Source organism: Haliotis cracherodii, unplaced genomic scaffold (genome assembly GCF_022045235.1).
Source record: "Haliotis cracherodii isolate W230 unplaced genomic scaffold, xgHalCrac1.p SCAF_27, whole genome shotgun sequence".
NCBI lineage: Eukaryota > Metazoa > Mollusca > Gastropoda > Lepetellida > Haliotidae > Haliotis > Haliotis cracherodii.
Genome location: NW_027266283.1, coordinates 3,662,916 through 3,731,698, shown reverse-complemented (window position 1 = coordinate 3,731,698; position 68,783 = coordinate 3,662,916). Strand labels below are relative to the sequence as shown.

At 40.3% G+C, this 68,783-nt stretch overlaps 2 protein-coding genes and 1 pseudogene across 2 annotated transcripts; 1 reads left to right on the top strand and 2 right to left on the bottom strand.

Moving 5' to 3' along the window:
- The first annotated feature begins 8,492 nt into the window (after positions 1-8,492).
- On the top strand, positions 8,493-42,677 carry LOC139473243 (uncharacterized). The gene is made up of 17 exons (XM_071255776.1): positions 8,493-8,590; positions 11,743-11,835; positions 12,528-12,605; positions 15,597-15,619; positions 16,400-16,567; positions 18,476-18,575; positions 19,647-19,801; positions 20,626-20,723; positions 29,199-29,293; positions 31,698-31,796; positions 32,233-32,346; positions 33,155-33,253; positions 33,681-33,971; positions 40,199-40,291; positions 41,001-41,063; positions 41,674-41,763; positions 42,622-42,677. Exons 1-16 carry the CDS (start codon positions 8,530-8,532, stop codon positions 41,751-41,753), a joined length of 1,710 nt encoding a protein of 569 aa, XP_071111877.1. The 5' UTR covers positions 8,493-8,529; the 3' UTR covers positions 41,754-41,763; positions 42,622-42,677.
- LOC139473107 (uncharacterized) lies at positions 25,774-26,636 on the bottom strand (annotated as a pseudogene).
- Positions 42,678-48,589: 5,912 nt separating the features above from the next.
- Positions 48,590-55,063, bottom strand: LOC139473158 (endoglucanase-like). The gene is made up of 5 exons (XM_071255674.1): positions 55,004-55,063; positions 52,374-52,518; positions 51,368-51,539; positions 50,867-51,057; positions 48,590-48,767 (listed from the first exon to the last, which is right to left on the bottom strand). The coding sequence occupies exons 1-5, from the start codon at positions 55,061-55,063 to the stop codon at positions 48,709-48,711; spliced, it is 627 nt and encodes a 208-aa protein (XP_071111775.1). The 3' UTR covers positions 48,590-48,708.
- Positions 55,064-68,783: the final 13,720 nt, after the last annotated feature.

Below are 68,783 nucleotides of genomic sequence, written 5' to 3'. Positions count from 1 at the left end.
CAGACACAGGTGTAAATATCAATATACTATAGTAGAACCACAACATACAGACACAGGTGTAAATATCAATATACTATTGTAGAACCACAACATACAGACACAGGTGTAAATATCAATATACTGTAGTTGAACCACCATAAACAGCCATAGTGTTTAGACTCAATATTCCAATCTTCCCGTGGCAAGAGAGGTAACTGACTATAAAAGTCCAGTTTCCACCCTTGCCGGACTAGGCTGGTATTATGGAGTTACATTTTGCTGGACTAACGAGTCTATGCATGGTCCAATCAAAATCGCGCACCGAAATCGAAATCCGGTTCGCAAACTGTCGTGCAGATTTCGGTCGATTGCGGGATTTGCAAAGAATGAGCACCGCCAACTCGTTGTCAGCAGATGTTTTCAAACTTTTTTTCATGTTATTAATCAAGGTGCTCATGTGATTTGATGCATTTCGCGTTGTAAGACCCGTTTTATCACAACATGGATCTTGATTATCGATCAGATCGTCCTGACTCGGCGCCACCATTTTGTGTGAAGCAAACACAAGCGATACGAGAAGTGGAATCTTAATGGTCCATAGGAGAAGCTTAGAAGGGACATAACTGGTAATAGCCACTGGTGGCACTACGATCAAGCCCAGTAATTCCAGCCTAGTTCGGGAAGGGTGGAAACTGGACGTTTAAAGTAAGTTAACTCTCTTGCCTCGGAAAGATGCAATATTCTGTGCAAGCACTTGGTATGACACTGCTGCAATGACGTTGTTATAACATCTCCTTCGTCCAACTTTGTGTATCGTCAGCTGCTCTGTCGAAGATAGGGCACTTTACCACAACCTCGGCAATGTAGAGTTTCATATTTACTCCGGAATGTCATTTGGCGCTTTTGCGAAAGACATGAAAAAGGAACAGGTCGTTGAAATATGTCAAGAACAACTGCGTCAGGCAATATGCTGAGGTTACAGTACGGAAGGTAACGTTATAAGTTGCACAGACTTTTATAGTCAGTTAACTCCCTTGCTTCGGGAAGATGGTAGTCACCTCGTGACGATTCAGTATTCACTCACACACCATCTCGGACACCCCATCTCTGGTATACATGGCAGACTGGCCTCCTGCTCAAACCCTATACTTATACACGTTACCGAATTACTCGACAAATGTGACGAAACATAGCCTGATATAGAGGATTAGAAAAACAACAAATAAGGGACGATTCTAAAATCCTTAACAAGCCACCACGAAGTTTCCAGGTTATGCTTGCTGTAGAATGTCGTATTGGAAGACTGAAACAGGTGTGCTGGAATGAATAGGTGGATGATACAGGGAAGACCTATTCACGCACGGGGACCTCTCTGGGTTTCTTTGCCGGAGTCTATGTCCACGCAACTCGATCTTCCTGTTCAGAAACATGATGTACACGCAATTCACGTCTTGGCCTGTTTTGTTACCCGACGTGTACGGTGGGGCGCGATGTAACGCGTGTTGATGCACGAACACGCCCATTGCGTGTCCCCCCAGTGGCCAATGAGATTGTGATGGTGATGGTGTCTTCCGACACATGTACGGCGCTATGTAAAGTAAATGGGAGAGTGAGTGTTGATGTAACATCGCTTTGAATGGTAATACAGTTGTCATGTCGCTTTGTCGTCCCGGGATCCGGGTTCAAATCGTGGATGCGAACTGAATTGACACTTAACTGACACTCGTCATACTCAAAGAACCCCGGGGACTACAGATGTAATTGTATGCTATTCGTTTGGTTGTTTGATTGTTTTACGCCGCCCTCAGTATTATTCCAGTTATATGACGGCGGTCTGTAAATAATCATGTCTTGACCAGACAAACCCTTGACGTGTGAACGCCCTTATGGGAAAATATCAGTATCGGCATGTGCCGTAATTATATGAATATCATATACTTGTCATGAACTGATAACGCACATAGTAAATATGCATAGGTGATGGCAAACGTTAATAACCGCATCCAAATATTTGTCTTCGGCGGGAATCACGTCCAAATGTTGAAGACGTCACGCCCACCTGTATGCTGCCTGGAGAGTATATTAATACAGACAGTGTGTGTACACATCCGTACGTCTGTGATGAATGAGACGTGGAAATATAACTACAAATTACGTGATGAAAATATGAACTATGACTCCTCTGAATTTATATATTATATTGGTAACGTAACGCATTATTTACAGAGAGCACTTCAAAGTGTCCAAGAGTGCCTTTATCCTTTTGTAGTCTCTTTTTTTTATTTCCTAAACTTGGAACAAAATGGGTTCACACTGTGAAAAGCAGCCATTTGCTTGCTGACATCCAGAAAGAAAAGCTTAGCACCATAAGTAGGTAAGGAATACATCCTTGTCACTGCGTTAATCCTTGTAACAGTTGCACTGTATGAGCACGAGTGGCTCAACGGTCTCAGGTGTCGCAATTCGCTGGGTTTGAATCCGATATTCGGCTCTCTCTGATCCTTACTTTGTCCTAGGTATACGTTCTGCGTCAGACAGACTTTGTGATACAACCGATATACAGTGCATAAGGCGGCGTTAAACCCACCTCACTCACTAACTGACTGACTTCTCATTCATGAAGATGCAAACAAATTATATATTTGTTTATGCGTATGCCTTTTTGACGGGTAGTATTAATAAATCGTATATGAGTCATTCACAAAATTGGTAGGTTTTCTGGTCAGTTGAATAATTCTCACAAAATGACATTTTTTTAATATCATTTTTTAATTATTTAGACAAATAATAGATTAGTAGTTGTTCCAATAATTCCAAATGCAGTAAATTGTCTTTTGAGGGGACTGTGACAACACTTTCAGCTTGCATTTTTTCCTTTAAAATTTTTAAATTCATATGGCTCATTTATGATCTTTTCATTTTACCTCGTGAATTTACCAAGTGTCACAGTCTAATCAAGGCATACAAATACAAAATAATATGCTTGTCAAAAAAATCTAAACACTGTCAGTGGTGTACCAAATGTTTGTTTTTATCATTTTATTTCTTTTTGGAGTACACAAAAAATAAGTTTACAGAATGTAGTTCACATACAACCTTAAATACATACAAGTAACAAAGTTGATCTATAGATGATAACAAACTTAAACTATTCCCGTGTCATATTGTTGAATATGTGGTGACAGAGAGACCAAAATGTCATGAACTGTGTCTATTTACATTGTGAATAGGGGCTGTCGGGTAGCCTAGTGGTTAAAGCGTTTGCTCGCCACGCCGAAGACCCGGGTTCGAATCCCGACATGGGTACAATGTGTGAAGCCCATTTCTGGTGTCCCCCGTCGTGACATTGCTGGAATATTGCTAAAAACGGTGTAAAACCATACTCACTCACTCACTACACGTACATTGTGAATATGATATATTTCTGTCGATGTAATATGAATCGGATATTTCTTGTTTGATGTGTGGGAAATTTGGTAAGGAGTCGGAAATGTTTGATTTGAATATGTTTTGCTTTGTTACAATTATAATATAATTTTATGCATCATTTAGTTTTTGTTGATATCCTAATAAAATTGTCAATTTTGAAGATTCTAGTTCTATTCCAGTTTTGTCTTTGATCCATTTTGTAAGGTTGTTCCAGATGTGTTTTACAATTTTGCACACAAAGAACATGTGTATTAAGGTTTGCTTTTCTCGTTTACAAAAATTGCAAAGAAATGATTCTTTATATCCCATTTTGTTGGTATACTTATATGAATAATACTGTATTGGAACCATTTTTGTTTTGAGGACATATCATATCTGTGGGGGCTACGATTAATCGTTTGTCAATCGTTTTCCGTCATGTTAAGGCCAAGATCTAGTTCCCATCTTAATATCAAGGGCAGTTGTAGCTTAGATGTTAGGGCTATATTCTTACGCTTTAAATATTGTTTTATTGCTTAGATAAGACTAGAATATTCCAGAAAACGTGTTTTACAGTTGTATACATGTTTTAGGTCTAAAAGATCTAGAAAATTTCCGTTCTCGTCTATCAAATCATTTACAAGATTAATTGTTTTTTATTATTCCACTTTTTTGTCGTGCAGCATTTCATACATATTAATGTTCATACAGCGAATCTTAAAACAAAAACGGAATCATAGATCATACATCATGGGGGCATATGAACTCATATAATTCAGTATTTGAGTTGATATGGTTACAAAAATAGTTTGCGGCAACTGGACCAAAACTTCACAAACTTGTTGTAGTTACAGTCAGAGTAAGCTATCGCTTTAGTTATAAAGAAGTAATTTGCCAACTCTCTCTGGATCAACTCGAAAGACATTTTTTTTCTTTTTAAGATACATTTGGAATATAGTATCCTTAATGACAAGGAATGTAGATGGATCATTTCCTTAAAATGGAAAGCCCAGTAAAACGTTTTCTTTGGTGAAATTTATATGAATTTCCGCCTTATTACTTATCCATCTTTCAAGTTCGGCCCAGAGAGAGCTAGAGTTTTCACAAGTCTATAGTACATGAGAAATGTCAGCAATAACTTTATCACAACTTGTACACAAGGGAGAATCTTTATATTATATCCCACTTTAAATATGTATTTACCAACTGGAAGTATTTGACTAATAATACAGTACAGAAGCCAACGCAATTGCACACTGTCAGTATATCGAAATGGTGTTTCATTTATATTTTTCCATTCATAATCTGTATAATATTTTATATCATTTTCCCATTGCTGATTGGCTGATGTCCTCTGAAATTTTGAACTAAATAGCACATCATAGTAGTATTTTGAACCCTTTGGACTCTTCATAAGTACATGAATGTTAAATGGTAAAATTGGGGCTACCAATGGTGTAACATCATAAGTTTCTAAAGATTTTAAATAAACATTTATAGCATTTCTTGCCCCGTAAAAGGTTAAACGATTACACGAAACATTGTATCTATTCTCAAATTCTAAGGACCGCCTCCGTGGTCCTGTGGTAGAGCGTCCGCCCGGAGAGCGGAAGGTCCAGGGTTCGATCCCGGGCCGCGTCATACAAAAAGACGTTTAAAGATTGTACTTGTTGTTACCCTGTCTGGCGCTCGGCATTAAGGGGCTAAAACAAGGACTGGTCGGCTCGGAGTCAGTATGCTGTGTCTGAGTGGGATATTCATGTTAAACTGCGGCATGGTATCTCAGTGAGCTAGCACTATAAATCGGCATCAGTCCGGACTAGTACAAGCAGCCACACACACACATACACGTGCATGCACGTCGCTATATAAGTGCAATAATCTTGGACGCGACGTTAAACCCAATTTCACCTCACCTCACCTCAAATTCTAAGTATGAAAGAAGTCTACCAAATCATTGATATATTTTACTCCCGCATCATCCCACTTGTTATTAAATATATATTTCCCATTAATCTGCGCATTGTCATTGTACCATATATACTGGGAATAAGCATCCTGTCGTGTGTTCTTATGATGTTCTATATATCGGCCCCAAGACGACACTACATCTCGCCAAAAAGGATTTCTGATAGTTTTGACGATGTGGTCTCTTATGTATTTTGCATCCATTTGAAAAAATATCAGATGGGATAATATTAACCTCAAATATAAACGATTTAAGGGTAGTATTTGATAGATGTATGTGACGAAGCCAAGAAATATTTTGAGATGCAATAATATCTTTTACTAGGGGTACTTTAAAACCACCCTTAGGAATATTGTTCATTACCCTTTACCTTTTAATTTTATCCGGTTTTTCATTCCAAATAAATTTGAAGCAATTTGCTTGAAATTTATTTATAATATCTTCGGATGGAGCAGGAACAGTAGAAAACAAATGATTAAGTTTTGGTAACAAAAATCATTTCAATATTGTATTTCGTCCAAAGGGTGTAAGTATTCTACTTTTCCATAATTGCATTGAATATTTTATTTCTTTGAATTTATCGTTATTATTAATGTCTATAATTTTTTCAAGATCAGTATCAAATTAAATGCCCAATAACTTAAAGTGATCGGTCCAATCCATTTTCATTTTGTGGAGTAGTTTTATCCGACTACGTTTGTGTGAACCAATCCATATCAACTTAGTTTTGTCTACATTTACCCGTAAGCCCGAAAAACGTTCAAAAAGAGTCAATGTATTACAAACACCTTGTAAACATCTTTCTGTACCATCTAATATTAAAGTTGTATCGTCTGCAAACTGAGCTAATAAATGATCAATGGAACAAATCTTTAATGCTTTGATACATTTGTTATTCTTAATCAATCTGGTTAATATCTCAGTACATATGATAAAAATTTACGGGGAAATTTGGTTTACAATTTACAAGATTAATGTCTTTTCCCGAGTAATGTTTATAGTAAGCAGGAGTGTTCCCGATTCTTATATTCGTATTTTGCCATAAAGATTGTGATAATATATCTTTTTCCTCTTTGATAGAATTTCCTTTTTTCCATTATGTTTTCCTAGGCACACAGAACATCTTACCAGGAGGCATTGGGCCTATCATTAATAACCTTTTCCGAAATATAGAATTGGCATTTTTTCGGAGTTATATCGATAATCCAAAGAGTGGTAAGTTTAGAGTTTGGATGTGAACGGAACAAACGTTTAATCCAAGATATCTTTTAAGCATTGATTGTATTTTTTTTAATATCAGGTATTCTTATACTCCCTATTCATAAGGTTTAATCATAATATTTCTACTGATTTTGCCTGGTTTATTTTTCCATATGAAACGAAAACACAGTGTTTAGAATTCCTTTATAAACCTTTCACTTGGATTAGATAGGGTTGAGAAAAGGTGGGTTAGTTTAGGTTAAATGAGACTTTTAAATAGTTATTCTGCCTAATGGGGTCAGGTCACGTGCTAACCAAGAGTTCATAATGATTTTAAAACTTTGTAGCAGTCGGTATGAAAAACAGGCAACAGATCAGTTGAAATCAAATTGTAAGCTTGACTTGCACTATATTGTTTCTGTTGTCATTAGTGTAACATTGTTATCTGTCATGTGCATTGATTCAACGGACTTCGTTTCTAACTGCAACCCTGCCAATGTCAAATACGTAGAGACGTGGGCGGACGAAGCGTGTCATTGGTGTTACACATGTACTAGGCAAACTATTCATTTATATGTTTTACATGACATTGTATATTTTTCAAAATGAGAATGATTTTGTAATTAAGGAGATTGTGTGTAATAAGAAGTGAAAATTTAAGTGGCATATATTTCTTGTCGTTTGAGTAACGGTTCTCGTCAATGGGGTAACACTAACTCATACTAATTTATATAGTCTCATTTTCAGTTTTCGCGTCGGAATTATTCTAGCCATATAGCTAATGACTAATTTTCAGTATTGTCCCTTTTAAACATACCTGTACATAGCATGACCTATTCAAGAATGATTATAATCAGAAAAATGAATGTAAACGGTAAGGACTACATGAACTTGAAAATTATTTGAAATAATGTATCGAGCAGAAACATACTTTTTCTCAAAACAATATTTTATTTCACAAATACATTGCTGTAGTAGACAAGACAACCCCAAACTGCTGGTCAATGCATTATAGCTACAAATAACGGTATCAGTCAACATAGAAATAACATTTTCATTGCGGAAAATTTATAAAATAACAATATCAAAAGTGTTACGCCACTGACGGCTTTTGGTAATATCTAAATCTAAAAACTGTAGATTTCTAAAAATATTTTATTGATTTCCTGTTTGATTAATCTCTGCACGAGATACACAATGATATTACCTTATGTGTGAAGTGTTAACTGAATTCGGCTATTGTAGTTTGGTCAAATGGCGTCATTGATAAACAGGACCAGTTTGAGAATGACCCATATAAGCTAACAATCATGGATCATAATCACAGCGAACTCGGGCTTCATTGATATTAGCATCCTGGCACGCATCTCCACGGCGCCTCACACGAATGATCCTTCCGTGCCCGCGCTACTCGTTAACACTAACGTATATGTCGGTAGTCTTGTCATACAGACAGATAGAGATGTGGATATAATAGTAAGGTCATGATCATGAGGGTTTTCAGTTAAATATAGTTATTGCATTTCAACATTAATGTATGGTGCCTTAAATTGCCAACGTGTATTATACAATTAATTCATTATCACATTTAAAAACAACAACATCGTGATAACTCCATACGTTATAGCAATCCGTCGTTTTGTCTTATGAAAGAGGATTCTATGTACAACGACAGTCAGTGAGATCACATTATGAATCCGACATCCATAAAGAATATTTGTGTAATTTTTTTTTTTTTAAATCGATATAAGACAAGTTATCCCTCTATTATTATGTTGACGAGCAACAGTAAACTAAACTACAACCATGCAGGTAGTGACCATCCTTAAGACACCTGGACACAGGGATGGACATAAACCCACCCTCGGTATTTGTCAAACTGCTGACCATGTGGCCTAACACCTGTTTGTGTCTTCATTCAACACTACATAGACTCGTCAAGCTAACGGGGCTCCATCCTTAGAACACAGAAGATGTGGCGGTGCGGCCTACTCGTTGTCTTGGTCACCGCGGTTTCAGGCGCTGCAGGTGGGGGTAAGCCTATTCTTGACGTGGACTCTAATTCGTTTAACGAGGAATACATTTGAAAGTATGACAGTCATTGTTAATATTCTGTTAATGCGTTTTTGTTTCTAAACATATAATGTAAAGTGTTGCCGGCATCGTCGAGGGTCACTACTTAAATCATATGGTAGAGAGTACCTGTGTTATCATTAACCTTATTGTTATTTGTGCGTAGAATCTGTTTGGGTGGATAATCGAGTCTGGATATTCTCTGGTGTAGACGTTTTACATTTACTGATCCTTTTTACCTTGACTCTTGGGAAGTTTTACCTTTATAGTTGTGAAACTGGTCATGTATTCAATGTAAAACTGGTCATGTATTCTATATAAAACTGGTAATGTATTCTATGTAAATCTGAAGTAAGACGAGTTCTATGGATGAACAACTTCTTTATTACAATTAGTGCGACGTTTCGGTGTAGATCCTAACACCTTTATCAAGCAATAGATGGATAGGGCTAAACAACATACTTATTATTAGGTATATATACACTTATTGACATCTAAGTTGTTACAGTGACTAGTTGATGGACACAGAGAGGTGATTAAGCTAATTGGAAGCCAGTGGATGACTAATGAACACAGAGTAAACAAGCAGACAGATGGAGATGATGGTAGCCACTGTATTAATTGGATGGACAAAGGGATTTAGCAATTAGGTGATGGTAAGCAGGCGGGATGTAATAGCCTTGGTCTCTGTTCATTGCTGGCTGGATCCTTTTGATGTAGATGGTTTCTAGGAGTTTCCTGATTTTGTAGTCTGATTGGTTGTTTGCCAGGATCTTGATGTTGTTCCACTGGATATTGTGATCGGGGTGGGTTTGGGTGTGGTCGGAGATGGCTGATTTTGAGTCATTTTTTTGTACTGAGGTCTTGTGTTCTTTTATTCTTTTATTTAATTCTTTTATTCACCACACACATCATCCACCTCTCTGTGTCCATCAACTAGTCACTGTAAGAACTTAGATGTCAATAAGTGTATATATACCTATGTTGTTTAGCCCTATCCATCTATCGCTTGATAAAGGTGTGAGGATCTACACCGAAACGTCGCACTAATTGTAATAAAGAAGTTGTTCATCCATAGACTCGTCTTACTTCATCACTCCAACTTCTAAATGCCACTGAAAGAAGTTATGTAAATCTGGTAAGGCATTCTATGTACAACTGGTCATGCATTCCATGTAAAACAGGTAGTTCATTCTATGTAAAACTGGCAGTGTATTCTATGTAAAACTGGTAGTTTATTCTATGTAAAACTGGTAGATTATTCTATGTAAAACTTGAAAGTATTCTATTTTAAACTGGAAATGTATTCTATGTAAACCTGGTAAGGTATTCTATGTAAAACTGGTAATATATTCTCTGTAATACTGGTAGGGTATTGTATGTAAAACTGGTCATGTATTCTATGTGAAACTGGTAGTTTATTCTATGTAAAACTGGTAGTTTATTCTATGTAGAACTGGTAAGGTATTCTATGGAAAACTGGTAGTTTATTCTATGTAAAACTGGTAATATATTCTATGTAAAACTGGTAAGGTATTCTATGTAAAACTGGAAATGTATTCTATGTAAAACTGGTAGTTTATTCTATGTAGAACTGGTAAGGTATTCTATGTAAAACTGGTAGATTATTCTATGTAAAACTGGTAAAGTATTCTATGTAAAACTGGTCATGTATTCTCTGTAAAACTGGTAATATATTCTACGTAAAACTGGTAAGGTATTCTATGTAAAACTGGTAATATATTCTATGTAAAACTGGTAAGGTTTTCTATTTAAAACTGGAAACATATTCTATGTAAAACTGGTAGGGTATTCTATGTAAAACTGGTAAGGTATTCTATGTAAAACTAGTAAGGTATTCTATGTAAAACTACTGGTAATATATTCTATGTAAAACTGGTAAGGTATTCTATGTGAAACTGGTAAGGTATTCTATGTAAAACTGGTAGTTTATTCTATGTAGAACTGGTGAGGTATTCTTTGTAAAACTGGTAGTTTATTCTATGTAAAACTGGTAGTTTATTCTATGTTAAACTGGAAATGTATTCTATGTAAAACTTGAAATGTATTCTATGTAAAACTGGTAGTTTATTCTATGTAAAACTGGTAGTTTATTGTAGTAAAACTGGTGATGTATTCTCTTTTTTTTAATCTATCGACTATAGAATGGCCAAATACTATTTTTGTACAATTTCCATTTTTGATTTGTTCGACCATTTTCTAAATTAAATGTCTGAACCAAGTACTGAAGAGGAAGTGTTTATGATTACTGCTATCGTTGACATGAGTTTCTATAACAAAACTAGGAGAAAGTAAAGCGTCTTTCTTTGCTCGGCAAGGCTATCATTGCACCATTTCTATTTAATGAATGTAAAACGCTCAAACAAAAGAACTTTCAAAATATGCATGAATCTAACCTTAGCACAATTGTAGTATTTCCCTGACAAATTATTCCATGCTAATCGCATGACTATATCCAAGTTAAAGTCTTGTTTATATGCATGTCTGTATTGCAGTTATTCAATGGCCAGACTACTGGAATACACAGAAACGTTGTAATTATCACAGGATCTTACATTTGGGCTAACTAAATTAAAATAGTGTCAATAATATGGATACTATTATATAGATTTGTAGTACAAAATAGATAGCAACCAGAAGTCAGCGTGTTATTCGTCATTCATTCATCATCGTCATCCGCTATGGTTTGACGAAAGACGAATTATTTCGACATTTGTCATTCAACTAACACGATTACAATACAATAGAATAACGAATGACAAATGACGAAGCAACTCTCTTTTCGATTTTATTTTAATATTGGAATTTGAATGACAAATGGCGTAGAGACTCCTTTCGATTATATTTTGATTTTGGAAGTTGAATGACGAATGACGAATAATTGCGACTAAGGAATAGCATACCTAAACAGAACTGATTACAGAACATCAAAATGACATAGTTTGCGGGCTTTCAAAAAAATAATTCCGCAAATTAATGGAGTCATCCTGTTTAATTTTGTGCCATGTTACACGTGAGGTTGATGCCACTATGCCAGGACTGACCATCTTCCATGTCTCCCCCACAGAGACCATGCAACATGTCTATTTCAGAGATCTGCAGCCGTCAGTGTGGGGCGAATGGTTTCCTGCTGGACGCGCTCTGTCTCTGCAGCTGCAGGGATGGCTTCACTGGAGATTCCTGCGGTGAGCTTCAGACCGAACTGCGTGAAGACTGACCATTTAATAGTTTTACTTTCATGATTTTACCTTGATACTAGTATATATTCCAGAATCCGCTGTAAAGTATAATTTAGCCCTTGCTTTTAAAATCAGTAATTGGTGGGTGTCTTGAAGTGAATAGGTGTTGTTATTCACCCTGAAATGTTGTATTTGAAGTAGTAATAAAGTTGTGTGTTGTATCACATACGCATATTTATTTCAAGGACATCCAGCAATTTCTGATTATAAACATCAAGGGCCATGTGTATATACTTGTATGTGCGATCGTGCGTGCGTGCGTGCGTGCGTGCATGCATGCGTGTATACATCCCCTCCCTCCCGAATATTAAAATACCTTAGTTTCATGTGACTTATTCACTGTAGGTTGTAATCCTATTGCTGTAGATACATCCATAAGCATTCATTCTCATATGAAAAGCTAACTTGTCATCACTTTTTTGGTGGTTGTCTGTCAGAAGTTTCGTACTTACTCAACGTTTATGTATATCGTTTCTTCAGTTCAGGGTTTATCCGCAAATAATTGTCAAGCATGTTTTTGTTGACATTTATCCGACTTTGCTAATCAATGCCTTCAATGCTAGGTGATGGAATTACGTATCGGGGGAATATTCGTGTATAGTATTTATAAAGCCTTGGGGTCTTCTGTGTGCTTTCAGAAATCCCGCCCCCTTGTGATCTGACCTGCACCTCCCCACAGACCCTGGACACGGCAACGTGCACCTGTACTACCCCAGGTAACAACACACATAGGGTTACTACATGACCACTACATGACCACTACGTGACGACCACATGACACGACATGACCACTACATAACACTACATGACCACTACATAACCACTACGTGACGACCACATGACATTACATGACAACTACATAACCACTACATGACCACTACATAACCACTACGTGACCACCACATAACACTGCATGACCATCACATAACACTACATAACCTCTACATGACCACCACATAACAGTGCATGACCATCACATAACACAACATAACTCCTACATGACCACCACATAAGACTATATAACACTACATAACCACTACATGACCACTGCATAACACTACATGACAACTACATGACCACTGCATGCTACTATATTAGACTACATAACACTACATGACCACTACATGACCACTACATAAGACTAAATGACCACCACATGACCACTACATGACCACTACATGACCACTACATAAGACTAAATGACCACCACATGACCACTGCATAACACTACATGATCACTGCATGCGACTATATTAGACTACATAACACTACATGTCCACTACATAACACTACATGACCACTACATAACACTACATGACCACCACATAACCACAACATGACCACCACATAACACTACATGACCACCACATGACACTACATGACCACTACATGACCACCACTTAACCACTACATAACACTACATAACACTACATGACCACTACATAACCACAACATGACCACTACATAATACTACAGGACCACTACATAACACTACATAACACTACATGACCACTACATGACCACCACATAACCACTACATAACACTACATAACACTACATGACCACTACATAACACTACATGACCACTACATAAACACAACATGACCACTACATAACACTACATGACTACTACATAACACCACATAACCACTACATGACCACCACATGACCACCACATAACCACAACATGACCACTATCTAACACTACATGACCACTACATAACACTACATGGCCACTACATGACCACCACATAACCACTACATAACACTACATGACCACATGACCACTATATGACCACTATATGACCACAACATAACCACTGCAAGAAAGCATGAGAGTAAGAAAGCATGGGACATGACCTGCAAGACCAAACTCCAATAGTTTAAGATACACTTGCTATAGTGCTATGATCGCTTTGTGCGAGTAAGGATTTTTAGAACCCGGGATGTAGCCATAAGTAATTCCTCATATCGTGTTCCGCTGAGGTACAGCGGTGCAGCTGGCATTTTCTAATGCGGAGTTTGTTGGACATTCATAGCAATAAATGGGATGGTTGAGAAACAATTACACTAAAGGCATCTCATTAATATTTGTTTTAAAAAACAGAATTGTTTTCACAGCATTAAAGCTTGCGGGTACGATTGCTGCAGAAGCTGGTCATGGAAGTCAGGCGTCTTGTTAGTTTCGTATCCACTGCACTCTGATGAAAGGGTAGTCATGTTACAACTATAACTGATCTCAGCCTGTGTCGGTAAACGTTCAGAAGATTTACCATCAATTGTATTGGAGTGGTTGACCACTGATTGAGGAATAACCATATACTCCGAAACGTTGTGTTCCTCATAATAAGAAGTTAACATCCGTAATTTCTCTTCCCTTATATATCTAATTATATTTAACAAATGGCAAGCAAGGAAAACAAACCTCTTTGTACGGGATAATTAATTCTTCTGACCAATGGTAAACAATGCAGTTGACCGTTCAGTTTGCCAATCAATAAACTAGAACTAGAATAAGGCACCATCGTCTCTGCCGCTTGTTCTGTCGCACAGTGTCAGAATGTTTGTAGAAATAATGTGCATATTATGAAAGCTAAATTGAAAATAAATTGGAATCGTCATTCATGTTGTACTATATTAATGTTCTCCTTTACATCATTATTTATTGTGTCTGGCTTTTCTAAATGTAATTTGTTTGCATATAAACGTGGAAATACTACCAGTATCACCTGTCACGGCCAGAAGTAGTTCCTCAACAGCGGAATGTGCACAGAAATATACGGATGTTTACTTCATATACTGAACAATTAGTCCACTGTGCAAGAGGTAGTTCTCACGGAACAAAACCCAGAGTGATATTCTCTGTTCATGGAACCAAGAGGTCTCACATACAAATAGCAATGCAAATCATTCATCAGCCTTTTCTCAAAATTGGCTCAATAAAGTGTCAGAATCTCTCTCTTGAATTTAAACTTGAAAACAATGGCCATTATAATGTGCAACCGATAATCGCGCTGGCTCGCACCTCCATTCCAATACCTGTTCACAGCATCTTCTCGAATATATGTTCAGAACATTGCATGGATAGCTACGGTTTTTTGTGGTCTACCTATAAAGACATTTCACCTATTGACTGTTGGAACAAGGCAGTTAGATACTGAGTGATACATGATAATAACACTATATAAATATATTTAAAAAATAAATATGAAACGTCAAGACCAGAGAATTACCAGTTTCGATATCTGACGATAAAGGTTCCACCTGGCGCAAAAGGCAAAACTGCGGTGAAAATGATATGAATGGATCACTTAAAATCAGTGATGACACCAGGTGTTCGCGAAAAGGGTAAGCTTGCACGCCCTACCAATAGCCCTACCACTTATAGAATTTGCATGAAAAGGTATGTGTTTGTTGCCTGACACCGCAAAACAGCAGCATCCCTGCATTATCTCTCTAAACCTTACATGCAGTATATAATCTGCGAAATCTTAATTGACAAATTTACTAAAACAAGATACATTTTAATAAAATGTTGGAAAACCACGTACTCAATATTTGACGGAAAGACATCCATTCAATAATAAGCCTTAAGCTCAAAATACATCCCTTGCATTCCCTTGCATGTTATTGAATTCTACATTTTGGGGGGACGAAAGTTAGGTTTCAAATCTAAATAGAATCAACATGTACTTTCTTTCTTTCAGGGCTATCCAGGAATAAACGAGCGGTAAGTATTTTATGTTTTATGTATTTTGAGGAAAGTAAATTATTGTACATGTATAGCAAAGTAAGAACCAGACAACAATATATTTGATCATGCATGATGCGCATGGTGGGTATGATGGCTATAATGCGTAAGATGCCTATGATGCGTAAGATGCGTATGATGCGTATGATGCTCATGGTGTGTATGGTGCGTATGATTGTTTCAATGCGTATGATGCCTATGATGCGTAAGATGCGTATGATGCGTATGATGGTTATAATGCGTATGATGCCTATGATGCGTAAGATGCGTATGATGCTCATGGTGTGTATGGTGCGTATTATCATTCAGGTAAAACCTTTGAAGAAGAAATTACAATTTCTATTACCTTTTCTAAACCACGATGAGGGGCGGTCGGGTAGCCTAGTGGTTAAAGCGTTCGCTCGTCACGCCGAAAACCCGGGTTCGATTCCCGACATGGCTACAATGTGTGAAGCCCATTTCTGGTGTCCCCCGCCGTGATATAATTGCTGGAATATTGCTAAAAGCGGCGTAAAACCATACTCACTCACTCACTAAACCACGATGAAGACGAGCCAGATTGAACATACGGCAGCCATTTCACCCACCACAAAAGCAATGGTCGGAGGAGATAGATTCTCCAGTATCGTCACAAACTGATAGTGATTCATAACGCATGCCTGTAATATACATGATCTGTAAGTCGGAATCGTGCAATGGACTCTCTCGGCAGCCATTTCATATGATCATGGAAAGGGTTTTTCGATCTAATTTACACAGGCATGTGACCCTGTCTACACGGCTCTTGTCGCCGACCACAGCATGTGCCTTGACGATGCTGCCAAATCCAACTCAGCTCCATTCAGCGCTGCGGAGGCGCAGGTTCTCGTTGATCAACACAACGCTTTCAGGGCTCAGGAACCAAACGCTGCAGGGATGATGAAATTGGTGAGTTAGCAGTTTAGATGATCGTGTAGACACGTGGAGGCACAAGGAAGTAATATGTCATCACTGTCGTGTTGAATCAATGCCGATGTGACAAACTGTCTCAGTATTAGTAGGGTAATTGTTCAAGGTAAAGAGATCAGTTGACATGAAATTGAGGTTGTCATTTGGTATGGTGGCAGGGGTGGGGGAGGATGTCAGTCATCTCAGGCTTTGTGATAGAGTTGTGTCCCTTAGACACACCAGAAACCTATGATCGGGAGTGAGAAACCCATGTTCTCCTTCTCTTGGCATCCCTCGCAGTGATGCTGCTGGAATAGTACTATCATAGAACACGTGACGCCCCTCTTCTCTTCATCAGAGTAGAACTGCTGTCAAAGATACATATCACATTTCTGAAGTAGGGTTAACTACAGTCGTGTTAATGACAGCTGTTTAACATCAGTAGAGTGAGTGAGTATGGCTTAATATCACTGTGGGGGGCACCAGAAGATGGGCTTCACACAGTGTTCCCCTGTTGGAATCGAACCCGGGGCTTCAGCGTGACGAGCGAACGCTTTAACCACTAGCCTACCTGACCGCCCCCAGTATCAGAGAGCCAGCAACAGGGAACTGTTGGAGGGGACACTGAAGCCCACACGTATCATTGTTGTACCTGATGTCACGTCAGTCAGATAGCGACCGCCTCCGTGGTCTAATGGTAGAGCGTCCGCCCGGAGAGCGGAAGGTCCGGGGTTCGATCCCCAGCTGCGTCATACCAAAACACGTTAAAAGATGGTACTTGTTGTTAGTCTGTCTGGCGCTCGGCATTAAGGGGCTAAAACAAGGACTGGTTGGCTCGGAGTCAGTATGCTGTGTCTGAGTGGGGTATTCATGTTAAACTGCGGCATGGTATCTCAGTGTGCTAGCACTATAAATCGGCATCAGTCCGGACTAGTACAAGCAGCCACACACACACACACACACACACACACATACACGTGCAGGCACGTCGCTATGTAAGTGCAATAATCTTGGACGCGACGTTAAACCCCATTTCACCTCACCTCACCTCAGTCAGATAGCTTCGTTCTTGATTGTGAAGTTTTATAACAGGCTTGTTTCTTATTGGCGGGTTCAATCGCACCACTGTTGTATGCTAAATATAATGCATCCCATTCAGTCATCGTCCTATAGGATTCCGACTTAGCACCAATTGTGCTATCCTCCCTCCTGATCTGTTTCATCATGCATATTTATCTGAATTTCTGCTCTGATTTGCAACCAAGGGATTACGCCAAAAAGTTTAACTTGAGCTTCAGGTATATGGTCTGATATCGTCCAATAATGATCACATGGCCAATTTCCTTCCATTCATTTACAACACCAGACCGGTAAAACAAATTCAACTCTTTCAAATTTAAATCTGTACATAAACACTCAGAGTGACATAAACAGTGTATGTCAAAATTGTGTTCCAATTGTCCACTTTCCCCTTGTGTCAAGCATAATCCCAGCATAATTCCATTGTTCTAGTGTGTCTACCTTTCACAACCTTTAAGGTACAGTAAAGAATGCTCTTTCTACGAGGATTTCAAAGAGCGTCATATGACTCGCCCAAAACTTGTTAAATTTGGTTTACAAAATTCATAGCTTTTAAGAAGCTTTACACTTTGAGAACATTTCCAAATTGACGCATCAGTGACCAAAATGATGCCCGATGAAATTCACTATTTAGGCAACATTTTTTAAGAAGAATAATTGACTTGCCTTTGCATGTGTTTGTGGCGGGTGCCACCAGTGCTCACCTTTTCGTGAACACCTGGTATCATCACTATTTGAAAGTGATTCATAAACACATATTTATGATCTACATGTAATCCGAATCGTAGATTGGACAGCGATTGTTCACTTATGTTTTCTACCTTGCAGATATGGGACGCTGACATCGCCGCCGTTGCCCAGAAATGGGCTCAGCAGTGTGGACAGATAGGAGCTCATGAATCTGTCTCAAACAAGCGATCTGTACCAAGTAAGTCCCTAAGCTTATCTTCTTTACAATTAGGAGCGGTGTGGTAGCCCAGTTGTTACAACATTCCTTCGTCACGCCTAAGACATGGTTTCGATTCCCCCACATGAGTAAAATGAGTGAAGCCTATTTCTGGTGTCCCCAACCGTGTTATTGCTGGAATATTGCTAAAAGCGGCGTAAAACCATACTCACTCACTCACTCTTTACAATTATTTCCATTATGGCTAAATCATTTCCCCCTTAAATGCATATCATAAAAATATATTTTGTCACATGTCTAGATCTAGTTATTATCATATTAATTACAAAGACATGAGCGGTTCGTTTTACCAAACGAAGTTTTTAAATTAGGAGAGCGTTAACACAATGTTCTCTGCTGAATAGTCACGGTGACAAGTGCTTACGTCGAAAGGCACCAAACCAAAGGCCTCATATACCTTTCAGTCAAATATATTTTAGACTCTGACGATAGCAGTGTAATAAGAATACTTGCCTTTACTGTCTCAGAAGTTACTTTCATGGAATGTTTCGGTCAGCAGTTCAAATGTTTATATGTGACGGCAGCAATGATAAACAACATATCATCGAATTGCAGTTGGATGCATTAAACCACGACTGTGTATGTATTGTCCATAGTTTGGGTTCGCTTATTATCAACACTCACATCATGTTCGAATCCCAGAAATGGTGGACTACTTAGATCATCTGTCTTGTAATGGATTCAGAGTCTAACTGACGCACTCGACAAAACGATGTTCACTAATGCTCTCAGTGTATCGCTTGTCAAGCCCTGTTCACTAGCTGTCACTGTGTCACTAAGTACCTGTTCATTAGCTGTCACTGTGTCACCAAGTACCTGTTCACTATCTCTCTCTGTATCACTGTGTCCTTGGGAACAAACCGCCGTCATATAGCTGGAATATTACTGAGTGCGGCGTTAAACAACAAACCAACCAACCTTGGAAACAGACACTCACTGTTTGACAAATGCCCTTAAACCTTTCCCCACATCACTAAATCCCTGTTCACTGACTCCCTCGCCGTATACAGCAACCTATAACCTTATTTCCAGGTCTGCATGGTATCATCATTGGTCAGAATGTTGCTACGCTGCCACAACCCTGGTATTCGTATGAGGACGCTGTAGGCCTCTGGCACGATGAAATTAAGGACTTCGAGTATGGAACCGGATCTGTCAATGGAGGCGTCATTGGTCATTACACACAGGTGGGTAACAGTAAATCTTAAGGACTTAGTAGACTGAGATTTTATGCGAATTGTGCGAGTGGCGGGTGCTACCGGTATGCTGACCCTTTTCGGTGTTATTCTTATTGTCAGTGATCCATTCATATAGTATACCACTATTTTGCCTTTTACACCCAATGTAATCTGTTTCGGCAGATAATCAATGCGTGTGAAGTATGTACGTATACGTAATAACAAATGTGTGTGAAGTACGTACTTGTACGTTATAACAAAGGTTTGTGAAGTATGTACGTATACGTAATAACAAATGTGTGTGAAGTACGTACTCGTACGTAATAACAAATGTGTGTGAAGAACGTACGTATACGTAATAAAAAACGTATGTGAAGTATGTACTCGTACGTAATAACAAATGTGTGTGAAGTACGTACTTGTACGTAATAGCATTGTGTTTGGAATACGCACGTGTACGTAATAATAAACGTGTGTGAAGTGTGTACGTATACTTAAAAACACACGTGTATGAAGAACGTACGTATACGTAATAACAATGTGTTTGAAGTACGTCCGTGACGTAATAAAAAACGTGTGCGAAGTACGTACGTATACGTAATAACAAACGTGTGTGAAGTACGTACGTATACGTTAAAACAAACATGTGTGAAGTACGTACGTATACGTAATATCATATGCGTGTGAAGTATGTACGTATACGTAATAACAAATGTGTGTTAAGTACGTACGTATACGTAATAACAAATGTGTTTGAAGTACGTACGTCTACGTAATAACAAACGTATGCCCTTTTCACTAGACGTGACCCATGCTGTCTGTCGTGTTATTAGGTGGTGCTTAGTGATGTAGCGCGCATAGGATGTGGCAGAGCAGAATGCAGCGAGGCCAGTGGCATCCAGGAAAAGATCGTTTGTAACTATGCAAGAGGGTATGTATTAGATTTATGCAAGGACACTGACATCGAAGACTCGTAACTCCACGTATTGTTACATCAAGACATGCACTTTATTTGAAAGGTGAACCGAACATTTTGATTTAAACAATATTCCAACAAAAAAAAAGAATGGATTGGTGAACAGGCAAAGCCTATTTAAACATCTCTCCATACAAAGGACATTTAACAATTAATAAGAGTAAACTGTACATAAAATAATAAATTAGATTAATTGTACCTACTGTTGCAAATATTATGATGCATTTATACACTTTACACACAAATACATAAATACACAAATACACACATACATATATCGGGACATAACCAAACCGGTGCACCCATGCACATGTTCGTATGTACACATATATGCTTGTACAGTTATACCTCCACATACCAGCATGTCACACATACAAACAACTATTGATTGATGTGATCGTAAAGTAGACACATATTTAAATTGTTAAAATCTTTTTTTAAATCAGATCAGTAGATATTGTGGCATTTCCATATAATACTGAATCCAAGTCATATTCTTTGATATGTAGTACATATTGTTCCAAAGATTGCAGTAGTTGCGAAATAAAAAGAAGTAATGTGTAGGATCCTCGAACTCATAATGGTTTCCACAGGAGCAGGTCGTAGACTCATGAATATGTCTATGATATTTGTGTGCATTTAAATCACTGCATCCTAACCTGAATAATTTGACAGAAACGGGTAATAAAGCCAAATATTTTAGGATTTTCTGTTGTGGTGATAGTATTAGTGGAGACAAATACAGTACAGTTTCATTGAACATTATCCAGTAATTCATTCCAGATTCGCACTGTATCGGGTAAAATTATGTGTAGTAGTTAACTGTTCTAGCAATTACAGTCTGTAGCTGTGAAGAAGTTCTTAAATTGTAACGTGCGACCGCTGAGACATTAGGCGGAAAAGGATTACATACATATTTCAGGGACCAACTTATTAACCATTTTGTAAAATGTTTTTAATTGATGAGATTGACGTCTTTTAGATAAGTATTCACGGTTAGTTTCAGAGTATAGAGACGTGTGACTGGTACCACGAGTAGCTCCACATATTGTTCTCAATGCTTCTAAATTTAACCTTTCCAATACCAACGCTTGTTCTTGAGAACAGTTATCTCATACCTGGTCACAATAGTCGAATATTGGCAAAATAAATGATATATAAAGTATAAATGTATATTCTCTAACGGTTTTTCTTGACAGGCGGTATTTGAAAGTTCTAAAGCAGTTAATAATAGGGCTTACTTTAACTATTATATTATCTATATGATTTGACCAGTAGCCATCTTGCTGTAAAATTAGTCCCAGGTGTTTATGCGACGAGACCCGTGTTATTGGAGTACCTTTAATTTTAAGAACAGGTTTTTGGCTTGGGCTAATTTTGCTTGGAAACATTATGGTTTTGTGTGGATTAAACGTTACTTGCCATTGATGCGCCTATACGGATATCCTTTCTAGATCAGCATTTAAACTAATCTGTGCTTTGCTAGGATCATCGACAATAATTTAAAGTGACGCATCGTCTGCAAAGAGACGTATATTACTGTCTATAGCATCAGCCAGGTCATTTATAACAATAAAAAATAATGATGGACCTAGGACCGATCCCTGTGGAATACCTGCCGTGATAGATTTTAACTGTGATTCTTTACCATTTAAAACCACTTTTTGTATTCTATTTGATAGATAACTGTGAAACCATTTCAACAATGTACCTCGAATTCCACATGAAGATAATTTATAAAGTATGCCAAACTTTGTCAAAGGCCTTGCTAATTTCACAAAACACTTCCTTTACTTCTTTTCCATTGTCTAGAGCCTTTGAAATAAAATTATAGATCTAATAATTGATAGTTCGTGGAATTGCCTTCTGTAAAACTTGACTGGGGATTTCTTAAAATACCGTTGTCTTTGAAGAAGTTAAACACATGTTTATGGATACAGTTTTAACTAACAGCTGGCAATGTTTTTAACATGAATTTGACTGTCGATTGTCCAGTGAAATAGTCGTTTACAATATTTGCTTTACAAACATCATCATCATCATCATCTATAATCTTATCTTTATATATAACAGCTGGAAAGATAAACTAAGCGGCAAAAGAAAGTATAGGTTGACAATTTGTAATTTTCCTAAAAACGGCGATAACTAGTGGAAAGTGGGTATTGGGAATATGACTGCTCAGGAACAGGAACCATAAAACACCTCACCCGAACGCGCCACCTTTGACGGCGCTCGTGCGGTGAAACAGGTTTCCCGCCTATGGCATAAACTGTACGTGCATGTCAGCTGCAGGGTATAACCACACGCGATGAAAGCACACAAAAGAAATGCCACGACTGTCACAGGAGCAGAGAGGGGGAGAGACATCGGTATGGCCGAAATGAGGGCAACACAGGTCCAGAAGGTTTGGTTGTACACCAATGGCAGTAGCCAGGCTGATTCAACGGTACAGACAGACAGGGAGGACACAGGACAGGCCTAGAACCGGACGCCCCGAGTGACAACACCACTTGAAGACGGTCAGATACGGCTCATTCACCTGCGAAACAGATTCGTAACGGCGACGGCAACGACAGCAACAGCGTTGGGACATCCTATTAGCCAAAGTACAGTACTACGACGACTTCGTGCTTATGGAGTACGAGTGTATTGTCCTTTCCTAGGAATGGTACTGACTGCTCAACATCGACGCCTGAGACTGCGATGGACAAGGCAGGTTCGACGCTGGCAAGTGAGAAGTCGGCGTCGAGTGCTTTTTACTGATGTAAGTCGGTTTAACTTGTTTCGAAATGACGGCAGAGAACGAATATGTCGACGCCGAGGGGAACGTTTGGCCTCCGGCGTGTATTCGAGAGGTCCATCCATTCGGGGGGGGGGGGGGGGGGGGTGTCATGGTGTGGGGCGGTATTTGTGGAGATCAGAAGACTGATTTGGTGATTATACAGGGAAACCAGAACGCTGTGCAGTACAGAGACCAAGTGTTGCAGCCAGTTGTGCTTCCCTTCTTACAAAACCAACAGCAGGGGACATTGTTTCAACACGACAGTGCCAGGCCCCATACTAAAAGACTGACTCGGAACTTTCTAAACCAGCACAGCAGAACGTTTCCGTTTTGCCCTGGCCTGCCCACTCACCCGATATGAATCCTATTGAACATCTGTGGGACCATCTTGACAGACGGGTTAGAGCACGCCATCAGCCTCCCGTCAACAGACAAGTATTGCAGCAAGCCCTGAGAGACGAGTGGCAACGGATTCCAGTCCACGTCACCAGAAGACTCGTCATCGATGAGGTGGCGTATCACAGCATGCATTGAGGCAGCTGGAGGTCATACACGCTATTGAGGCAACTATGTAGGCAATGAACTTGTATTGTGTCTGACAATTTTTGGTGACATTTCACACAACTTCTGAAAATGAAATTTCTTCCCCCACCTTTGTTTACCTTGAGCTTACATTACCTGTGATTGCACAATTTCATTCAAACTGTGGTTGATCAATCATTTGTTACCCCTCCTTAGATTATATTATAATTCACAACAAAACCTCTTCTTGTTATCTTATTTATCGATCATGGAACTCGACCTATACTTTCGTTTGCCGCCCAGTTTAGTATTTGGATTTTAGTTTTTTAAGAAGCCGTTCACCAAACTCCACCAAGTTTTAAATCTCGGAAATATTAATGTTTTCACCTTTTTGCAGTAATATTGCAGTAATATTGTTTTGCAATTCTAACAGATGTGACAACTAGATTTCGTAATTGTCTAAAGGCTTTCCAGTCCGAGGGATAGTTTCTCTTCTTTGCAGTTTTATGTTTACGGTTGCGTTTACGCGTTAAACGACTGATCTCATTGTTCATCCACGGATTGTCCTTACTTCTTACTGTAATAATGTTATTGGGGACGTAAACTTCGTGGCCTCTACAGAGTACAGTAAACTACGGTTAAAACGAACTCAAAGGGACCACTAATTTTAGTTCGTTATACCCGTAGTTCGTTTTAAGCATATTTATACTCAAAAACCCTTAGACCCGAGAACGTCCAGTTCATTTGTGGCAAAAATTACAGACAATGAAAATTGTTGTTTAGGCCCGCACAAAAGGCGGACAAATTTATTACAAGGTATATATAAACGCCCAAGCACAGAGTTCCAGGTCCATAGAAAATGTTTTGTATTGCAAATTGACCGGTTCGCCCGAGTCTCTTCCACCTGGGGATTCGTCTTCGGTAACGTCTGTTGCCTGCAAAAGTAAATCCTGGTGGCAGTATCTCTTATCTAGCTTATCATAAGATATTTTGTATCATGACGCACTATATAGGCCTACATTTCGTAAACAATGTAATCTAAAACAGCTGTAGTTAATTATTGGTGCGGACCAATACTTGAGATATAGTCCGCACGAAATGGAAATCGTAAAAGATTCCTTGATGGAACATGAAATTATTTACATTAATAATTGTTAGAATTAAATAATGAAACTCATTGAGCAAATTGCCTGGCTCTGAGGCATAGTGTCTACTCATGCGAGACACCACACCCCTGTCTTAACACTTATTATAAGGGTAAGGTATAAAATGCAACCATACAACACCCAACTCTACTCTGTAATTCACAAAGGCCCCTAGTTGGGACGTGTAAATATTTACATGTAGCTACTCATAAAATAGTTAATGACAGACTTTAATTGAACAAACACGCCTGATCATGAAGCGTAGTGTCTGCCCATGCGAAACACCACACTCCCTGTCTTGGCATAATGAACCATAACATGTTAACACACATCATAACATAGTAAGTGATACATTAACAGACTCAACTCTGTAATCCCAGCTGTATGAGTAGATCGATAACAATCGCATTTTCCCTACATTTAAGTGATAAATAAAACTCTAGATAGCCAAACTGCCCTTGCTAATTGGTCCTATTCAGCGATTAAGCTCTTTTTCCGCTGAGCTACGCTACCGACAACAACCCTTATTCTCTACAGCTGAACACGAATATATGCTTTAAATGCATCTGAATTCCACCGGCCCCTTTGCTGCACCTATACGGAAACTGTGTCCTTTGTATCTAGTAGAATCCTACCTTAAGAAGTTAAATACGACTCTGAGTGCCTCTTTAAAGGAGGATCTTGCTACCGGTTTAAAGCATCTGTCACAAAACAGAGGGCCTGGGAAGAGAGACCTTTGTCGTGGGTAACGTTTGAGCGCAGCAACTGGACATAGTTTACTGTCTAACTTGTCTAGTGTGACGATCTTGCTAGCTTTACCGCTGTTGTGTTAATACGTCGATATGTTAAGATAGGCCGCGGAGCTGGAAAGTGAAACGTCTTGCACCTGCAAGGCCGCTTCGTCATCCGAACTACGCACCGTCAGTTCACCAATCCGAAAAAATCTGTGAAAGGCGACTAAAAACATTGTGTCATAGAGTAGTCTGATTGAAGGGTTGGAAAACACCACAGGTAATGTGTCAATCATCCTGCCCAGTATGTCCTCTGTGATTGGTAGACGCTGGTCTACTGAAGAACCCCATGTAACAACTTCTGAACTTGAAAAGAATTTGATTTGTCCTCTAAACCGCGAATTTTATGAATGTAACCTAACGCTGAAATGTAGGTCCTCCGTGTTGAAGGTGCTAACTTTAAATGAAACATATACGCCAAAAACAGTGCCCAGTTAGGTGTTGCCATCGGTAGCGCCGGCGAAATACCTAGACAATCCCGGGGGAATTCATTGTACAAATCCCACGCCCTGGTATATGTAGCCTGACTATTCTTACATAGAGCTGCCCCTAATAAAGTATCTAAGTGAATAGATTATTCTCGGGTTGTAGGGGCGGAGGAATCCGCGTTTCCTGCTTGTCTGCCCATGGTGCCTGACTGAGAAATTTTGATATCTGTAAACGAGAAAGTAGGTCTGCCCACTTATTACGTCTTCCCAGTATGTGTTCCGCTCTGAAAATTATATCCCGTTTCAAACACAAAAGAATAAGGTCCCTCACCAAGGACATCAACTTGACGTCTTTAGACGTTTGCTTGTTGATAACGGACACTAAAGCTATGTTGTCTGTATGAAACAGAATCTATTTTCCTCTTAGCTCTTCAGACCATAGGGGGCACGGGTGGCCCAGTCGTCTAAGGTGCCGCGTTTCGCTGTGCAGAGTTGCGTCCATTGGGCACGCCAGAAACCTATGATTGTGGGTTCGAATCCCGATTTTTTTTCGCATATACAGCATAACGACAGCAAATAGTCGGGACAAAAAGTAGGTTCGTTATATCCGTCAGTTCGCCATAAGCGTGTTCGTTATAAACGTAGTTTACTGTATTGAAGTGAATTCTGTAACTGCATCATCTACGCAATTACTGTAATTAGCTAACTCGTTCTGGTCATTGCCATTGAGATCGACCGATCACCCATCAACATCAAAAGATTATGATTAAATATTGTTCTGGTATATGCGAAACATTTTGGTTAAGGTATGTTAATTCCTACATACACTGGACAATGGTCACTACAAACAGGGTCAAGCACAATACTATAACGTGATCAGATAAAGTAGCGTACTAGAATGGTAGGTTGGCTCAGAGATTATCTGTTTCAGACCATATGCCCATTGTAGAAATTCAATTTTTTGTGTATTTTCTCCAAGAAAATCAATGTTAAAATCTCCTGGGATAATGGTATCAGTATTAAGGTCTGTAGCATTACCTATACATATGCCAATGAGATCCCAGCATGAGATGTTTTTGTCTGCACTATGAAATAATCCAATTAATACAATACAGGTTTTGAATATGACCAGTATCCATAAAACCTCGAGTCAAATTATAGTTAAGAGGTCCATGCATTAAACTATTCCCGACATATATTGCGAAGCCACTACCTCAAGCCAGAACGGTAAATGATAGCCAGGAATAGTTGACTAGAGCTGACTATCCGAAATGCCAGGATGTAACCATGTTTGTGTGATACGGTAATGTCATAGCATTAAAACTCAATAGCTATGGGGTCTGTCTTATCCTTGACACTGCGTACATTTAGTTGAACTATGTTAAAATCTGATAGTTTATAAGGGCCTGGATTTGTGTGGATATCTACACAGCAGAGTAACATGATCATTTGTAGGGTAACGTTGTAAAGAGGGAATGATCTATATAGAATACCTACATTACACAAATGTAAACAGTTATTAAATGTGTGCGTGTTCTTTGAGTACATTGCCATTGCAAATATGCCCACCGACTGCCTGTAATGTACAATATCAATCCCCATCATCTGAGTTCATGACCCGTGAAGATCCGGGGTAGAATAGACCTTGAGCAACCCACGCTTGTCGTAAAAGGCGACTATGCTTGTCGTAAGATGCGACTAACGGGATCGGGTGGTCAGGTTCGGTGACTCCCAATGGCGTGGATGCATGCTTATGATGTCAATCACTGGATTGTCTGGAATATTGCTGAGTGCGGCGTAAAACAACAAACAAACATCTAAGTTCATTGCAAGGCCCGTGAAGATTCCGGGGTAGAATAGGTCAATGGGGACAATAAAACACAAGGATTTGCTGGGGAAAATGTAAGTGATAAATATTGGTAAGTTGAACAGAAAGATGAGAGGATAAAAACAAAGTCACCATAGACGTAGATTAAGGAGAAAAAATGTATGATATCATTTCAAAGAACAAACGTAATAGATAAGTATAAAAACAAAAAATAGATAAATAAAATAAAAATATAAAGATTATGTTCATAGTCATCAATAAACAAAGCTGAGTGCGGCGTAAAACAACAAACAAACATCTAAGTTCATTGCAAGACCCGTGAAGATTCCGGGGTAGAATAGGTCTTCAGCAACCCATGCTTGCCGTAAAAGGCGACTAAACTTGTCGTAAAAGGCGACTTACGGGTGTTATGACTCGCTGACTTGGTTGATGCATGTCATCGATCCCAATTGCGTCGATCGATGCTCATGATATTAATCACTGGATTGTCTGGTCCAGACTCTATTGTTTACAAACCTTCGTCATATAGCTGGAATATTGCAGAGTGCGGCGTTAAACAACAAACAAACGAACTGACATGCCGAACATTTTCTGTGATCCCCAGCGGAATCCCTTTAGGACAGAACATTTTTTGTTTTAGTAAAACAGGAGGCAAATTATTTTTGCCGGTATGTGTGTAACATATTATATTGTGAAAAAAATTACCCCACCCCTCACAGAACATTACAAGATCGGCTGCAATGACATTGGTTCCCTCTGGAAAATATGCCATATAATCTAATAAACACATGGGGGAATATCTATGTATTTGATGCTCCCGTAGCCATCGAGTTGGCGAGGTTCACTACACGCCATCATCTGATTTAAAATAATATTAACATAATAAATTAAATCCTTGTTGATACCGATGGTAAAATTTGTATCGCATTGGCAGTCAACTGACGTCGGAAAAGGAACAACCGTTTGCCTATTGTGCAGATGCCTCCTGTAAGACTGACTGTTTGGCGAGAGATGCAGCCGGCCTTTGTGGTAAGGGAAAAACAATTCTGGTTCTTATAATTAAACTTTGTGAAAATGAATGCTTTATGCTACTGCCTAAACGTGCATTCACTACAAACTGAGCGCTGAGAAACCATGGCCCACACATCTGTTGCGGTGCAGGTGGTTCTTGGGTTGTACACGGGTTGTATATACGAGTGGTCAGGCGGCTGTCACTGAAACTCCTGTGTACAACGAGTGGTCAGGGCGTGTCACTGAAACTCCTGTGTACAACGAGTGGTCAGGGGGCTGTCACTGAAACTCCTGTGTACAACGAGTGGTCAGGGGGCTGTCACTGAAACTCCTGTGTACAACGAGTGGTCAGGGGTGTGTCACTGGAACTCCTGTGTACAACGAGTGGTCAGGGGTGTGTCACTGAAGCTCCTGTGTACAACGAGTGGTCATGGGGTGTGTCACTGAAGCTCCTGTGTACAACGAGTGGTCAGGGCTTGTCACTGAACCTCCTGTGTACAACGAGTGGTCAGGGGGTGTCACTGAAACTCCTGTGTACAACGAGTGGTCAGGGGGTGTGTCACTGAAACTTCTGTATACAACGATTGGAATTTGGGGATTGCTGTTAACTGTCTCAGCAATAGCGGGGCATAGTTTCTTCGCTATGCAGAGATGCATATTTACTGAACGTCATATTGAATGTCATGTGCCACATGAATATAAGTTATTTTATTAACTTTGATTATATAGGATATATAAGAGCGTTTTGATTCATTCAAAATTTGTCCGAATTATTCTGAACCATTACATGACGCATCTACCACTTCTTACGTACAGGAAAACTGTAATTACCGATATTTATATGTGCATTGGCAAAACAAATTCAAATTGCTGTTTCACAAGGATGAGATTGAACCTATGTAAATATTTCGAAAACAAATTCATTATTTAAAATTAAAGATATTTGAAATTCATATTTTGCTCATTCCCCTTTATTTCATTAGACAAGTTATGTAACATGATTGCCTTTTTCCCCTTTTGGTTTGTTTGTTTGTTGTCTAACGCCACACTCAGCCATATTTTAGTTGTTTGACGGCGGTCTGTAAATAGTCCAATCCTTAAAGACAATCCAGTGAATGGATCAATCCACGCAACTGAGATACGATGACATGCAAATCAAGCAAGTCACCGAGCCTCATCTCCAGAATCATTTATTCGCCTATTTCTTCAAGTATAGGTCCACCTATATTCTTCCCGAGATCCCCATGGATGTGTGCAATAGTCAGAAAGGGAAATAATATGTAACGTTAACAAAATAACCATAATAACGGCATCAATCAACCTCTCTGTAAACAATAAATATTTCAATCTGTAACGTAATATAGTCATATGATCATTATGATTATCATTAGTGTCAGCTATCAATATCCCCGTAGGGATTCCGGGGTGAGAATGGTCCCTTGGAATCTACGCAGGTCGTAAGAGGCGACAACGTTAAACTTGCCGACTTGATAGCGATTCCTCGTGCCACGACCATGATGCTCATCGCAGTTACGTTTACTTCGTAAGCGAACACAAAGTCGTCATCACTTACCCCAGTCGAGATTCCCGGTAAGACTTGGTCCTTAGCAGCCTAGGACCGCCTCCGTGGTCTCGTAGAAGAGCGTCCGCCCAGAGAGCGGAAGGTCCGGGGTTCGATCTCCAGCCGCGTCATACCAAAAGACGTTAAAAGATGGTACTTGTTGTTACCCTGTCTGGCACTCGGCATTAAGGGGCTAAAACAAGGACTGGTCGCTCGGAGTCAGTATACTCTGTCTGAGTGGGGTATTCATGTTAAACTGCGACATGGTATCTCAGCTAGCACTATAAATCGGCATCAGTCCGGACTAGTACAAGCAGCCACACACATATATACACGTACATGCACGTCGCTATATAAGTTCAATAATCTTGGTCGCGACTTTAAACCCCGTTTCACCATCACCATCACAGCAGCCTATGCTGATCAAATAGATCGTGTGGTCAAGGTAGGTGACTTGGTTGATAGCATGGCTTCGTTCCCCTACGGGAAAGGTTGGGTGGCCTAGTGGTTAAAGCGTTTGCTCGTCACACCGAAGACCCGGGTTCGATTCCCGACATGGGTACACTGTGTGAAGCCCATTTCTTGAATCCCCCGCCGTGATATTGCTGGAATATTGCTAAAAGCGGCGTTAAACCATACTCACTCACACACTCGTACCCTGACGGCGTGGATCGTTGCTCAAATTATCGATCACAGGATTGCCTGGTCCATACTCGGTTATTTACCGCCGTCAAAGAGCTAGAATATTGCTGAGATGTTAAACAATCAGCAAACAAATAGGTATTAATACACGTATACGATTACATCTACTTTTGACACTGACAGGCCGTGTATTGATATGTGAGAAAATCTCGTCCACAGACTGTAGTGGCAAGGTGTGCCTAAATGGAGGAACTCTGAACAAGACGACTTGCACATGCTCCTGCCCGGCGTTCATGTCCGGAGACTCGTGCGAGACAGGTGAGATAATAAGACAATCTCCTAATATCTTCTACTTCTGCCCATCAAGGATTCTATCTGTAGCGCCCCAACTGCGCAGCTCAGAGTTTAGACTCCTGGGCGTGTGAAGTTTATGTGTGAAGTTTATACCATCAACTACTGGTCTTTTTGTCAGGTGAATTATGTTCGCACACAATAATGTTATGTCCTTATATTCACTGGCCTACACCAACATTCGATTAGCTGTCTATCTCATACGTTACTGAACTGTAGCAAGCTTGGCGTAAACCAACATTCATTCGCTGTCTGTCTCATACGTAGCTGAACTGTAGCAAGCTTGGCGTAAACCAACATTCATTCGCTGTCTGTCTCATACATACCTGAACTGTAGCTGCCTTTTGACTCTAATTTCAGCAATAGTAATCAAGGTATTTGTATAAACGCTTGTTGATTTCAGTTGCTTGTGGATCACTAACAGACGAGAGCTACTGCACCGACAAGACAAACTGCAAATACGCTTTCTACATCACCAACTGTCCAGACATGTGCACATGTAGTCTACGGACACCAGGTATGTTGTGTGTTTCACCTGTACATGTAGTGTACAACCATCAGGTATGTTGTGTGTTTCACCTGTACATGTAGTCTACAGGAGCCAGGTATGTTGTGTGTTTCACCTGTACATGTAGTCTAGTCATCAGGTATGTTGTGTGTTTCACCTGTACATGTAGTCTACAGGAGCCAGGTATGTTGTGTGTTTCACCTGTACATGTAGTCTACAGTCATCAGGTATGTTGTGTGTTTCACCTGTACATGTAGTCTACAGCCATCAGGTATGTTGTGTGTTTCACCTGTACATGTTGTCTACAGCCATCAGGTATGTTGTGTGTTTCACCTGTACATGTAGTCTACAGACACCAGGTATGTTGTGTGTTTCACCTGTACATGTAGTCTACAGCCATCAGGTATGTTGTGTGTTTCACCTGTACATGTAGTCTACAGCCATCAGGTATGTTGTGTGTTTCACCTGTACATGTAGTCTACAGACACCAGGTATGTTGTGTGTTTCACCTGTACATGTAGTCTACAGCCATCAGGTATGTTGTGTGTTTCACCTGTACATGTAGTCTACAGGAGCCAGGTATGTTGTGTGTTTCACCTGTACATGTAGTCTACAGCCTCCAGGTATGTTGTGTGTTTCACCTGTACATGTAGTCTACAGCCATCAGGTATGTTGTGGGTTCACCTGTACATGTAGTCTACAGGAACCAGGTATGTTGTGGGTTAACCAGTACTCGCACAGTGTGCATAACGGGCTGTAACACAATACTGTAGGTATTGCCATGGAGATGTGTTTGACATACAGTTTCTCTCTACAGCCTGTTCCAAGGCTTGTCAAAACGGAGGTACACAGAACACTCTCCCTTGCACCTGCAACTGCCCCGACGGCTGGACCGGCGACGTGTGTGATGTTTCAGGTACGGTCAGCTACTTAAATCTCCATTTGTTTAACTCTGTTGTTAAAATGGCAAGATTCTGTATTCGTTTCTCTATACTCCATGACGTATATTTGTTTCATTGTGATGTCACTTCTTTGTATGTACGCCATCTGTTCCCTAAATCTCCGTGCAGCGGAAGGCCTCTCCTGATTTCTGTTTTACTGCTCCGTTTAACCAGTATGATTCCTGCCTGCCTGTATGGTGAAACATCGTTATTGCGATCATTGCTGATTATTAGTCGACGGTCATGTTGGGATATCATTTACATGGTACCCAGATAAGAGCAGATTAGTCCTTGTGTGTAATACAACATCATACATCGTGCTATGACTGCAGCGTGTTTATGAGTGGATAAATCAGACTCACTCTGATCTGAAATGTGTAAGGTTTCTAATTTTCATTTCAGGTGCAACAACATCTACAACCACTACGACGACAACTACTACTACCACGACCACAACACCAACCACGACCAGAACAAGCAGTACAACTACTACAACAACAACACCTACTACCACAAGCACAAGTACTACTACTACTACTACTACAACCCCTACAACCAGCACAACTGCAACGACAACTCCAACCACGTCCAGTACAACTACCGCTACGACTTGCACCACTCCTACAGCAACTACTCCCACTACAACAACTACCGCAACTACGACAACGACTACAACCACTACAACGGCATCTGGTATGATATATAGTATTCAAACATGTTTATCCCATTATCTAAAATATGTATGTGTGAAGGCCATTTCTGGTTTCCCCCGCCGTGATATTGCCGCGTTTCGCTGTGCAGAGTTGCCTCCACTGGGCACGCCAGAAACCTATGATTGTGGGTTCGAATCTCAGTTCACCCCGATTATGTTTCTAGGTTTGTCAGCACCATACCCGTGCTCCTGGGTTTCACCGAAGTGGTAAACGTCTGAGACCTGCATCACTTCGGGCTTTTCTCCCACATTAAGCTGACATGCCGCGATATGACTGGAATACTGTTACTGTTAACTCACTCACTCACTCACTCACTCACATCCCCTGTACAGAACGTTAATCATTTCACATTTACGATCATCTATTCCATTAAAAGCCAGGTCAGTGTCACACAGTTCTGAATTTCGATTAAAAAACAATGGAAATGGTACCATTACCGGGATCAACGAAATTTAAGTTTCGGTTTAAAAGTCGTCGCTTGCCGGAAGGGAGTGAGTGACTATTGTTTAAGCCACTCTTAGCACTATCACGGCGGGGGACACCAGAAATGGGCTTCACGCATTGTACCCATGTCAGGAATTGTACCAGGGTCTTCGGTGGTAGGGAAGGGCTGGGGATATCAGGGAACGCAAAGTTATTTCAGATGACGTCATTCACCTTACAGATTGCGTACTTTATCTGAGCCAGAAACCTATGACCGTGGGTTCGAATCCTAGTTTTACTTCTATTATGTTTCTTTGTTTGCCAGTGCCAGACACTTGCATCACGTCCCTCCCACATCAAGCTGACGCCAGTGATATAACTGAAATACTGTTCAGGGGGTGTAAATCCAAGCTGACGCCAGTGATATAACTGAAATACTGTTCAGGGGGTGTAAATCCAAGCTGACGCCAGTGATATAACTGAAATACTGTTCAGGGGGTGTAAATCCAAGCTGACGCCAGTGATATAACTGAAATACTGTTCAGGGGGTGTAAATCCAAGCTGACGCCAGTGATATAACTGAAATACTGTTCAGGGGGTGTAAATCCAAGCTGACGCCAGTGATATAACTGAAATACTGTTCAGGGGGTGTAAATCCAAACTGACGCCAGTGATATAACTGAAATACTGTTCAGGGGGTGTAAATCCAAGCTGACGCCAGTGATATAACTGAAATACTGTTCAGGGGGTGTAAATCCAAGCTGACGCCAGTGATATAACTGAAATACTGTTCAGGGGGTGTAAATCCAAACTGACGCCAGTGATATAACTCAAATACTGTTCAGGGGGTGTAAATCCAAACTGACGCCAGTGATATAACTGAAATACTGTTCAGGGGGTGTAAATCCAAGCTGACGCCAGTGATGTAACTGAAATACTGTTCAGGGGTGTAAATCCAAGTTGACGCTAACAGAACATTTAATAGCGTGTTTATTTTCTCCCTGACTGCCTCAGACTGCCACACCAAGGTGGGCGGAACAGCCGTGTACAGTGGAACCATAACACTACATAACCCCAACATAACCACAACATGACCACCACATAACACTATATGACCACTGCATGACCACCACATAACACCACATGGCCACCACATAACACCGCATGACCACCACATAAGACTATATAACACTACATAACCACTACATGACCACCACATAACAATACAGGACCACTGCATGACCACTACATAACCACTATATGACCGCTACATAAGACTACATGGCCACCACATAGCCACTACATGACACTACATGACACTAAATGACCACTACATGACCACAACAGGAACGCTACATAACGCTACATAACCACTATATGACCACTACCATCTTCCCGAGGCAAGAGAGTAAACTGACTTTAAAAGTCTAGTTCCCACCCCTGCCGAACTAGGTTGGAATTCCGGGGCTTGATCGTAGCGCCACCAGTGGCTATTACGAGTTGTGTCCTTTCTATGCCTCTCCTATTGACCAATCAGATTCAACCTCTCGTATCACTTGCATTTGCTTCAAAGAAAACGGTGGCGCCCAGTCAAGACAATCTGATCGACAATCATGATCTATATTGTGATTTAACGAGTCTTACATAGCGAAGTGCATCAAATAATCTGAGCACCTTGATTAAAAACATAAAAAAAATGGAAAATATCTGCTGACAACGAGTATGCTTTGCAAATCCCGCTATCGACCGAAATCTGCATGACAGTTTACGAACCGGATTTCGATTTCGGTGCACGATTTTGATTGGACTATACATAGACTCGTTAGTCCAGCCAAAATGTAACTCCTTAATACCAGCCAAGTTCGGCAAGGGTGAAAACTGGACTTTTATATAGTCAGTTAACTCTCTTGCCTCGGGAAGATGGACCACTACATAACCACTATATGGCCACTACATGATCACCACATCGCACTACATGACCACTACATGACCACAACCTAACCACTACATGACCATTACATGTCCACTATATGACCACTACATAACCACTACATGACCACAACGTAACCACTACATAACCACTACATGACACTACATGACCACAACAGGAACACTACATGACTACCACATACCCACATGAACACCACATGACACTACACGACCACTACATGACCACCACATGACACTACATGACCACCACATGACCACTACATGACCACCACATAACCACTACATGACCACCACATGACACTACATGACCACCACATAACCACTACACGACCAATTCATGACAATACGTGACCACCACATAACACCACATGACCACCACATAACACTACATGACCACCACATGACCACCACATGACAACCACATAACACCACATGACCACCACATGACAACCACATAACACCACTTGACCACCACATGACACTACATAGCCACTACATGACATTATATGACACTACCCGGTTACTACATCACACTACATGACCACAACAGGAACGCTCCATAACGCTACGTAACCACTATATGACCACTACACAACCACTATATGACCACTACATGACCACTATATGACCACCACATAACACTACATAACCCCAACATGACCACAACATGACCACAACGTGACCCCCACATAACACTACATGACCATCACATAACAGTACATGACCACCACATAACACCACATGACCACCACATAACCACTACACGACCACCACATGATACTACGTGACCACCACATAACACCACATGACCACCACATGACCACTACATGACCACCACATGACCACTACATGACCACCACATAACACCACATGACCACCACATAACACTACATGACCACTACATGACAACCACATAACACCACTTGACCACCACATGACACCACATAACCACTACATGACATTATATGACACTACCCGGTTACTACATCACACTACATGACCACAACAGGAACGCTCCATAACGCTACGTAACCACTATATGACCACTACACAACCACTATATGACCACTACATGACCACTACATGACCACCACATAACACTACATAACCCCAACATGACCACAACATGACCACAACGTGACCCCCACATAACACTACATGACCATCACATAACAGTACATGACCACCACATAACACCACATGACCACAACATAACCACTACACGACCACCACATGATACTACGTGACCACCACATAACACCACATGACCACCACATGACCACTACATGACCACCACATGACCACTACATGACCACCACATAACACCACATGACCACCACATAACACTACATGACCACCACATAACACCACATGACCACCACATGACCACTACATGACCACCACATGACCACTGCATGACCACCACATAACACCACATGACCACCACATGCCCCTTCATGACCACCACATAACCACTACATGACCACCACATAACCACTACATGACGCTATATGACACTACCCGGTTACTACATCACACTACATGACCACAACAGGAACGCTACATAACGCTACGTAAGCACTATATGACCACTACACAACCACTATATGACCACAACATGACCACAACATGACCCCCACATAACACTACATGACCATCACATAACAGTACATGACCACTGCATGACCACCACATGACCACCACATGACACTACATGACCACTACATGACCACCACATAACACTACATGACCACCACATAACACCACATAACCACCACGACACTACATGACCACAACAGGAACGCTACATGACCACCACACAACCAGTACATGACCACTACATAAGACTGCATGGCCACCACATAGCCACTACATGACACTACATGACAACTACATGACCACAACAGGAACGCTACATAACCACTACATGATCACCACTTTGCACTACATGACCACTACATGACCACTACATGACCACAACCTAACCACTACATGGCACTACATGACCACCACATAAGACTAAACGACTACTACATAACACTACATGACCACTACATGACACTACATGACCACTACATGACCACCACATTAGACTACACGACTACTACATAACACTACATGACACTACATGACCACTACATGACCACCACATAAGACTACACGACTACTACATAACACTACATGGCCACTACATGACCACTGCATGGCCACTACATGACCCTAACATGACCACCACATAACAGAACATGACCACTGCATGACCTTCACATAACACAAGACCACCGCATGACACTACATGACCACAACATGACCACCACATAACACCACATGACCACCACGACACTACATGACCACAACAGGAACGCTACATGACCACCACATAACACCACATTACCACCACGACACTACATGACCACAACAGGAACGCTACATAACGCTACATAACCATTACATGACACTACATGACCACTACATGACCACTATATGACCACTACATGACTACTACATGACCACTACATGACCACTACATGACCACTGCATGACCACTACATGACCACTATATGACCACTACATGACCACTACATGACCACAACCTGACCACTACATGACCACCACATGACCACTACATGACCACTACATGACCACTACATGACCACAACCTAACCACTACATGACCACTATATGACCACTACATGACCACAACCTAACCACTACATGACCACTACATGACCACAACCTAACCACTACATGACAACTACATGACCCCAACATGACCACTACATGACCACTACATGACCACTACATGACCACTACATGGCACTACATGACCACTACATAACCACCACATGACCACTGACCCGTGAAGATCCAGAGTAGAATAGGTCTTCAGCAACCCATGCTTGCCGTAAAAGGTGACAATGCTTGTCGTAAAAGGCCACTAACACTACATGACCACAACATGACCACTACATAACACAACATGACCACTACATGGTCACTACATAACCACATGACCACTACATGACCAGTACATGACAGAGTAGACCACAACCTGACCACTGCATGGAAGTTACATTGCAGAACAGATGGCTGAGGCCAGCTCGTCATTGAACGCGTTCTCAGCAGTCTCTATGATCAGGGACACCTGTTCTTATACGTAGATTTCCGACAATCGTAGCGCTCGTGTCGTTTTGTTGAATCATTTGAATATGACGTCATTGCGATGTTGGCGTATTATAGAATGTAGTTTTGCTTAATACATTGTTTACTTATACTGGTTAGAAATATCTTATCAACAGTTTAAACGCTTATTAAGAATAAATGTGCAATAGAATAAAACGATGTTTTTAAATGCTCAAACCTACGCCAGATGGCCGCTAAGTTTGTTTGTTTGTTTGTTTAACGCCGCACTCAGCAATATTCCATCTATATGACGGCGGGCTGTATATAATCGAGTCTGGACCAGACAATCCAGTGATTGACATTATGAGAATCGATCCAAGCTATTGGGATACGATGACATGTTTTAACCAAGTCAACTAGCCTGACCACCGACCCCGTTAGTCGCCTCTTACCACAAACACAGGAAAGAATCATTACCAGGAAATAAAGAGAGACGGGGGTGGCAGCACCTTCATTTCTTGATAATGTACTTCACGGATTCTCTACCTAAATATCACGTTTTGCATGAAATGCACATGCACTTCAACGTCTTTCACCGTAGTGTCTACAGCACATTTATCGGGATATACATGTACCCCAGAGGGCGATCTCTCATTAGCCAAATGCATTCACTTTCAAAAGTGATATAAAACGTTCTTCAACCTGTTTCAGAGCCGTGTGACAGGGTTTGTGAGAACGATGGCCTCCTGGTGGAGTCTGTCTGTGCTTGCAGCTGCCCCTATGGCTTCACTGGGAAATCTTGCGGTATGTTGGGGCCGGAACTCCTGCTTTCTGTTTTCCTGTGTGTCACAGTTAAGCTGCAACTTTGGTTCTGTTGAAAGGATGTGATCTCAGGCAATCTCCGTGTAGTAACGAGTAGTATTGCATAAGCGGGGGACGGGGGGGGGGGGGGGGGGGGGGGGTGGTATCATGTGAGGTTGATAATCCAGGGGAGGACACATCTCAGGGAGCGGATCATTCCTTCACGTCGAATTGTTTCTGAAAAGTATCCTCCGATCGATATCTCTATCGTATCTACACCTTTGCTTACAACGAATACTTTTTTCAGACAGACAGGTGGTCTATGCTACCTAATTAATGACGCCATTCATTAAAAGCTGCATCATTGCGCGAGTCAATGTCTTCTGTTATGACACCCCACCCCCAACCCCACCCCAAGAAAAAAGCAAACAACAACAATAAAAAAAATTTAAAAAAAGCACCCACCCCACCCCACCCAATAAATAAAGAACCAAAATTAAAACATTAACATTTTACTTGAAGCAGTCACAGAAATCTACATACAGTCCCCCCCCCCCCCCCCACCCCCCTACACCATGTATTACAGATGAGAACATTCGCGAATGTCATTGTGAATAATTTGTCTCCTATACATTATGTAATGTGTCAAAGTTCAATTTCATAGATGAACCTGCAAATGATACATGCATTTTCATATGCTTTGAATTTACAGAGATATGTGACGTGACGTGTACCCTCCCGCAGATAATGATAGAAGGCAAATGTGAATGTAAAGGTATGTTAACGTAAATTTGAAGGTATTTACTTGTAAATGTCAAAGTATGTACATGTGAAGATAACCATATGTAAATGTAATGCTAATTTCTGTAAAAGTAAAATTGAACATATGAATGTATGTAAAATAATGTAAATGTGAATGTTTGTGTAAGCATGTTACTTTACTTATCCGTACTCTCTGTTACTTTTGTTTACGAGCCGACCAAGTGCACAATTCAAATGAAAGAATACTTAACTTTCTTTGTCGCATTACGATTTGGAATTTGAATGACTGAGTGATGTGGTTTAACGCCATATATAACAGTATATCAGTTACATCACGTTATGTCTACTTGACGTAGGAGGAAAGCCCGAAGTGATGCAGGTCTTAGGCGTTTGCCACTTTGGTGAAAGCCACGAACACGGACCTAGAAACATAATCAGGGAGAACTGGGATTCTTTCTCACGATCATAAGTGTCTGTCACGACCATGGGGCGCAACTCTGCGCGGGGCCACATGTGTGTAATGACCGTGAAGTATGGTTACTTTCTTGAAGTATGTCACATGACGTAAACATCCCCATATATGTTTATGAATTTTTCATGCGCTTTGACCCTCATTGTTTAAGAGAACCCAATCTGTGCATCAATCAGAAAGGAACACATGTGTAGTTTCCTGATCTATGGGAAGGTGTGCAAATGTGCTTAAGATGAAAAGCGTAAGTGTGCAATTTATCATTTCATATCTAAAGAGCATATGCTAGCTCAGCTCCAGAAGCTGCTGATCGATAATGTTACATGCCGATTCCCAATTTGAGAGTGTTAATCCAGAAAATCACTTATTGCGAAACCAACAAACAACCAACAAGTGGTATACAATCAACAAATGCATCACAAAATTTACAAAGTTTACAAATCAATACAAATTACTGTACAGTAATTACAATGACAGTACACAATAGAGTGGTAGTACAATATTCAATGGCAGTGTATAATTTGATGGCAGTGGTCAGTATCAAATACAAAACAACATTGTTGATAGCAGAAGTCAGTGATAATAATATATATTCACCCAGCGGTAACAGCGATCAAGCTTCCAAAATGAAGCAGGGAATCAGGGATGACGAGCGATCCTCACATGAAAGCTGGTTCCAAAGCGATGAAATGCGTAAGAAATACCTTAACACGCTAATATTGAACCTAACAAGCTACTGGAAATTTCTACAACATGCCCACACCACACAGAAATTTCGGTAACATACTATCACCGTTCGTGGAAAGCCGGACCGGAAGTTTATACACTTAAATATAGTGATTTCCTGGCGACTAATCACTGTCCAAACACAATGCAATGAGCGTTTTCCGAATCCCAACAGAAACAATGCAACGCAACACAGGTACAATCACTGTTAAACAGTAAAAAACACTGCCATGTAACACAATACATTTCTTTGTGTCTGTAAATAAGTTGGGGGTAATGTGTGCTAAAAACATCTGTTGAGATGAAAGTTCACCTGCCTTGATCTCTGTTGTATTGTTAAATGTGACGTTGAGTTATTCTGTGTTTATGTTTCCAGTACCTGCATCCGGTGAAGAACAGAGGCGTATTTAGCGTTCGCAGCAAATAAAGTATCACTGTCGCTTTTGTTTCTGTTTTCTTTCATTTCTATACCAACGTTAACCCAGAATGTTAACAACTGTTTAAAAAAAGTTGTTATGATCAAATTCACAATGATGCACGCAGAGATGAGTAAGTAGCGTGAAATGACATGTTAAATAATGCGATCAGAATACTATACTTACCAAAAGAGACCCATGAAGATCCGGGGTAGAATAGGTCCTCAGCAACCCATGCTTGCTGTAAAAGGCGACTATGCTTGTCGTAAGAGGCGACTAACGGGATCGGGTGGTCAGGCTTGCTGACTTGGTTGATGCATGTCATCGATCCCAATTGCATGGATCGATGTTCATGATGTCAATCACTGAATTGTCTGGTCCAGAATCTATTATTTACAGACCGCCGTCATATAGCTGGAATATGCTGCGTGCGGCGTTCAACAACAAACCAAACCAAACCAAAAGACGTTAAAGAACAACGTATTCCTTCCTATTACTATAGGGGGGCACGGGTGGCCCAGTCGTCTAAGGCGCCGCGATTCGCTGTGCAGAGTTGCGTCCCTTGGGCACGCCAGAAACCTATGATTGTGGGTTCGAATCCCGGTTCTCTCCAATTATGTTTCTAGGTTTGTCAGCACCATACCCGTTCTCGTGGGTTTCACCAAAGTGGTAAACGTCTGAGACCTGCATCACTTCGGGCTTTCCTCCAACATTAAGCTGACACGCCGTGATATAACTGGAATACTGTTAAAAGCGGCGTTAAACCCAACTCACTCACTTTTACTATAGTAACTCTGTCATGCCATGGCACACTATATGATTAGCATATAACGAACAATACTTTGAACAATGTGCAACGCCATAATCGCACGTGAACTGAGCTCCATCAACTCTGACTTGAAAAGAGATGTGACTTCATTTGATTTAAGGAAGTTTTCAAGGTGAAAATGCTATTTCAATTAAAACGCATTCAAATGTGTATATGCAGACTCACTTCATACACAATTAAAGATGACGTATGGGGTGTGTGCGTGCGTGCGTGCGTGTGAATGAATGTGTTCACGTGACGTCGCTTTGAATTGTATGTCAGCGTCGCGTCAGGGAAATGGTTGGGTCTTTGGCGATTTTGGCACTGAACTCTACGAGCATATGACAGAGCAAGTATATCGTCATCAGTCCTATTATTTAAGAAATAAACGACTCGTGGTCGTTTATTTTTCATATGAGATATCAACATTTCGTACGGCCTCTTTAAGGGTGATGATAACATGTACAAGCTTCAAAAATGTTTACCCGTATTGTAATAGTGATGACTCCCTCAATAGAATCCGACCTTAGCAGCGTCGGACAAGTCCATTTTATGCACAGGTGGGTATTTCCCGCATGTTCTCACAATCCTTACGTCGATTTACCTGTACTTTTTCTCCCAATACCTATCGCCAAATCTTTCGCTCTTTTGGAAGCGATCGTTCGGCCATTGCGTATATCTACGTTGCCCAGCTACATCTACGGGGAACAACTCATTGGACACCTCCCTCTAAAAAATAAAGTCGTCCAATTTACGACGTCATCAAGTTGCGAGCGCTTGTTCGAATATCCTAAAATGACGTCATGATAGAACTACGTTTTATCGAGAAAGAAACCACGCGTCGTTCTTCATTGTTCTTTGCGATTTATCGCGTAGTAATCTTATACAATGTTATATTGGTTAACATATGCATCAAACTGATATAGCAAAGTAATGTGCAGAGTGTTTCAGGGATATAACGGCGTGTCAATTTGATGCTGAAGTATTCAGTTATATCACGGCGTGTCAGTTTGATGTAGAAGTATTTAAGTTATATCACTGCGTGTCAGTTTGATGTAGAAGTATTTCAGTTATATCACTGCGTGTCAGCTTGTTGTAGAAGTATTTCAGTTATATCACTGCGTGTCAGCTTGTTGTAGAAGTATTTCAGTTATATCACTGCGTGTCAGTTTGATGTAGAAGTATTTCAGTTATATCACTGAGTGTCAGTTTGATGTAGAAGTATTTCAGTTATATCACTGCGTGTCAGCTTGTTGTAAAAGTATTTCAGTTATATCACTGCGTGTCAGTTTGATGTAGAAGTATTTCAGTTATATCACTGCGTGTCAGCTTGATGTGGAAGTATTTCAGTTATATCACTGCGTGTCAGCTTGTTGTAGAAGTATTTCAGTTATATCACTGCGTGTCAGTTTGATGTAGAAGTATTTCAGTTATATCACTGCGTGTCAGCTTGATGTGGAAGTATTTCAGTTATATCACGGCGTGTCAATTGATGCTGAAGTATTTCAGTTATATCACTGCGTGTCAGTTTGATGTAGAAGTATTTCAGTTTTATCACTGCGTGTCAGCTTGTTGTGGAAGTATTTCAGTTATATCACTGCGTTTCAGTTTGATGTAGAAGTATTTCAGTTATATCACTGCGTGTCAGTTTGATGTAGAAGTATTTCAGTTATATCACTGCGTGTCAGCTTGATGTGGAAGTATTTCAGTTATATCACTGCGTGTCAGCTTGTTGTGGAAGTATTTCAGTTATAGCACGGCATGTCAGCTTGATGTAGAAGTATTTCAGTTATATCACTGCGTGTCAGTTTTGTGTGGGAGTATTTCAGTTTTATCACTGCGTGTCAGTTTGGTGTGGGAGTATTTCAGTTATATCACTGCGTATCAGTTTGATGCTGAAGTATTCAGTTATATTACAGTGTGTTAGCTTGATGTAGAAGTATTTCAGTTATATCACAGCCTGTCAGTTTGATGTAGAAGTATTTCAGTTATATCACTGCGTGTCAGCTTGTTGCAGAAGTATTTCAGTTATATCACTGCGTGTCAGTTTGATGTAGAAGTATTTCAGTTATATCACTGCGTGTCAGCTTGATGTGGAAGTATTTCAGTTATATCACGGCGTGTCAATTGATGCTGAAGTATTTCAGTTATATCACTGCGTGTCAGTTTGATGTAGAAGTATTTCAGTTTTATCACTGCGTGTCAGCTTGTTGTGGAAGTATTTCAGTTATATCACTGCGTTTCAGTTTGATGTAGAAGTATTTCAGTTATATCACTGCGTGTCAGTTTGATGTAGAAGTATTTCAGTTATATCACTGCGTGTCAGCTTGATGTGGAAGTATTTCAGTTATATCACTGCGTGTCAGCTTGTTGTGGAAGTATTTCAGTTATAGCACGGCATGTCAGCTTGATGTGGAAGTATTTCAGTTATATCACTGCGTGTCAGTTTGGTGTGGGAGTATTTCAGTTTTATCACTGCGTGTCAGTTTGGTGTGGGAGTATTTCAGTTATATCACTGCGTATCAGTTTGATGCTGAAGTATTCAGTTATATTACAGTGTGTTAGCTTGATGTAGAAGTATTTCAGTTATATCACAGCCTGTCAGTTTGGTGTGGGAGTATTTCAGTTATATCACAGCCTGTCAGTTTGGTGTGGTAGTATTTCAGTTATAACACGTCGTGTCAGCTTGATGTCGGAGTAGGCGCCAAAGTTATACATATCTTTGAAGCTTCCCACTTCGGTGAAACCAATGAGCTTTTACACACAAAAAAACCTCGAAACATTATCAGGACGAATATGGGAGTTGAAACAACGAGTATAGGTTCCTGACACACCTAAGGGAGGAAACTCCGCACAGTGAATTGCGGCGCTATAGGCGACTGGGTCGCTCTCGGAATGAAACACAAACATATATCCAAATTCAGACAGCGTGTATTGACTTTTTGTAGCCACACCTTGCAGGCGAATTCAGAAAACATCGTGTTGATGATCTAATTTTCATGTAAGAGTTGAACATCTCATCAACACTGTTGAAACAATAAAATTGCTAAGGTTGATTTGGGTTTAGATGTACACTTGTATCTGAAGTTGACAGAAGTGGTGGATTGTGTTTGTTCAAAAGAAACAACAGAACAACATTAAATTTACAACGTAAGACGTATCAGTCTAAAGATCACCAATAACCTGTAATCGACCTGGGAAGGAGTCCTCTGGCAGATGTCGAGCACAATGAGAATAGTCATAAGGAACTAAAGTGAATAAGTGAGATTGGTTTTACCCCACAATTGGCAATATTCCAAATATATCTCTGTGGGGAACACCAGATATGGGCTTCACACGTTTTACCCATGTGGAGAATCGAACCCATGAATTTGGAGTAGTGAGTCCAGACTTTAGCCACTTAACCACTATCCCTTCCCCTTTTAAGGAACTATGCCCAATTAGACAATTGTTAGACAATAATTCACTGTACGTCGCTGATTGTCTAGTGTTAAATACAATTTAACGCATAATTATTTCAGAAGATGCTATTGATCTTATGTTGACGTTATTCATTTTTGATAATGATATTCGCATTGTGCAAATAAACATTTCAATTTAAAATGGTCTGATAATGGCCCTTGAAAAAAAGGTTGAAAAGTCCAAGAATGGCATATTAAGTTTCATTGTGCAATGGCCTGATAATTGAGACAATGTTCCTTGTGGTATAGCCAAGCCAAGAGCTTTTCATCTCATATAAAAGTTCACACAATGTACGAGGATTGTTACCAACAGGATTCTTTGGGAAACAAAAAGGCAACGTACATACATCATACGTATTACAAGTTTCAAAAAGTACCAGTAAGGTACACAAATTCGAAAAAATACAAATACTGGGAATGTATCACACATGTCCATGCGAACATGGCTGAACGAAATAGAATCTGGACACCGACGCTAAATCACAACTCATACACTTGTGGCTCCCAACAAGACGATACCAAGATGCCATATCAATAACAACTGAATTAAAATATTGTTCCAAATTGTGTTGTCATTGAATTAATTTTGATTTAGTTTTTGTGGTTATTTTCCAGACATATGATAAATGCAATTTTAATTATAACCGGTGTGTTTTCGCTGAATAAGTATACTTTGAGGGAGAATTTATTTTAATATATAACGCTTTACATATTTTTATAAAACAAAGTGTGCATTATCTATAAGATCAGTTGAACGTTCAAGTCTCAGATAATCATGCAAGTTTAAAGTAAACAATAAAAATATGGAAAGGGTCAGAGTCAGATGTTAGAGTGGCTAGTGTGTGGAATATTTCAAAGAGCGTCATACGACTCACTTTGTGCGAGTGGGCCCTAGGCCACAAAGGTGTTTTTTCTCTACGACTAAGAAAGCATGAGAGTAAGGATCTTTAGAACCCGGGATATAGCCATAAGTAATTCCTCATATCATGTACAGCTAAGGTGCAGCGGTGCAGCTGGCATTTTCTGATGAGGATTTTGCTGGACATTCATAGCAATAAATGGGATGGTTGAGAAACCATTACACTAAAGGCATCTCATTAATATTTGAATAAAAAAACAGAATTGTTTTCACAGCATTAAAGCTTGCGGGTACGATTGCTGCAGAAGCTGGGCATAGAAGACATCCACTGCACTCTGATGAAACTTAAGTGTTGTCATGTTACAACTATAACTGACCAATGGTGGACAATGCAGTTGACCGTACAGTTTGTCAATAAATAAACTAGAATAAGAAATCGTTTTCTCCCCTGCTTGTTCTGTTGCACGGTGTCAGAATGTTTGTAGAAATAATAAAGGCGTAAAATAGTTATTCTATTCCAAGCGCGACAATGCGACTACGCGACAATACCAAATGGACCAAAATGTCCCATTCTCGCGCTTTGGTTAATTTCAAAACGTTTTCTTTGTTTTTGTAGGGCGACAACGCGACAATACCCCTAGTAGGTTTCCATATCACAGGTTGTTGGGAACCTATTCGATCCCGGAATCTACAAGGGATCTTCATGATAAGTTCTACAACATTTATAGGCCATTTGGAATCACATCACGAAACAATCCACATGAGTCTTCGTCAGATTTTATTCATCATCATACATCATCATCATCATCATCATCATCATCATCATCATCATCATCATCATCGTCGTCGTCATTAGAATTATTATTATTATTATTATTATTAATGAATTCTATACGTTATTAAAAGGCGCGTCGGAAAGTCAACACTTGGCACTTGGAGCTGGCGGTAGATCTCCGCTCGCCGTCAAGTGGATGAGGCCTGTGGGGAGATGCAAACAATCCGTGAATACACCACACATGACATACTCCAGTGTAACAGATTAAATACCACTCATGTTCTACATACAGGTACGTCATAGTTCTCATGGGGCGTTGAACTGATAGCCATGTAGCTTAGAGAACTACTTCGACGAGCTCATCCGGAGGGAGCAATGAAATTATTTGATACTTCAATATTGAGTTTGATACTGTCCTTGTGACAGCTGTCATGTTCCCGAGGCAAAAAAAATCCAGATTCCACACTTGCCGAACTAGACTGAAATTTCCAGACTCGGTTGTAGCGCCTTCTGTCGCTATTACTAGTTATGTCCCTTGTGTTTCCCTCCTATTGGCCAATCAGATTCAATCTCTCATATCACTTGCATTTGCTGCAAACAAAATGGAGGCCCCCAGTTGATCGATAATCAAGATTTTATGTTGTAATAAAACGGGTCTTACCTCGCGAGGTGCATCACATCACTTGAGCACCTTGATTAAAAACATGAAAAGATTTTCAAAATAGTTGTCGACGCCCAGTTGGCGGATCAGATGCTTTGCAAATCCTGCAGTCGGCCGAAATCTGCACGCATATTAGGTGGGAACTGGATATCTAGTTCGTCACTCGATTTTGATTGGACTATGCATAGACTCGTTAGTCCAGCCAAAATGAAACTTCTGAATTCTGAAGGCAAGTTTGGCAAGGGTGGAAACTGGACTTTAATAGTCAGTTAACGCCCTTGCCTCGGGAAGATGGACAGCTGAGTGAGTGAGTGAGTTGGGTTTAACGCCGCTTTTAACAGTATTCCAGTTATATCGCGGCGTGTCAGCTTAATGTGGGAGGAAAGCCCGAAGTGATGCAGGTCTCAGACGTTTACCACTTCGGTGAAACCCACGAGCACGGGTATGGTGCTGACTAACCTAGAAACATAATCGGGGCGAACCGGGATTCGAACCCACAGTGATAGGTTTCTGCAACTCTGCACAGCGAATCGCGGCGCCTTAGACGACTGGGCCACCCGTGCCCCCGATGGACAGCTGAAGGAAGTGGTGTATATGTGATCAAAGTAAAAGAATAAACCTACTGAATGATGCCGAGAAACAGTTTAAGTGATTATGTCGGGTGACATAAATAAGTGCATAGTTCTTATATTGTACGTGAAACAGCTGGAACAATGTTGACTGCGTAGCACAACATCACTCAACAACAGTTGTATCTAAAAACGACAGTAATAATTATTTCTATACAATAGGTTATTACATTCAATTTGAAAATACCCAATGCTAACACAAGTATTTGCATCCTTTTATGTTATTACATATGGAATTTTGAAATTAGTTATCCTTGCTACTGGGGCGGTCGGGTCGCCTAGTGGTTAAAGCGTTCGCTCGTCACGACAAAGACCGATTCCCGACATGGGTACAATGTGTGAAGCCCATATTGGTGTGCCCCGCCGTGATATTCCTGGAATATTGCTAAAAGCGGCGTAAAACCATACTCACTCACAATCCTTGCTACTTCATAAACATGAATTGTGGCATACAAAACACAAGTTGAACGATTTGTAGGAAGATCCATTTTTGGCTCCAGACAACAATGGGATGAGTGATGCTTTATGTGCGAGTTAACAGTGATATATCACAGCAGCTTGTAAATAATTGGGTCGTTAGCAGGTAAACCGGTGATTGAAAGTGTGAGCACCTACTGAATGGCACAAACACTCACCCACTGCCCAATCACCCACACACTAACCCACTCAATCACTCACTCAGCCACTCACCAACTCACCCAGCCACCCACACACTAACCCACTCACCCACCCACCTACCCACTCAATCACTCACTCACACTCACTCACTCAGCCACTCACCAACTCACCCACCCACTCACTCACCCACCCACTCATACACCCAACCATTATCCCATACTCCCATGCACCCACCGAATCACTCACTCACCTGTATACCCACCCACTAACTCACTCACCCACTCACTCACTCATTCACCAGATTACAGGTAGCTCCAGACGGTGTACACATCAAAGAGGTTTGTCCTGGCTAAATAGTAACTGAAATCAATCAGAACTCTCGTATACTGTCTACCTGCAACAGCAGACTGGAATCCGGCGTTGTAGTCAACAGCAACCTCATTCCCGACATAGTCGCTCCTCTTGTCTGTGTAACTGTCATTATCATCCGGGCCTCCAACTAGCGCCCCCTTTAGAACATGGGGATTAGGACCCGGATCTTTGAAGGTTGTCCAATCACACGTGGCTGGTGGATCGGGGCAAGAGCTGAATAAATCACAAATACAGTCGAATGCAGAATATCACATGATCACGCTTGGAAGCTCATTAATAAACTGGATTCATATTGTTTTACACACTGTCAGTCGTCTACAAGGTTATAAACCCCGGCACGTGCTAAAAACATGCTAAACAATGACGTAATACACCCTAGTAAAGTAAATACAAATACCTTGCTCAGTGATGTGGCTGTAAGGGATATGTGGTTCCAAATCCGACAACGTAAAGGGTGAAAACAAAGAAAACAAACATGATAAAACAATGACGTAATACACCCTAGTAAAGTAAATACAAATACCTTGCTCGGTGGTGTGGCTGTAAGGGATATGTGGTTCCAAATCCGACAACAAAGCTCATATGTTGTTTGTTGTCACCAAGAATGTAGTTAATTTGACTCAACGCCCACTCTCGGTTTTCAAGCGGACGAATTCCTTCTCCAGCAGCGACCAGGGCAACAAAAGCAGCATTTGCTTGAAGAAGATACACGCACATCATCAAAATGACACAGACACGTTCAGGCGTACAAATACCATGGCAAAATATGTTGAAGTAAAGCCAGGAAAGAGTTTTGCCCGTAACCCCTCCTTCACATTTTGCCTGGGTCAGGGCAACCTCACCCTAACCCTAACCAGAGACCATTATGGTCTCATTCGTGACTCGGAGTCGGATTCGGATTCGTGTTAATCCGGGAGAAGCCGAATAGCCACTCGTGCCCAACTCGTGGCCATTTTTGTGACCGGATTCCGTCTTAGCGCAAACGGGTATACCTACAACAATTGTCAACTCGTTGCGTAATGGTTCACATATATTTTCCCATATATTATATGTATTTCAGATGCAATTTAAAGCACATCGGGACATGCGGACATTCATCGCTAGGGGGACGAGTCTTCTTGCAGGTTACGGAAAGGGGCGAGTGGTGACGAATGTTATGGTCTCTGACCTAACACTAGCCATAACGGAAACCCAACATAAATGATATTTATTCCTTCTAGCCAGGGATTATAATTTTTATAGTTGTCAAGGCGGGGGTTAGGGCAGATGTTTTACCCAAAACCCAAACTGGCACATATAGACGTTACCACCTTGTCGAAACGTACGAGCACACAAAAGTGCTGACTAATACAAAATGTTGAGCGGGTCAATGATTCACATTCTGCGGATCCTGGAACCTTTTGGACTTTACTCTTCAGAGCGAAGTACACGTGCATCCCAACTCGCTCACGCGTTCCCTACATGTACAGCAGCACTTCCTGCTTTATTGTACTCTCGAATATGTTTTTTTATGTTTTAATGTGGTTTACCAGAATATCTGAGAGACCCCCACTGGCTCCTGACCGCAAGGCCGCACGGGGAGTAGGGCACTGTACCCCCGGGTCTCCAGCTCGCCAGGAAGGTCTCTACTTCAGTTCTGTAGCTGGTGTCATTCGTCAGCTCGTACAACATAAGCTGTGCAAAGCACAATCTCATTAAAATCAGATCTTAGTTCTCGCTACCGCTAAACAAAGATCTGAGGACATCCCATTAGGGGTCACGTCAGAACGACCTTTCATTTGACCAATAAGAGCGTCGCTTACCAGATGATGAAAGTGACAGTCGGAATGTGGTTTCTAATCATGCAACCTCGAAACCATTAACACGGGGTATTCCGAACAAAAGTTGCTGAATTCAAACAATCTAGACCATCTATTACTCATTCCAGAATGTTCTTTTGTTCAGGTTTCAAATTTTTAATCGAGAATTTGTCAAAATATGTTTCGAAGCGTAGTCGCGAATTTGAAATTAGTGCCGTAAAGCACGAGAAAGCTGCCTTCTGATTGGCTAATGTCGACTTCTTGTCGGTCATTCCATTGGTCGTTCACAGTTCGCGCAAGGTCGGTCTGGGGTGTTCTCAGATCTTTGTTAAGCGGTAGCGAAAACTAAGATCTGATTTTAATGAGATTGTGCAAAGTTGAACAGGAAATTGTTATTGTATCGATAGGCATGTTTGAACAAAAGTCATTCTTTTTCTACAATTGAATGTGTAGATATATATACCCTTTCGATATCCATATCCGTATCCGTCGGCTAATGCATGAACATTCTATTTTATTAATTTCATTCCAATGAACACTGATATGAGCAACTTTTGAAAGAGGTCAGAGGTTACTTTAGGGACCGGTCATTTATTGTAGGGTAGGATGGTTGGGGGTCCAACTTATTTTTGGATGACCACCCCCCACCCAAATACCTGCACAAATACCTGCACATGCACGATGAATACACGGAGGAGAGTTGTCTTCTCTTGTCAAATAATGATTATCACATCACGGGACCTAATCCTGACTGTTGTAGATGTATGAGCCTTTAGAGGTCATGAGATCAGAACAGTTGTTGTTTAATTAGCAAGAAAAGACAAATGTTATGTATTTTTATATTATAATATTCGTGCGATGTATGTATATTTTGTTTTGTTTGTTTATTGTTAAACGCCGCACTCATCGATATTCCAGCTATATGACGGCGGTCTATAAATAATCTAGTCTAGACCAGACAATCCAGTGACTGACAACATGAGCATCGATCCACGCAATTAGGATACGCTGACATGCTTTAACCAAGTCAGTGAGTATGACTACCTGATCCCGTTACCGCCTCTTACGAAAAGCATAGTCGCCTTTTACAGCAAGCATGGGTTGCTGAAGACCTATTCTACCCTGGATCTTCACGGGCACATATATGTATGTGTGTGTATGCATCTCAGCATATGTCTGTGTATGCGTGTTTGCTATTGTTTACATTCGTCAGTTAAAGATGAGAATAAAACAAAACTCTTATTCTGTTGAATTTTATTTATCCCGATTTTCTCATTTTAAAAGCCTGCACAACGACTTGGCCCCCATCTTCCCATGGCAAGAGAGTTAACTGACTATAAAAGTCCAGTTTCCACCCTTGCCGAACTAGGCTGGAATTACTGGGCTCGATCGTAGCACCACCAGTGGCTATTACCAGATATGACCCTTCTAAGCATCTCCTATGGACCAATCAGATTCCACCTCTCGCATCACTTGCGTTTGCTTCACACAAAATGGTGGCACCAAGTCAAAACGATCTGATCGATAATCAATGCATCAAATCACGTGAGCTCCTTGATTAAAAACATGAAAAGATTTTAAAAATATCTGCTGACAACGAGTTGGCGGTGCACATGCTTTGCAAATCCTGTAATCGACCGAAATCTTCACGACAGTTTACGAACCGGATTTCAATTTCTGTGCGCGAATTTGATTGGAATATGCACAGACTCGTTAGTCCAGCCAAAATGTAACTCCATAATACCAGCCTAGTTCGGCAAGGGTGGAAACTGGACTTTTATAGTCAGTTAACTCTCTTGCCCCTGGAAGATGCTTGCCTTCTAATGCTCGATGCTATATATGAATCATAACTTTGTCAGATGTATTGTTTTGTAAATAACAACTTTACCACTGAGAAAATCACCATGGTGACTCACAACTATGAATTAAATATCTTCTTTTGTCTCTTTGCTCTCAAACATTACCACTACGGACCCCGTCAATATAGGCACAAGATGGACGAGAGTCCCCAAACTGCTTGTCCACTATTGCGATACTACTGACGGAACTCCATTTAGGGTTATTAGAGAACGCGAGGTTAAGAATATTTGTTGCGTCTCAAAAGAAACTGTTTCAGAAGAAGACTATACTTTGCTAAACACATTTGGGACACTTTTAACATCAAGTCGGTAAGAGAATTCATGGAACTGTACGTTTCTGTGGACACTTTGATTTTGACCGACGTGTTTGAAGCTTTTCGCGACATGTGTCTAAATTATTACAAACTCGATCCGTGTCAGTATTTTACTCTCACAGGGATGGCTATGGACGCGTGTCTTTTAATGACAGGGGTGACCCTAGATCTCATGACCGATCCTGACATGTACAACTTTGTCTCCAATGCGGTCAGAGGGGGCGTAGCTAGCATCAATCATCGTCATGCCCAAGCCAACAATAAACACATGCCTAATTTGGACCCGTCCAAACCCGAATCTTATCTTATGTATTATGATAATAACAACGTGTATGGTGCGGCCATGAGTTGTCCTTTACATCAAGGTAAATTTGAATGGGTAGACGAAACACAAATGGATGCTATCGATTGGTTGCAACTCGACCCTGAAGGTGAGGCAGGGTACATTTTAGAATGCGATTTAGAATATCCACGTGATGTCCACTCTGTCCATCAGTCTCTGCCCCTTGCTCCCACCAAAGAAACCATTCCTTTAGAAGACTTGTCCCCCTATCATCGAGAATTGCTCGCAGAGTTAGGTCTGTTACGGAAGAACAGGAGGAAGCAGCCCACGGGAACCAAACTTTTTACCACCCTGAAAGACAAACAAAACTATGTCATTTTTTTCGCCATTTTGCAGCAATACTTGCGATTGGGTTTGAAATTGAAAAAAAATCACAAAGTTTTGAAATTTACTCAGTCAGAGTGGATGAAGCCTTACATTGACTTTAACACTCAAAAGCGTAAAGAAGCCACGGACGACTTTTCCAAAGATTTGTTAAAATTGCTTTCAAATGCCGTATACGGGAAACAGTTGCAAAATGTAAGAAATTACAAACAAATTGAATTAAACACCACTGAAGAAAGGCTGAGGAGATTTACGGCAAAGTCAAATTTCAAAAGCATCAATATTTTTTCGGAAAATTTGGTCGTGGTGAGCATGGCAAAGGTGTGTGTGACTTTGAACCAACCCGTCAACACGCCAAAAGATTTCTTTACGACTTCCATTACAATGTCATTTTAAAAAAATGTCCCAGCGAGCATATCAGGGTTCTCATGACAGATACTGATAGTTTGTTTTATCAAACCTGGTCCCCCATCGGTACTTCTCTTCGTCACCCTCAAGACTTTATGTTAGCTAACAATCATCTCTTTGACACCTCCAACTATCCCAAAGATCACCCGCTTCATTCCATCGACAGAAACAAAGCCATCGGTCTGATGAAAGATGAAGTGGGTGGTTGTTCCATCAGCGAGTTTGTTGGACTTCGAGCCAAAAACTATAGTTTTATATTTGACAAAACTCCCAGTGAACGGGCGAGAAACACACTGCCAAAGGCATACAAGAAACCTTTAAGAAAAATACTTCCGTCGCCACATGTTTAAAGAGTGTCTTTTCAATCACAAACAAAACATGGCCACTTATCATAAGATTCGATCCATTCACAACACCCTCAACACAGACAAAGTGACCAAATTACCTTTAACGCCTCAAGATGACAAGGATACCTGTTGGCATGTGGCATCGATGATATAGCGTATGGAAACTTCATCCCTGTGTTCATGAAATGTGAAAAAGGTATTTCTAATGCAAAATGCTTTTTCACAAATGATGTAAAAAGAAACTTTAATTCACTTATCTTATCAAAGATTAATTACATTTTATAGCTGGAAAACTTCTGGATGAATTTTTTTTTTTTAAACTAGTAAGAAACTAAAACTTACATGACAGAAACTAAAAACTTGTATGTCAGAAACTAAATGTATATGTCAGAAAACAAAAAACTTGTATAACATAATCTAAAATTTGCATGAAGGGAAAAAAAATAATAATTAACACATTAAGACAAATCTACTCTACTCCTGGAAGCAGGTCGTGAAAATGCCACACACCCTAAACGAGGCAGTCATTCACCAATCTCACGAATGGTTTCCAAATCGTGACGTATGCGTGAAAACCGCCAAGCGCAAGTTTCAAGACGATTTCAACGTCACTAAGCGAGTGATTATTAAAAAATCTCGCCGGGCACTCTCTGCGGACGAGGTCGCCATGGTGGAGAAGATGAAAGTCGTTGAAAACTTGTTGACTTTATGCTACTGTCTTCAACTCACCAAGATGATCAAACAACTGTCTCATGAACTATGTTTCGGGTGCATGTTCGATACGGAAGGTGAACGGGACTACACCTGCGACATGTCTGAACAACAACTGGTGGAGAAATACTTTAACATGACATTATCCGACGTAGACGATGGAGAGGTGCACGAACATTGGATAAAACTATTGTTAGAAGACCCGAGTTTTCAAGATGTGAGTGACTTTAACTTGCTCCCGTATCGTTGCAAGGACTATCTCGACTCTCAATTTAAAACGTCTCAATGGAAGGAGGGATTGAAAGAACGCGTTGAGAAAATGTTAAGGTTACACAAAAGAATGTGAATGTAATTTATTTTTTTTAAAACAAAAAAAATATTGACAGCTGAATGTTGAGATGTTTTCTTGGGACTAATTGAATAAGTGTTTTGTTTGTTTGTTTGTTTTATTTATTTAATTATGATTGAAAATAAAAATCAATATTGAAAATTTGTTTTTTGTTTTGTATTTCATCTTCAGACACACATAGTGAGTGAATGAGTTAGGGTTTAACGCTGTTTTCAACAATTTTTTCAGTTATATCGTGGTGCAAGGGTTTACGGCAGGAGGAAAGTCTGCATCACCAATGTGATTATGTGATGCAGTGAAACCTGCGAACTTCGGCTGGTACCTGTGAACAGACACACATAGACAATGATATAAAATGAAACATCATCCATTATGTTTCTATCATTACACAATGAGCTCTCGAGAGATAACTTCTGACAAAGTACTGGAAGATTATTATTTCACCCCCAGAAATCCAGGCGCATCTTAGGGTCCAAGAAAACACAAAAAGGTGTTAAAAGGTCAATTGAAAGTTCCTGCGCGCAGTGTCAAACGGTTTGTCAATAATCAAGATGCTTACAGTTTACACAAACCTGTCAGATACCGTTTCAAACGAATGAAAGTCAGAGCAAATTTGGCTGATCTGTCTAGGTTTACGAAGTGGAACGATGGTGTGAGATACTTGCTGGTAGCCATCGACATATTAAGTCGCTTTGCATTCGCCCTTCCCTTAGACAATAAGAAACCCGAAACTGTCTTGAAAGCTTTCAAATAAATCCTCGAGCATCGACGTCCCAAGAAAGTGAGAGTAGATGGTGGGAGCGAATTTAAGTGTGCGTTCAAGACGTTTTTACAAAAACGAAAGATAAAACTCTCCATAGCTCGCAACGAAAACATCAAAAGTAATTACGTGGAACAGAACAGTCAAATCACTGTTTAGCAGATATATGACCCACAATAACACCAAACGTTATCTGGACGTTCTGGTGGATTTAGTATTCAATTATAATCACACCCTTCATTCGTCTCTGCCTCGTCTCACACTGGCAGACGTCGATAAAACCAACGAAGTGAAAGTGTGGAATCACCTCTATCTGGAACCTCTGAGAAAAGTCAAACATCAAGAAATACTTATTTAAAGTGGACGACCTGGTTCACATGTCATACCTCAGGAAACCTTTCAGCAAGGAACTCGATCTCAAGTGGACGGAAGAGCTGTTTAAAGTGGCCCGACGTTACAAGAAGCAAACGTTCCCTCAGTACAAGTTGAAAGATTTCCACGACGAACCTGTGATAGGTAGTTTTCACATGAAGGGACTACAGAAGGTCTAGAAAGAGGGTGATGTGCTGTGGCAAGTCGAGAAAATTCTGAAAAGAAAAAAGGTGAAAGGCAAGACCTATGTTCTAGTGCGCTGGCTTGGGTGGCCCAGTTCCTTTGATTCCTACATAGAAAAGAGTGAACTGAATGACCTTTGATGGAAAAGTACATTTTTCTCAAAAGCTCAGACTCCAAAACAACCTCCTTTCCTGAAAATTCACCCTATCAGTTCCGAGTCAAATTAAATCAAAGGTTGGCCTTTGACGGATTCTGGGTGGTGTCTTTAGTTGAGCTAAATTTTGGAAAGCTGGATCCGGAAAAAAATCAGCAGTGGTGACTTCTATGTGGACGTGTTATGTAACTTATGTGATAGCTCATTGGTAGGGAAACTCAACTGACCTTATTGAGACGCATCGATCTGAGACAGGGGCCTACCTATACGTTTGGTAGTGAATTAACTATTCGTGTCAAATTAAAAGAAACTGACAATATTGAGCTGTATTAAAAGTTGGGGAGTACATCTACACCCTCATTCTTAACGGAAGAAACCTACGCCATACTTCACTTAAGATGTTATCCTTTTGTGGAGTAAACATGGATTCCTCACGCCTACTGTATTTCCCTGACTACACTAAGTTTAAACATTACTTTGACAAACACACGACAAGATCATCCTCCAGACTGGTTAATGGGAAGGTACAAAGGATGGTGATCCCAGTTCATCAATCAACTAAGGTCACTCTGCAAATGACATCCGAATCCCAAAGTGAAGTAGAGAGAGCAGAAGCACAAGGCAAAAGAGAAAAGGCTTTAAAACGCAAGGAAGGGGCTAGGTGCGTCACAACCAAGAAGATACGTCGGACTGACAACATCAACGCCCCTTCAAAGATGGTTAAAGTGCTCAAGTGTACCTCAGTGAAAGAAAACGACATCTTTAGTTAAGTCATGGCTCTGTTGAACGACAAAGAATTCGAGGAACTGGTTCCCGAATCTTTGAATCTCTACACTTTGCCACCCTATCAGACCAGCATTCAGAAACATTACTTCGTCAACGTGCGCCCTCTGAGTCAAATCAATGATTCTTCTTCTTTGTAATTTCACGTGTCCAATTCCGGAGGCGACTACATCGATCTGAAACGCACCCGTCTGCACCTCAAAGTCAAAGTCATTTAAACGGACGGTACGGCATTGGAAATGATGAAAATATGGCCCCCGTGAATCTGTTTTTGCAGTCGCTCTTTTCTCAAGTCAGGTCTACCTGCAGAATCAGCTGGTGTCTTCCACCAACAACCATTACGCTTACAAAAGTATGATGAAAACCCTGTTGGAGTATGGACATGAGGCCAAGAGCACTCAGTTGACCATGCAGCTGTTCTACAAGGACATTGCCGAAAGCGAGTGGCAACTGGAGAGCAGCGATGTCACTGGATCTCTCAATGGTGGAATGATGACAAGAGACTCCTACATAGCAAACAGCAAAGTACTGAGCATGTCGGGACCCATCTACGAAGATATCTTCGACATGAATCGTTACCTCCTGAATAAAGTGGACTTGACTTTGAAGATGTACAGATCAGATACTAAATTCTGCTTAATGAGCAGCGTGACCGCGCACGAATTCAAAGTTCAGATCTTGGATGCCTACCTGCAGGTGTGCAAAGTCAAAATCAACCCCGCCCTGATCTTGGCTCACAACACGCTGTTCAAAAAGTCGAATGCACTCTACCCATATACAAAAAATGAAGTCAAGGTGACTAGCATCCCCACCACGCTGCAGACTCACTGCATAGACAACGTCTCTAACCCAGTGGCTAACAGATACATCGTGGGACTGGTGGAAAGCAGCAGTCTGAAAGGCACCTATACAGGCAATCCGTACAATTTCAAGTCCTCCATGCTTAAAAAAAGTGACCTTGTACATCGACGGAGTCAGTGTCCCGGGTCAACCCACAGAGACCGACGATGTCGCCTGTTACGTCAACATGCTCAACAGCATGGGTCTGTGGAAGGAAGACAAGGGAAACGCCATCAGCAGAAGGGAATTTCTCTTGGGAAATGCCTTGTTCGTCTTCGACATACATCAAATCTGTCAAGATTCGCAGTACCTGAACTTGGTGAAATCTGGGAATGTCAGACTGGAACTGGAATTCAAATCAGCACTGACCAAAACCCTGAGTTGCATCATCTTGACTCATTCCCTCATCGAAATTGATCAGGCCCGCAACGTGTTTGTCAAGTAACTTTCAATTCATCTAAGAGAAAAAAGCATAGACAATATGAAAGCCTCACAGCTTAGGTGTGCCATTCGGTGTGACCCGAGTTTACAATCTCATGTCATAGGTGTTTTTGCCAAAGATACTTTGCCCAGTCTGACACATAGCCAGCGTGCCAAAGGTGTCGGACTCATTGTCAACACGGAGACTAACACACAAGTCGTCACTAGATCGCCATGTATTTCAAAGGGAATAAAGCGGAAATGTTTGATTCTTTATCAGAACGACCCGTTCATAAAGTATTAGATCGCTATTTGAAGTCTGAGAATAGCTCCTCTTACACTCGTAATAGCAAGCAATTACAATCTTCAAATTCAGATACATGCGGATTGTTTACATTGTATAATCTGTTCTCTAAATTCAAATCCAATTTATGCATGGATGATATTGTACAGCAGTTCGATACAAATGATCATTTAATCAACGATGAATACGTTTCCACATTTGTTTGTCGCCATTTTAGATATTGTACAGATTCGTGTTCACTCTGTATTCATGAGACATGTACGAGATAATCATATGAAATGGGAATGTAGTTAGTGAGATGCAAATATCATTGATTAGTTTTCATGTCTATATGCTGTGGTAAAAAGTCAGTAGAAAAACATCAGATTTAATCCTCATTGTGTCATGTTGTGTATAAATACCTAGGTGAGTAGTCTATCAAAACAGTTCTAAGGTAAAGAGTGACCAAGACACATCATCATCATCATCAATCATGGAAGAAGAATTGAAATGTCTGTTGCCTTTTCAAACCCCTACTGCCATATCAGTGGTGGGTGGATCATTGAGTGGTAAAACATTTTGGGTTGCACGACTGCTAAAAGAAGTCAATAGCATGTTCGACCCAGCAACCAACCTCATTATTTACTGTTATGCTGTTTGGCAAGATGTGTACAGTGACATGGGGAGATCCACCACCAACATTCGATTTCAAGATTCTCTGCCAACAGAAGATTGAACTAAAATCATATTCCTTGGAGTCTGACAAAAGGTGTTTACTGATAGTAGATGACTTCATGAAGCAAGTTTGTAAAAATCAGTTATTCTTACGTCTCTATAGTACCTTATCTCACCACCTCGGGATTTCCGTAAGAAACATATAGCAATCGGCCTATCCGAAAGGAGAGTGTAACAGAACCATGTCTTTTAACACTCATTACTCTGTACACGAATACAAAATTTTAGCATCGCAAATATTTCCGCGTCAAGCAAAAAATTTTGCGGAATCCTTCCAAGATGCTGTGAGTAGAAAAAAATATGGGTATCTTGTTATGGATGTGTCGCCCTATGCTGAAGAAGAATATGGACGTTTGCGTACGGGGATATTTCCAGGTGACATGTGCACAGTGTACTTACCACAGTAAAAAAGGGTCTTTTTTTGTTTTTTTTGTTTTTTTGTTTTTTGTTGTTGTGTGTGCGAAGACAATAGGGAGGTTAATGGCTTTGTGGTTGTTCGTTAAAGAAAACATTCTGAGTGGACATTTGAGTTTGGATAAACATTTACAAGTTGTGATGAGCAACGGTGATGTATTGCATAATTCAAACATTGTGGATTTGATTCGTTATATCGTCACATCACCCCGTGTTCAAAGCAGACGACATCCGGAGGGTTACCAGGAATTTCGTAAACTTTAAGACATTTAAATGTTTCAAAGCATTTCATGAAAAGCAGACAAAAGGAAGACATAAGGAAGACAAAAGAAAGCGTGTAAAAAATATAGTTATCCAACGAAAAGCAGTTGATGGTGTGCCCCGAAATCAAGAAAGTTGGAACCTTTTTAAAATGTACATTAATATGTATATCCGTATAGATTATGAACAATTTGTCAATACAAATTATGCATAAGATGAAATAAAATGTTTGTGACAATTTATGACAAACTAATGTTTACTTTTACCAACATTGTTATCCTCTAAAAAGGTTGGAATCTTTGTTCTCAATGTATACACAGTAAAAAAAGTGTTGCACCCCCACATTAATACGTTTGATACATCACAACATTTAAGACGCCCGACTCTGGTTTTAATGGTAGGTATTCCTTGGGGATCTGATGTGAAATGTGTAATGTTTTCGGAGGGAAGATGATCACCAAAACGTAGCAATCAGCACGTGAATTGCATGGTGCATGACATTTGCAGATTGCAGTATCTTCTTAAGCTCAACATCGCCTATAAAAGATGTTCTCTGACAGCCCAGTTTATTGTAACCCACAATGCCGGGTAGACGATTGTCAGAAGCAGTCAAGTGGCAGATTATTGGCCTTCATGGAGCAGGTCTTTCGTTCAAGGAGATTGGCAGAAGAACCGGACATCACTACTCAACAATAAGCCGTTTGGTCAGAAAACACGCACAAACTAATGATGTAAGGAATCGCAGACCCTCTGGCAGACCACGTAAGACCACAGTTAGAGATGACAGAGCGTTGTTGAGGGTGGTAAGGCGTCATCCATTTGCTACAAGCACAACCTTGAAACGTCTTTGGCTTCCTCGTCAACAGTTCAGTACCCAGACCGTGAGAAATCGTCTTAAAGCTGCAGGGTTGAAGTCCAGAAGGGTTATCAAGCGACCTAAACTCACAGACAACCACAAACGACTAGGTCTAGCCTGGTGTAGACTGAGACAGAACTGGAACTTGAGGTCCTGGAGAAGAGTCCACTGGTCGGACGAAAACAGGTTCCTTCTGCATGTTGTGGATGGCAGAGTGAGAGTATGGAGGCGTCCTGGAACAGCTTATACTGCAAGAAACATCATGCCAACTGTACCATATGGAGGTGGATCTGTTATGGTCTAGGGATGCTTCTCATTTGATTGTAAGCTTGATTTAGTGACCATACGAGGCAACTTGACAGGGGAGCGCTACATCCAAGAGGTGCTGAATCCAGTTGTGGTGCCCCATTTTGACAATCATCCACTGGCCACCAGACCGATATTCATGGATGACAATGCCAGACCACATCGTTCACGAGCTGTGACCCAGGTTATCCACAACAATGCTCTGACGCAGATTCCATGGCCAGCAATGAGTCCAGATCTGAATCCTCTGGAACATGTATGGGACATTGTGGGACGCCTGATTTATCGTCGGGACCCTCCTCCACAGAACTTGCGTGAATTGGAAGCAGCATTACACGAGGAGTGGCAGCAGCTGCCCATGGAGCGATTCCAACGTCTGGTGAGGGGTATGAGACGAAGACTTCAAGCTGTGATCCAAGTGCTTGGTGGAAGTTCTCGATATTGACTTACTGTGTTCGTCAAATCTCCATATGACATTCTTACCCTATTGGATGAATTTGGTCACTAAAAATTATTGAGATGTCACCATACTTAATGCGTCTTCGTTGTTCGTTCATTTTTCGTAAAAGTTCAGCATGAGATTATTACATGCCATAAGGTCATGGAATACCCCATTTAAGTTCATTGTATAGACAATACACTGGTTTGTTGGTATACACGAAATCCTGGTTATAATATTAATTCGGTTATCTTTACACCCTTTCAAAACACCCCTCCATGAAAAAGTATAGGGGGTGCAACACTTTTTTTACTGTGTATATAATTTCATTGTGATAAATAAAAAAAATGTAGATCTCATTTTATCGTGTTGTTTTTTTAAAATCCCCTTTCCTAGAGAACACTCGTTACACTATGGCTGCAGCTATTGTCCAAGGATGAGGAGTGAAACTAGGGGAAAAAGATTAAGTCTACATTGTTTATTCACTTATGATGTCACAAGATCAACTTTTTATATCAGAACATCATTCACCAAATGAACAAAGCTAACTAGCACCATTTGCTTAACACGTCTAACTACTTCATAGTTACAGTCGCAAACTATAATACCCGATCTAAGTTTCGTTTTCGATGTGGGGACAACGTACAAACAGATCAAACCTTAGATTTTGACGTTTCAAATAAGTTAAAAGACATACTTATATACTTTTTGACAGAACTGGAAATCTTCGATCAACAAAGAAACTTTACTTTTCCATTTTGTGCACAATTATCGTTAACAATTAATGGAACACTTTTCATATTTGACAGAGTATTGAAAACATTAACGATCCCAAAAAGAAACTGTGTACAAATAACCATTTTGGATATCAGTGAAATGAAGAAGGCGATCAAATTGATGATCTCAGGTGAATCAACAATAAAGATCACGGAATTTCAGAGGAGATTCCAACATCTCAATTTATTGAAGGTAAGAACATAATTAACATAACATAACGTGTGTGTGTGTGTGTGTGTGTGTGTGTGTAACCCTTGCAAAACCTACATAATTAAAGCTAACACTGAAATATGCTTATTGAATCTCTGTGTGGGGTGAAAAATGCTTAATCTTCCGGGAGAGGTTAAATTTATAGCATGTAAATCGACATGTTGGTTTCTTTGAAATTTCAAGCCACACAGTTACCGAAACGAAACATACAAATCATGTGAAATGTGCGTGAAATGTTGATGTTTATCTTTTCCAGCAATAAGAGATACTTCAAAATTGTCTTGCTATTCTGAGACTTAGTCACTTTTCGTAATGCTGATAACCCATGACATTTGTTCATTTTGTTTTTAAAAGATCTAAAAATGATCCCATTTCGCTAAAGTTAACCGGTCTATATTTTGTAAGAATAAACTATTGCGCATTGGGCGATTATCTACTTTAGCTATAGGCGTAGTATAGAAGTGATAAATCACGCACTGACCATGCATTGCTGTACATCGTATCTTATTCAAGCTGTATCACTGAGAGTGAATGATTATTGAATCTCTGTGAGGCGTTAATAATCACGGGCTGAGAGAATACAATGATCATCTACAAATCAACATGAAACTTTTACCAATGTTGAAGGTGAGTGAAGTTTCATCTTACTTTTTATCTGACCATGAATTTTTATCCCCTGCTTGGTCAGTAAAACATGTCATTATTTAAAAGATTAATGCAAAATATCAGTTACACATCGCGAGCTTATCCATGTTTTTCCGCAATATACCAAGTCAGCCTCAGTTTCTATTCAAGGTAGGGTAGTCACGTGGAACTAGAGTTATTGAGACGCTTAACATTCTCGAGAAATTCAATAGTGATAGGTGGTTGGTATTGATATGGTTCACGTGATAGTTGTTTGAACAAAATCTCTTCGCTAACGTCGAATACGTTATTGGGGAAAAGCTCACCTATTTTTTTCAATAAAGAATAGAACACACACACATGCAGGCACGCACGCACGCAAAGAATTAAATTTATTTTGCATTTTCAATCTTTCAGGCAATTATGGGAAACGGTGTACAGTAGGGCTGCAACGATGCAGGAAGGTCACGATACGATACGTATCTCGATAAGCTGGTCACGAAAAGGTACGTATCTCGATACGCAACGATACAGAAGAGTACTCCAGTACTCCAGCATATATTAAATTTCGAGGCTTCAAGCATGTCAGGATTGGACCTTTCATGATTTTGGAACAGTCAAAATTATTTTATAATAACAAGACTACTTGTCAAGTTTCCAAGTGGAACTTTCTCTCACCCTCCGTCAAAACATGTCAAATTTCAAAACAGCAGGAAACTTCAAAGTTCAAACACCAGAAAATAATCAATGCACTTCGCAGTGTGAATAGTTCAACTTCAGGTTTTTATTCAGAAAAATTAAAATGTCAACATTGTCAGGGGAGAGTATAACCCTCTATTAACGGAGGTGGAGTCGTAGGGGGGTAGATGACCAAAACAAAAACAACAGTACATGCTCTGCCTCCCTAACATGATCTACGCTGTACGCTTCAGAGTTTGAAAAAGGATTTGAATAAGAGTTGTTTGTGATTCATGGTGTAAAAAACATATTTATCGAGTGTTATGAGCTTTTAAAAATACACATCGTATCCCTTCAGCGAGTTCAGGTGAATAAACAGGTATTAGAAACCTGGTCAATAAAAATATGAAATTTGATATAAAGCATCACCAGACTCGATTTAACATTTACATTCTAATTCCTGCTCTCCAAGGCATTGTTTTATATACAGAGATTAAGATTTTCGTGTGTATTGTCTCGTAAACTAAGCCGGAAATAGCAACCAGCTGTACACACATTTTCTCCCAATCTACTGGTGATTCAGTTAAAAAGTACCCAGTGATATACCATTTAAAGAATTTGGATGCAATGGTCGGAAGAAATTGTATCTGAAATTATTGTTTTATCACATGACATATTTCAATATCGTGTTATTTTATACTTTATACGCAACTTTATATATATTTAAAATTATAAGAAGCATAAGCGTTTGGTACAGGTGATTGCTATTGCAGGCTATTTTTAGGTATGGTACAATTTGACCAGTCACCGTAGAGAATTCTCGCACGACATGTATTTCGATTGCGAAAACGTTATGTTGACATACAATAGTCAAGTTGCCACAAATAAAGTATGGCATTTATAATATATGTATCCATTCACTGGCAACTAAAGTTCGTTGCAACCTTCAATCTGACCGTGGTTGCTGTAAATAACGGTGAGTTGTGCCATCTACTGATCACTTCACATACGATTTCGCCGAAATAATATTGAATGAAATTTTGAATAAAATTAATAAAATATCTTACAAACATGAGTCCAGATATACAATGGACATGTTTTTATAACCAGATAGTATAATGATAGGACTGAATTGCGTACTTAAGTTCGGATTTATTGACTGGTATTTCCGGTGTTCCCTGCTCACGCTGATAATGTTTTTTTGTGATTGGGAAAAAGTCAGTGAAGAAACTTGAGCTTATTAAAATGTAAGTTTTAGGAGCCATGCGTTACCACGCTCTATAACAGAGTTAGCGCTATATTGAAGGGTGCAATAGCCAGGGAACATTGTACATAGATGTGAATTCGGTATCGTGGCATATCGATAGACCCACGTATCGTGTATCGTATCGTTGGTCAAGTATCGCGATGCATCGGAATATCGGTGTATTGTTTCACCCTTAGTGTACAGGGCGAAGAAAACTTTGCCGGATTAAAAATTAATGAAATCATATATGAACGTGAGTACATTGTTTCATATGTATGTGTGTGTGTGTGTGTGTGTGTGTGTGTGTGCGCACACACCTAATTCAAAAAATATAATTGCAATGATTGCTAAAAGACTTGTAGGTCGTCTGTAAATTGATGAAAGTTGTTTTGGTGAAAATTTTCAGATACAACAAAAACCAGTTCTAGAGCTACTTTGACTACTACTACTACTCCTGTTGCTACTAGTGCTCCTACTATTGCTACTGCTGCTGCTACTGCTACTTGTGGTACTACTACTACTCCTGCTGCTACTAGTGCTACAACTACTATTGCTACTACTACTGCTGCTACTGCTACTAGTGCTACTACTATATCTACTAGTGCTTCTACTATATCTACTGGTGCTACTACTACTGCTGCTGCTACTAGTGATACTACTATATCTACTGGTGCTGCTACTACTACTCCTGCTGCTACTACTACTGCTGCTGCTACTAGTGCTACTACTATATCTACTGGTGCTGCTACTACTACTACTGCTACTAGTTTTCCCTCTGCAAATGCTACACATTATATTACAGCTCCCGCTGCTTCTAGTACTAGTACCCATCCTGATGCTGATGACAACAATCTCGGGGTAGTTTTCGGAAGCATAACAGGTATGATAATAATAATAATTGTTATCGTTTTATTCTTTACCTATAGAAAGTGTCAAAAATATAGACGTAATATTAACTGTCACCAAGATAGCTATAACATAGAAAACTCGATATATAAACATACCACAGAAAGCATAGTTTAATTATATAGTTCTCTCGCTTCTTCTCCTGTTCTTCACCGTAGTATTCCTAAACTCTTTTTTCCATTTCATTTCAGTCCATCTAGAACGTCTGATAGAGACCATTCTTTCACTGTTTATGATA

Bases quoted from the DNA above. Each gene is read 5' to 3' on its own strand.
- LOC139473243 (XM_071255776.1), top strand. From the start codon at position 8,530: ATGTGGCGGTGCGGCCTACTCGTTGTCTTGGTCACCGCGGTTTCAGGC. The intron at 16,568-18,475 runs GTGAGTTAGCAG...TCTACCTTGCAG, and splicing joins CTGCAGGGATGATGAAATTG to ATATGGGACGCTGACATCGC. The intron at 20,724-29,198 runs GTATGTATTAGA...TCGCATTGGCAG, and splicing joins GTTTGTAACTATGCAAGAGG to TCAACTGACGTCGGAAAAGG.
- LOC139473158 (XM_071255674.1), bottom strand. From the start codon at position 55,063: ATGACGATGATTGATGCTAGCTACGCCCCCTCTGACCGCATTGGAGAC. The intron at 52,519-55,003 runs GTCAGGATCGGT...TGCTTTGCACAG, and splicing joins TTGGAGACAAAGTTGTACAT to CTTATGTTGTACGAGCTGAC. The intron at 51,540-52,373 runs GTAAACCACATT...ATCTTCTTCAAG, and splicing joins GGGGTCTCTCAGATATTCTG to CAAATGCTGCTTTTGTTGCC.